At 35.2% G+C, this 72,089-nt stretch overlaps 2 protein-coding genes and 1 long non-coding RNA gene across 3 annotated transcripts; all 3 read left to right on the top strand.

The window, feature by feature from the left end:
- The first annotated feature begins 51,682 nt into the window (after window positions 1–51,682).
- Window positions 51,683–52,726, top strand: LOC149199744 (copper transport protein ATX1-like). The gene is made up of 4 exons (XM_089400682.1): window positions 51,683–51,742; window positions 52,092–52,199; window positions 52,394–52,469; window positions 52,592–52,726. Exons 1-4 carry the CDS (start codon window positions 51,683–51,685, stop codon window positions 52,723–52,725), a joined length of 378 nt encoding a protein of 125 aa, XP_089256808.1. The 3' UTR covers window position 52,726.
- Window positions 52,727–54,077: 1,351 nt separating this feature from the next.
- Window positions 54,078–54,609, top strand: LOC149199743 (uncharacterized). The gene is made up of 2 exons (XR_016253311.1): window positions 54,078–54,168; window positions 54,344–54,609. It is a non-coding gene; the product is annotated as an uncharacterized LOC149199743 (long non-coding RNA).
- A 116-nt stretch (window positions 54,610–54,725) lies between these two features.
- LOC149199742 (uncharacterized) lies at window positions 54,726–55,335 on the top strand. The gene is made up of 2 exons (XM_089399442.1): window positions 54,726–55,063; window positions 55,258–55,335. The coding sequence occupies exons 1-2, from the start codon at window positions 54,821–54,823 to the stop codon at window positions 55,333–55,335; spliced, it is 321 nt and encodes a 106-aa protein (XP_089255568.1). The 5' UTR covers window positions 54,726–54,820.
- The last annotated feature ends 16,754 nt before the right edge of the window (window positions 55,336–72,089 follow it).

Raw genomic sequence — 72,089 nt, 5'->3', positions numbered from 1 at the left:
TTAATTTCACTACATTTTTCCTTAATGAGTTGAATGTATCTTTCTTATTTTTTGGCAACTGCTTTGGTTAATTTCGCTGCAGGTCAGCCGAAATTTGTGCTGCAATTGAACATAGATGGCCTCGTGGTACAGTTTTTAGTCTTGAAATCAGCTATTATGAGTTTTTTAAATGGCATTAAACTTGAAATGACCCACTCGCTGCAAAATGATGAAAACGAAGGAAGGACGGATTCGCAAAGTCCATATGGATAATAGTATATCTGGGAGACAGGATAAAACTATCCTCCGGAGGAAATTCAATGTGTAATGTTTTGGAATGACATATATAGGAGGTCCAATTAACTCTCCTTGCCCGTTAAAAAGGATATTTAAAGTTGAAGTTCATCGCCAAACATTTACATATTACCAAAAACAAAATCGCTCAAAATAAACTGCAGATCCACAAGATCCCAAATGGAATAGGTCCGTAACTGTGACACTATCACATTCTTATATAAAACACACCTTAAAAATTTTAATTACATATGTCATTAATGTGTATGTTAAATTTATTGTTGTATTAAGTGCAAAAATGTAAATATGGATTTAAGGAGGGAAGGTAATTAATATTTAAAATATAAATTAGTTAATATTTAAAATTTTATAAGTTTATGCAGTGGGAAAGAAAAAAAATGTCAATATCTTAGGATGGTAAGATAAAGATTTAGATTAAAAAAAGATTTAATTTACCCACATTCAATACATAAGAGGTATATCTAAATAACTAGTGATTAGTGTTGTAGTTATGTTGGTTGAAATTGAATGGTATAATTATTGAAAATATTGTTATTTTTTATTTGCTAAATTTTGTTTTTAAAACAAGGAAAATAAAATAAATTTATTTTTAGAAAAATAAAATATACAAATTACATTCTTCAAATTTAAGTTTTTTATTTATTTGAAATAAGATTGCTCATCAAATATCTTGATGGGGTGTCATGTGGTGAATTTAATGGGGCTTGGACTCGAAATGCCTTCTCACTGTCATTCATTGTGGATGCCATCTGGTCAAGGTACGTTTATGAGACATTGCCTCCCGAGTTAGGAGGTTGGGTCCCCTTACAAAATGTGTTGTATACAGTTCCACGGAAACAATGAGCACTCCTGTATATTCTTTAGATGTGGTTGGTGGGCTGAGTTTTGTTTCCTCCTCCATTGTCTCCTCCTAGTCTTCTCCTCGCTCACCATGCTCCTGGACTCTTGCCTAGTTGCCTGGGTGGGTTTACTCCCATTCACATTGTTGAGTTTCTCCCCTCTATCGTCGTATTTTTTCATTGGATAGAGTTTGGTCACGAGTACGATGCTAGTGTATCTTGAATCACAAATTATTATCGCCTCTCTCTTTCCAGGTCAATTCATGCAACTCCCCTCCCATATCAGTCCCGATACACGTAACATCTTGCTACCTTTGACTACCATGATGAGTTAGAGAGCTCATTGAAAACATGGAAATAAGAGTCGTGGTTGCTTGTAGGGGATGTTGGGCACACTTACGAGGAGAGTATTCAGCTCATAGCTTCCATAGAAGCATGCCCTAGAGAATAAGGAGGAAATGTAGCTCATGGAAGAACAAATTTGTTCTGAAGGGTAGGTCACTCTCAATTCAAACATCACAACTACCATTGAATCTCAGGTTCCTGGAAGGCAATTCATGAGGTTGATAAAATCACTATTTGCATAATGTTGACTTATATTAGCATGTCAAGATACTACTAGGAAAAGCTATAGTTGATAGGAGACATTCCTAGGTCAATCTCCCACACATGTTACATCAGTTTTGAGATCTTATGCTTGACATGGAAGGTAGACTATCCATGTTTGAGATGGATTCTCCCATCCACATTTTTGAGTTTCCCCCCTCTGTCGTCCAATTTTTTTGTTGGAGAAAGGTTGTTGTTGACTACAATGGTAGTGTATCTTGGCTAGAAAATTATCATGACCTCTCCCTTTCATGGTGGTCTCATGTAGCTCCCCTCCCATCTCAGTCCCGGTCGATGTAATATGTTGTTAGCTCTTCCTGCCATGATGCATTAGAAATCTTGTTTTCAACATGGAAATAATAGTTGTGGTTTCTTTTAGGGGACCTTGGGCACGCTTACAAGGATATTTTTCATCTCACAAATTCCATGCATGCATGCCCCCAAAAGTTTAGCAGGAAACTTGTCTCATTGAAGAAGAAATTTGTTATGAAATGGATATCATTGGCTATGATATGTCATGGATGCCATTGCATATTGGGTTCCTGACTAACAATTCACAAGGCTTCCAAAATAACTATCCACATATTGTTGGCCTATTAGCATGTCAAGCATTTGCGAGGAAAAATTATGGTTGATAGGAGAAACTCCTAGGTCAATCTCCTACACGTGCTAGATTATCTTAGAGACCTTATTCTTAATATGGAAGGAAAGATAGCAAGGGTTGAGATGGATTCTCTTCCTAGCTCCCTAAATCCTCTGCCATGCGAGGTTGAGGAATAGCATATCATCCTGCGTACATATTTTGATCACGATGCTTAGGTTTCTTACATTCTCATTTTAGTCATCCCTATTCTATGTGGCCCTCAAGGCTATGAATATGTATCTCTTTGAGTCTAAGTTTATTTTAATTTTCTTTTTGTCATAAACATTGTGGTTTAATAAGGATTCTCATTTAGTCTCTTGTTGTTGGTTTCCCCCTTGGAAAGGTGGCAACTATTTTGGGTCTTTGCTAGTCTTGGACACTAAGTTAATTTTGTTAGTTTTTGGCTCTATGCTTTATTGTCTCTGGTTTTGTTTTCATGGTGGAAAGCCAAAGACAATCTTTTAGCCATTTTTTATGCAAACATTTGTTATTCGAAGGAAAATAAAACTTACTGAAAGAAAGAAAATTTGATCATAAAATATTCGTTAGTATTAGATGTGAAAGAAATTTGAAAACAAAGATTATTCTGTAGAGAGAGGCACATTCTATAGCCTAGTATGAGGGAAATGTGTGATTATGTCTATATTTAAAAAACAGTTGGCATGTGTCCTTACAAAAGAAAAATATGTGAAAACAACATCTAGAAGAAAAAAAAAGAGAATAAATGTATAAGTATACAAAATACATTTAATCTTAACAAAATCACTTGCGGAATTCATTCACTCTGCTAACACTGGGGTCATCACTTGGGTCATTGGATTCACTCAAGCATTTGTAAAGGAGAAGTTGGTTTGATTCACTCGATCATTCATGAAATGGAAGTTCATTTTAACAAAGTAAAATTGAATGCTATTTTCATTCTATGGATCAAAGCATCAACTTTAATCAAAATTAATTTAGTAGTATTTACCATGAATGGGTTTATAACCAACCTATTATACTTATTATAAAAAAAAATTCTAGATTTTGGATAGGGGTTACCAAAATATATTATTCAATTTATAACATGAAGTATAACAAAAATTGTAACATAATTAAGATTCCTTGATATATTTTTTTTATTATTATATATTTTGTTAGAATTATTGACATAAGATTGAAACTAGTTTGTAATATTAACCATATGTATGTATTAACTACTAAAAGGAATTCGAATTGGCATTATTTTTTTTCATAATTTTGGCTTTCTTCTTTATTTTTCCTTCATGTCATTAGCTACAACCTAGAAAGTAACCTTGTTGGGAAACTACAGAGTAGTTTTTCAAGTTATCATTAGTATACTATCGACAAAATACAATTCTTCTTTTAATTAGAAAAAAATATGTGTGAAGAGTTGTCCTCCACCTAAGAGATATTGTCATGTCCTTTGATATCTTGTTATGTTATGCAAATATTTTTACTTGGTCAAATTACTTAATTATTAAACAAAATAATAATAATAATATTTATAATTATAATTATTAATTAAAACATTTTGACTCAGTAAAATTACATAAAATTTGAAAATAAAAATAAAGAAAAAATTAATAATTATAATTAAACTAGCTTTCATCCATCTTAGCTCATCTATCACTCTAAATAATGTTTTCACCTCAAGCTATTTGGTTCCTTTTGAGACGTGGTACATCCAAAATTAAAATGTATCTAAGACGATTAACTAGAAAGTACAACTATTTGCAGCTATGGACTTTTGGATTTTGAAATCATATTAAATGTTTGAAGAACCTGTGTGAAGTGTCCAATATTGGAGGAATTTTCACCTTTTTAATGGGACAACGTTGAATAATAAGTAAAATTGTTTTTTCTATCAAATATTTAATATTTAGTGCTATTGTTAAATGAAAAAATCACATTTAACTTTAAATTTAATAATCTCCAAATCATACAGAAGAGGATTTACCAAGTTTAAATTTAAATGGATGATATTATTAGAACGAATTCCAACCATTCCTATTACCCCACTAATAAATATACTCAATACACTTTTTCATTTAAAATCTAGATTAAATATCTAAGATTTTAATTCAAATGGATGATATTATTAGAATGAATTCCAACTATTCGTATTACTTCCCCAATAAATATATTCAATATAACTTTCTCATTTAAAATCTAGATTAAATATCTAAGATTTTTAAAAATGAGTATTTTTTAGATTCATAAAGACTAATAATAATTTCAATATGAAATTAGCTCTCAAAAAAATGATATAATAAACTTTTGTTTCATCAACACACTTGATATGCTTATACAAGTATTTATATTTACTACCAAGCTCTAGAACAAAAAATTCAATTTTTTATTCTCATTATTTACACGATTTATCTGTGCCACAACTATTATCAACTGCAATAAGCAAATGCTAAATTTAACTAATTTGAAATCAAAACAAATAAATGATGTCACAATTGTAATTTAAGATCCACAATAAGGCCCATATTGCCATAATTTTTAATCAACACAAACAAATGATACCATTGTTATGACTGACCACCATAGTGTAGATGGAAAGCTAAGGGGCATTAAATCAAATACTAAGTCAAGGGCAATAATTTGATGACTAAGTTTTTTCAGATGGTAATTATATGAAAAAGGATGATTACACCTGAGGTTAAAAGGACAAGGCAATTTAATTAATAAAGAAATTATTTTTTTCAAAATACTTACCATTTCATCTAAATAGTCTATTGTAAATAGATCATTTCATCTATTAATTAGATTATGCTATTTATAAATAAAATTTTAAACAAATAAAAATGACGACATAACTATAACATATACAATTAGTACAATAAATATTGATCTTAACTATTTAAATGTATTGACCATAATATCTATAAGAATTCATAATTAAAATTGTCTATTTAAAAACAATAAAACATATTGTATGCTAAGAAATGTTTTTGTGATAATCACATAAGAGAAAATTGTATCCACAATCTAGAGTTGTACCACACTAGATAGCTCCAAACACATTGATAACAATTTTTCTTATGTGATTATCACCAAAAGATTTCTTAGCATACAAGTTATGGATCACATAAGCCTAAATTCAGAAATATAAAATATCGTTTATTAGGTTGAACATATCAGAGTGTGGATTATTATCTTTTTAATTGAAAATATCTATAATAAATAGTGTGAGTGATTTTCTCTTTTAAGGAATTAAATTTTAGTTCCTCATTAAATAATTTCGAAGTATTAGTATTTTAATTTTCATTATTTAAATTTGAAATATAAATTTCATCTTGAATGTCACATACCCCCTGAGCACAATACTACAAATTCTCTATATGCTCTACTGGATCCATGATGAGGACTTTTTTATTCAATTAATAGACATACATTCCAAATCAATCGTTAAGCATAAATTGCAACTTGGAGAACAAAATTAATCATGACATTCAACGAATAAGATTTGAGCATACAGACTTCATTTCTATGAGGACTCTCTTATGTTCCTATACCAATAGGTGTCATAATTTATGATTGACTTAGTTTATCTCTGTAATATGTACATACCTTTGCTTTCTGCAACTGTTTTCCATATTCAAAAATAAAAAAAAAAATAAAAAATGTAAAGACAGTATATCCTAAAAGAAAATCAAATGATAAAAAGAATAAAAAGAAAATGTCAAAAAGATGAAAAATGAACCCCAAGAAAAAGAAAAAGACCATGAAAGTGTGCAAGTCCAAATGCCACTACTATTTACTTTGGTGAAAAATAAAAGATTGTGTGCAACTTGTTATTCATGCCACAATCCATGGTAATCATACAGTTTAATCTTGGTTATTCCATGTTTTCAATTTTATGCTTAGAAATAGAGAATAAAATCTGACCAAACTATTTAACCTTGGCAGATAATTAGATTAGGTAGAGTGAATAAAATGAGCTCAACTGTTTAATATGAGCGCTTGGATGTAATAAGGTTAGACTTAGATAGATTTCCATTGTAAAAGAAAAGAAAAGTTTGATAAGGGTTTGCCAGTTTAAGTGCACCCTAATAAAAGAAGTAAAAATGGTAGGATATGTGGGTGGGTAAGTAGATGATTGGTTGTAGAATTATGTATGATGAATGTTTAAGTTAAAAGCTAAAAATCATTTGCTTTCATCATTACTTTGGCAAAGCATGGATGACAAAGACACATTTACAAGGTTACATGATTAACTTCCTCATTCATTTTACCCCTCATTGTAACTAATTTCCTGCTAACAAAAGTTCTGAAAACCTTAAATTAAAGGGGCTTAGAGAATTTCTCTGACTTCTGGAGGGACCGGACCCTCAGTCCAATAACTTATATGGTCAAAGGTGCTAAAAACACCTCATCAACATTCACCCCTTCATCATTTACTCACTTCCTCTAAAAACCCCTTTTCGCTAAATAAATTGACTATTTGCTCAGGGAAAGTAATTACTCCACAAAATCCATTTAACCTAAGTTATAATGTTTTAATATGAAAAGAAATTAATGTTAAATGCATTATACATAGCGCACTTTTATTTTTCATCTCATATTAACATTTGATTTTACTTATGTATTAAATCCCAAAAATCATCCCTTTCCCGCATATTTTATTAAAAACCCCATATGTTAATAATCTCGTCCCCGAGGTTTGAAACATAAAACTTAATAATGAAACAATTAAAATAAGGGATTAATTAATCGATTTGCGATTAATTAATAACCTAGAACTGCCACCAAATAATGGATATTAATTAACCAATCTGTGGTTAATTAATAATCTCTCCTCACCCAATCACATCACCCCCAATGTTATTAATTTCCCTAATCCGAAATTAGTTCCCATCGGGCCCCATTAACTCCCGATCAAATCCATGCCCTGATCACTGTACGATATAACCTTTTCAGATCTTGCGTGTTGGCATTATGATATAGGTGTTTTCCTTGATGGCAACTCACTCAGAGGTATGAACATGTTTTTTCCTTCGTGGAAACTCACTCAGATGATAGATCATAGTGCAACAGGTCAAGAGAGAGGTATATGTAGGTTAACCTTAATGAAAGTGCGTATACACATGAATGAGCAGAACAGAAGACGCGTATATGTACACACGCAGGTTCATAGAAGGAAAGGCGCGTACATGTTGGAAAACTAAGTTTTGGTCCATGGTATTTTGGTATTGGTCCATGGTATTTGGTTTGAAGTGTTGACCCCAGGTACTGGTTCCAAGGTATTGGTTCGACATGGTTTTGTACCATCGTATTCAGAGAAGTCTAAACCTATATAAGGAGAAGATCATTAGGCCAAGAGGGTGCAAGTGTGTAAGTGATGAATATCTCATCAAGGGTGAGATCTAGTATGCTGGTTATGAGTTTGTAATGCTTTGCTCGAGCTGAACCAAGGAGGCTCCTATGCGGTTGGTAAAGGTTGATGTACCGGGATCTTGAAGACTAAAATGTATTATCATTATATGGTATGATCATGAATAGATCTGAATACTGACGCATGTTTTATCCTTTATATCTTATGGTCTGGGTATATTTGAAGTTGGAAATTACAGCGAAGGTATAAGTAATATTTTCAGATCTGTACGCGGGTTCTCTCTGCTGAAAGGGCGTATACACGCTGGTTTGACACAGTCAAGTAGCGTATACATTATGAGATTTTATGTTTCATGTTTTTGTTGGTTCTAGTGGTTGTTGGAGAGTTCTGGGCTTTCGTCTGTGTTCTGATGACTATGTTTTGATGACAGGGTTTCAGTGATTCAGTTGTTGGGTGATTCAGAGTTAATGATTGTATTGTAGTAGTGATTGCTTTGTATCTATGGATCGAGTCTGAAAATTTATGAAACGTGGTCCCTAGAAGAAAAGAGAAGGTTATAGCCTTCTGTAGGTCAACACCTACATACTAGTACATCCACTAGTACAAAAGCTAGGGTGTTGTATCTCCCTTCGAGGAGAAGCTGGAGAACAAGAGAAGGTTGTAGCCTTCTAATACTTGTATAAGACTACACCAGTATAGAAATATTGTAAAAAAAAGTTTCTTATTAAAAGAAGATAGAGACGAATTGCAGCAGGTGGTTTTCACCCACATTGGGTTTCCACCTTATATCATGGTGTTCATGTGTGCTTCTTATGTGTGATGATCTATTCTATGGTTAATAATGTTCTGATGCACTCATTGAAGATAAACTAACTGAATCATAAGTTTACTGGATATACGCTAGTTTCATTAAACACAGTTGCGTATATACGCAGGTATCCTTAACTGAAGTAGCATTTATGAATCTGAGTATGAAAATGAAAAAGGGTTTGATTTGCTAATATTGATTCACCCCCCCCCCCCCCCACCCCCTCTCAGTATTATTTCCAACAATTGGTATCAGAGTAGGTCCTTCAGAAGAAGCTTGATCGCTTGAAGGAAGATCCATCGGGATGAGTAATCACGAAAGAGAGGGATCCATTAGACCACCAATCTTCGAGGGGAGCAATTTTTTCTACTGGAAGATAAGAACCACAACATATTTACAATCGCTTGGGTCAGATGTTTGGGGAATCGTGGAAGGAGGATATACATATCCATTAGCAACTCCTACAGATACAGGAAAAAGAAAGCAATATGAACTCAATGCTAAAGTTGTTACTATCTTATTAAGAGGTTTGTCACAATGAGAATTTGTCAAGGTCATGTAGTTCAAATCAATGAAAGAAATATGGGACAAAATCATTCTAAGCTATGAAGGAGATGATCAGGTAAAACGTGCTAAGCTTCAAACTCTCAGAATACGGTATGTGTTATAGACATTTTTGGGCACTGCAACCCAAATCATAAATGTCCATAAACCAAGGGCTCTTAAGTCCCTAAAAGTGTTGTTCCAACCCCTAAAAGAACAAGGTCAGCTGATTACATCATCTCCCAGAAGTTCTCCATGAAAAACTACTCAGAACTGGTCAAAATTGGACCATCTCACCTGCTCCATGGTCAAAGTGCGCTGAATCCCACCTAAATGCACACAGGAGGTGCGATGCATACCGAAAATCCCTTCTATGGGGTGCGATGGGCGAGAGTGGACAAATGGCAGGGTCAATCTGCAAGGTGGAGGATCATGGAATCTTTCGGAAACTTCCCCTGTGACACTTGCCTCTCTACATTTGCCTAGGGATGAGTAAGAGATCATCAATATCCAAGTGGAATCAAGAACTATCAGAGAGAGGACACTAATAAAATCTCAAAAGACGACTCACCCCCCTTGCAAACATCTATATATGGATCCCTCATCCCAGAGATCCAGGGGCTGGAATTTTGTATCTTGTAAGGAAGTGCTACTGGTTTCTTGGTGTAACATCATAGTGTTGGGTGATCTAAGCTTTTCATGAGGTGAAGAAGGGCTTTCTTGATGAGAGGATGACGCTGGGTCAGAACAATTGGTTGTAATCCTCTTTGCTATTCTTGATTATTAATAAAGCTATTCAAGGTTTCCTCCACATTCTTGTATGATTGATGATATATGCATTTGTGTGGTCAATATATATCTGGTCCTATATTGTTTATGATAGTAGATCTCTGTTCTTGGATAGTGTTATGCTGCTTTGATTTTACAAGTACTCTTTGAAGCTAGGTAAACGAGGAAGCAAGTGGCAAAGATCTATCAGAAGGGAGAGGAATCAAGCAAGGAACCAAGCGCAAGACAGAGGTTGGTCTCCTTCTTTCCCCTCTTATCCTCCTCTCATAAAGGAAAATGAAAGTGGTTTTAGTTTTTTGTTTCTAAGGTAGCTACCAGCCTTAGTGGGACTAGCAGCTCTACATAGACACTAGATTTCCCGATAACAAAATGGTGACTCCACTAGGAAGCGAATAGATTATTTGTTTTTCTATATTTGTTTGCTTTATAAACTTATAGATGGAGCCTGAAGTCAAGCCAGCTAGCCTTCGAACTACATTTTCTATGCAACTGCAAATTATATTAATGCTGATTCAGTCTATCTCTGGGTTTTGTTTATGAACTGAACAATAGATTTACAAGCTCTCTAATTCCCCTTGTGGTGGCTCTAGTAACCTCCTTAGATCTACCCCTGTGATTTATTTACTGATTACCACTTGCTCGGCCAAAATCCCTGAACTGTGCTGCAAACTGTGATCAAGAACTATATCAAAAGTCTCGCACTATACCATCACACCCTCTCTTCAAGGATATCAGTATGCATCTCACTTCCCATGTGCTGTAGATAGGATGCATACTGGAATCCCTGTGTAACAGGTGCACTGATCAGAAAGGGCTAATTTTGCCTTCAGAATTTGGTTTTTTCACTCTTTTCAGCTCTATTCAGGAGTTTTGTTGTCTATAGTCAGTATACCTCTGTTGGAAACCCCCTTCCTTGCCATTATTTTGCCTCTATTGTGCAAAGAACTGTAAAAGTTTTTATGTATTGTGATCCATTTTCAGTTCTCTTTTACAAAGAAGTAGCGTAATTGAACTATCGTTTCTTGATTTGGAAGTGTTGCAAGTGTCGTTTTCAGTCATAGAAGAGAATCCAATTGTTCTTGATAGTTGATTACACTGTTACTCTTGTATTTGATCTGAATTAGTAGTTTTTCAAGTGTCGAAAGCAAGTTTTCCATTCCAAATCGCAAAGTGTCGCCATTGTCTTCATTTTGTCTTGAAAAGAAGCTTGTTAGTAATGTCACTTTGAAAAATAATTCAGATTTGCGCTTAGCTTTCTTTTTATCATTCACACATCAAGAAGGCTGAAAACAAATACATGCATGTGCATTTGCATTTAGACTGTTTGTTGGTTTGATTTAGGACAGTGCATATAGTGTGTGCTCGCTGCTCTATGTTGAAAGAATATCATCTCTCTTTCCTTAGTAGCTAGGATTTTCATTGCAAAAAAGAAGATTAAACGATTGTTTATCATCTTAGATGGCATTTTAGGAATTGTATATCTATATCACGCGGTGAACCCGAAAGGCAAATTTCTTAAGCAAGATCAACTGTAAAATAAATTTAATGAATCTAAAAATTCTTTGGAACCTAACACACAACATTTAGAAGTCTAGGCTAGAGACGTATTCCGGCATCGTAAAGCCTGGTAACTGTTGTTTTCATTGCTGGTTGGGTGATTCCTCCACTCTGAGACGATAAGTGCCAGTACGGACTTGTGCTCCCACGTACCATCGAGTATATATTAGGGGACCACAATAGGCTTTATCCTTTATCCATAGGAAGCCGTGTCTGCCGCCCTATCAATCGCAATGCACTTAACACAGCATTCGGGAAGATTGACTGCCGTACCGTAAAAAGTATTCTACAATTTTGCTATTGGTTTGGTAATCCCTCTATCTAGATTTCCAGAGTAATCGCTTTCTTTCCTTTTCAGAGTCCTTAAAGGAAAAGGTCCATCTGAGCACTTGTCACTTCAAGCTCATTAAAAATCGAAGGCGACTAGAGTCATCTTTTGTTTTTTCTCGACTCTTAAAAATTGAAAAAACAAGTTGTTTCAAAGCGTCTAAAATTTATTTTAATGGGAATAAACATCACCTTTCCTACGTTGGTTTTAGGTTGAGAAAAATGGAGTCCACCAACCAAGGATTTCCCCTTGGAGGAAATCCTAGTCCTTTCTCCTCTTGGGGAGATGTTGGTGCACCCCATATGGCCACATTGTCACTTCCTAGATTGACAATCGGCTTGCCCATATGGCTCTTCTCGACCTCTGTTGTTCAGAACACCGTGATTCCTGAATAATCAAATCAGCAACTAAACGATACCAGAGTTACCCCCCAACCTTCTACTTCGTCCAATTCTCCCTCTCCTCCTTCCTCTTCACTTGATGAAGCTGGTAAAGCCAAAAATCAAGTAACCGAGAAGAAGAAGGAGAAGAAGAAGAAAGAGAAGAAGAAGAAGGAGCCAAAGGTGAAAAGGGGCAACCAGGCATCGTCTGGCAAAAATCCACACATTGCATTGTCCAGGCCTAAATCGCCATGTGTCATTTGCAAAGGAGACCACTATCATCAAGATTGTCCTTGCATCCCTCAGATCTTAAGGGACTGGTCTCCTCGTTTGCACAATCCAGTGTCATCAACTTCTGATGATCATGTTGAAAATACACCATCAACTAGTGAAAGTGAAGCCCCTAGACAAAAAGGAAAATGTAAATTTCCTTGTAAACTGTGTGAAGGCAATCACGTCGTCCACCGTTGTCCCTTCTTAGATGAGGCTAAAAGAGTTTTGGACGACCGTCCGGTTTCACCGTTACGGCTTCCTCCTGGATATAAGAAGCTCTTGCCGAGTCCGTCACTAGTTGAAAATCTGGCTGACACGCCATTGTGGTCGGCTGAAGCATCTATCATTGAAGATGAACCCTCTGAATCCACACCAGACGAAAGTCAAAAGGTCGAGGCGGCAGTTGACCCGGTCTTGCCTTCAGAAGGTCCATCTTCAGATGATATAGTCACCGAAGAGAACAAGAATAACACCGTCCAAATTCTCTTCGTAAGCACAAACTCCGATGAACATGGGGGCAGTCTACCCATTCCTTTACCGCAGGAAGGAAGTTCGTCAAAGTCGTATCTGGCCGTCTATTCGGTCCCACCTCCAAGCAACCTGGTTGTTTCCTTCGATTGGAATCTACTAGGTAGACCGTGCTTACCGGCTAGTGTACCATTTCGAATCATTGCTAAAATATATAGAATGGTCATGGTTGGTACCATCATACATGAAGGGGCTTCTGTGAGTATCCTTTCCTCAATTGCTTGGAAAGCGCTTAGTTCGCCATCGCTTTTGCCTGAAATGAGAAATCTAACATGCTTTGACAAAGGAACCAGTCGACCATTAGGGATCCTTCCCAATGTGCCGATAACATTGAGAAGGAAAATCGTTCGCATGAACGTAATGGTACTCCAAGGACCCCTGGATTATAAGCTAATCCTTGGACGCGACTATATTTATTGCATGGGAGCCATTGTCTCCTCACTTTTTAGAGTAATGTGTTTTCCGCATGAAGGAAGAGTGGTCAAGCTCGTAGACCAGCTTTCATTCCCTGGTTCACACATAGCAAATAGTCAAATACCATCCTTGAATGGTCTTTTCACACAAGGAATGTCTCATCAATCCCCAGTCCGTCCACCTGATGAGCGTGAGTGATTCGGAGGACATGACTGAAACCCAGGGGGCATGCACCCTAGCCTATTTTGACAGGAAAACCTTAGGTATAGGGTAGGTTTCCGCGAAGGATATATGACTGGTTTATGAGATTAGACTAGAATAAGATTCCTTCGTCAAAGTTATGTGAGTGGAGCCAGTTGCACCACTCACCTTTGTTTATTTCAGTAGACATCGCCGAGGAAGTGTTTTGTCTGAAGTATGGATAGAACAGTCTTTGGTAACCTGGAAATTTTTCGCTATACCCAGGGGCATGCAAACCTTTTGGCGTGCAAGCGAAGAGCGACCATTTATTTTTAAAATTTTTAGGTCCTCTAACCCTTTAAACTCGTAGGATTGGTCGTTTCCTAACTTGCATAAAGAAAGGATGTGGGACAAAGCTTTGAAAAAATGCCATTTTAGATGAGACATCCTTATTATACGACTGGATCGAGCAGTTTTAATGCAAAATTCAAGCTCGTTAAAAAATAAACATAAGCAATGAGCAAATGTTCCCCCAGAGTTTAAGCTCATTAAAAAATGAACCAATTTCTAGTAAATAACCATCGTGAATGTATTATCATCATCCTTTGAAGCCTTGGTCGTGTTCTCATCATCACCTCCACTCCATTTCGGTCGATCATTCACCTCCATTTGATTGTTTACCCTTCTTGAGGAACAGCTGCAAAGAGTGATCTTGTTAGCCATCCTTGTTACATTGCCATGATTGGAAAATTCCAAACCTTGCCTGGAATTAGCTGCTACCCAAATTTATCACTCGTTCCTTATTACATTGCCATGATTGGAAAATTCCAAACCTTGCCTGGAATTAGCTGCTACCCAAATTTATCACTCGTTCCTAAAAAAACGAGTCTCCTTTAAGCTCTTTTCAACTAACTTGTAAAATATGAAAAGATTGCCGAGTAATTGTCCTCTCCAGCTCGTTAAAGTGATTGGAAGTGCTATCCCTCCTTTAGATTTTAATCTTTTTGGACCTGAGGGATTATTACAAAAAAAGATCGAGCGCTTGTTTTGTTCGGCTCATTAAAATTACCGAAAATTCATCCCTTCTGTATTATTTTATACTTTTTCGGACTTAAGGGATTATATGCCGAAAAAGGATTGTCGGAGTTTTCTTTACGTCCCTTTTCAAACTCTCTAAAATTGAAAAGGACCAAGTTATCTTTGTCGTTAAACTCGTTAAAACCGAATAGCAACAAACTTGTCCATACAGACAAGAACGAGTTTCACTATCGCTAGGCTCGTTAAAACATAGCGATGGGTTTGCGCAAAGGGCAAATTATAGAACAATCATATGTTATCCTCCTTAAGCTTGACAAAAATAAAGAGGTACTGGTCAGCAGTGACTGGGGAAAAATTGGGAAGAAAACTTGAAGAAACTTTATTGGTAGCAAGTCGCTCTTGAACATGACACTTTCACTCCGCATCGGAGTCGGGTTGGGTTGTTCCGTTCACTGGTCATATCACCATTGGTCCATCACACCATCCATATTTGGCGTTAACGCTACCAATCCATCATGTCAGTGTCGCCGATATGTTCAAGAGAAGTCGCTCAGAGAATTCACCTGTGTCTCATCCACTGCAATACATTTACACTCCATTCTTTCATGATAGCCACCCTGAACCTTATATCATCAGATCGTTTTCACCTCCATTAAAATCATTTGCTTCGTTCCGTGTCGTAGATGTGGGATTCATTAAGGCGCTCCTATGACGGATCGCTTCTTGTCGACATCAGCTCATTATCCAGGAAGTCGATCTAGGAACAACCCTTTCAGTACTTTGAAGCTTGCATGCCTCAATGGCAAGTTTCTCACTTCCGGCAACAGGTTTACATTAATGGCCTTCGACCGAAAGATTTTGCGTGGTGTTTGACGCCAAGTCCCTTATTCACACCACGTGAATTGTACTATAGTACCTTGAGGGTCATCATCATTATCGGTGATTCCTCTCATGCCTGTTAACAACTTACATCATTAGCTGGTAATCAGGCAATGTCTTTCCATGTTCGACTCCAGAACATCTATCACATGGATCGACTTGTACATTGAGTGAAGATCGAACGAGATTGAAGACACCAGATCTAGTTTCATCCATCCAGGCTGTGATATATATTCAGGAAAAATAAAGACATCAAATGTACATCATTACTGCACAGATAATCATCCAACCTAAGGGATGATGGCTCTACCAGAATCATCAGTCTGCACGTAGACGATTGTCTGTCTTATGTACATGAAAATGAGTTTATAAAGCTGAGCATGGGAATGCCCGCCTCAGCTAGATCATGAAAATATTATGAAGATAATGTATTGTATTGTATCTTATTACAGGTCGTCATCCAGCTCGAAAAAACTTCAGATCCTCATGATAAAGTATTTCACCCGACATAAAAAAAAAAAGATTAACGACCTAATGCTTTAGGGGGCAACTGTTATAGACATTTTTGGGCACTACAACCCCAATCATAAATGTCCATAAACCAAGGGCTCTTAAGTCCCTAAAAGTGTTGTTCCAACCCCTAAAAGAACAAGGTCAGCTGATTACATCATCTCCCAGAAGTTCTCCATGAAAAACTACTCAGAGCTGGTCAAAATTGGACCATCTCACCTGCTCCATGGTCAAAGTGTGTTGCATCCCACCTAAATGCACATGAGAGGTGTGATGGATACTGAAAAGCCCTTCTATGGGGTGCGATGGGTGAGAGTGGACAAATGGCAGGGTCAATCTGCAAGGTGGAGGATCATGGAATCTTCCAGAAACTTCCCCTATGACAGTTGCCTCTCTGCATTCGCCCAGGGATGAGTAAGAGGTCATCAATCTCCAAGTGGAATCAAGAACTATCAGAGAGAGGACACTAATCAAATCTCAAAAGCTGACTCGCCCCCCTTGCAAACATCTATATATGGATCCCTCATCGCAGAGATCCAAGGGCTGTAATTTTGTATCTTGTAAGGAAGTACTGCTGGTTTCTTGGTGTAACATCATAGTGTTGGCTGATCTAAGCTTTTCATGAGGTGAAGAAGGGCTTTTTTGCTGAGAGGATGACATTGGGTCAGAACAATTGGTTGTAATCCTCTTTGCTATTCTTGATTATTAATAAAGCTATTCAAGTTTTCCTCCACATTCTTGTATGATTGATGATATATGCATTTGTGTGGTCAATATATATTTGGTCCTATATTGTTTATGATATTAGATCTCTGTTCTTGGATAGTGTTATGCTGCTTTGATTCTACAGGTACTCTTTGAAGCTGGGTAAACGAGGAAGCAAGTGGCAAAGATCTATCAGAAGGGAGAGGAATCAAGCAAGGAACCAAGCGCAAGACAGAGGTTGGTCTCCTTCTTTCCCCTCTTATCTACCTCTCATAAAGGAAAACAGAAGTGGTTTTAGTTTGTTTGTTTCTAAGGTAGCTACCAGCCTTAGTGGGACTAGCAGCTCTGCATAGACACTAGATTTCCCGATAACAGTATGAAACTCTTAAGATGCATAGTAATGAAAGCATATCTAATTACTTCCTACGTATAGATGAGATTGTTAATTTTATGAGGAATCTTGGTGAAGAAATTAAGGAAGTTGTCTTAGTTGAAAAAATTTTGAGATCCTTGTCTGCTAAATTTGAATCCAAAGTGTCTGCCATAGAAGAAAAGGAGGATCTATACAAAATCACTATGATGCAGCTGCACAAAATCTTCACTGCTTTTGAGATGAGAAAAGGAGGACCATCAGATATGAGAGAAGCCGCATTTGAAGTATCAGCAAATGGAAAAGAAAAACTCAATGAATCAAGATACATTTCAGAAGAAGAAGATGAGGTAAATTTTGTCAAGAATATTGAACGGGGATCTGGAATGTTCAAAGGTAAGCCACCTTTCAAATGCTTTTCATATGGTAGAGTTGGTCACTACGCTGCTAGATGCCCTCATAACAAAGGAAAGATTTCTGAAGAAGGAAATAGAAGTTATTATACTCATGATAAAAGTAATGACTCATCCAATAGTGATGAAGACATCAGAATTCTCATGGCATATGAAAATAAGGACGTAGAAATAGAATAAGTTACCAGATTAAAATAATAGCTGGAGATAGTAACCAGAGTAAGGGAGCAGCTATAGGATGTAGTAAAAGATCAGAGCATAACAATTTAGAAACTTGAATCTAAGATCCTCTCTCTAAAAGAATATCTTAAAGAATCAAAGAAGCAGAATAAAGAAGCTCTTGAAGAACAAGAACATGAGGTGCTCGAATTAAGGCAACAAGTGGAAGAAGGAAGAAAAGTTGAAGAAAACATAAGGAAGCAATATCTGAAAAAGGAAGAACAACATCAGGTTGAGGTAAATATCTTAAAAGGTAAATTAGAAGAAAAGGATAAACTGTTACGATTTCAAGACAGTACTAAGATTTTGGATGATATTCTTAGTAGTCAAAGATCCCCTACTATCAAAATTGGTCTTGGTTTTTATGAAACTGTCGAAGGTGAATCTAGCTCACAGGGTGAGGAAAGGAATTCTAATGCAAAATCTGAAATGATCAACGAAGAGATAAGTGGTCAACCCCAGCAACAACCAAGGAAAGAAATTATTCAAAGAAGATCTTTTCCTCCTAACTATGGAAGTGATAGTCGGTTATTTCCTCAAATGAATAATGTTGAATGTTATGTATGTCATAAATTTGGACATATTGCAGCTAGATGTAGAAGCAAAATGGGTCAAGACCATCACACAGAAAGATCATAACACTCTAGGTACTTCAAGGGATATTGTTTTGCTTGCAATATGTTTGGTCACAAATCCATTGATTGCTATAGGTGGAATATGAAACATATAATATGTTATGCATGTAGGAGCAAAATTTAGGAGCAAGGGAATGTAGGAGCAAAATTTGAACTCCAAAGCAAGAGGATCATACATCATTACAATTCCAAGTATTGAAGAAGACAAAATTAGAGACAGAAAGATGTGGCATAACTCAGTTCGCTAACATAACAGAGACGGGGGAAACTGAAAGTGTAGACCTTTAGTATTCCAATTTGCATACACAGATATTATGAAGATAAGTCGCGTATATACGCAAGTTGGAGGCTGTTGAGTCGCGTATATGGAGCTCCCAAGAAAAGCAGCAGAACAGACTGAAGAAATGGTTCGGCCATGGTATATGATGATTGACACAGGCTTAGGTGGAGCATATGCTTCGAATAATGCGTTTTTGGCATTATGGTTAGAAGTTCTTGGTGATGATGCTTATTGACACATCTGGCTATTGATTTTTTTTATTGGCCAAGAGAAAGGATTGCAGGTTACAAGTCTGGATGCTAGAGATAGATGCTTATAGTGCAGATCATATGGTGTATGATAGTTGTTGATAACTTTTATGGTATTGTTTAGGTCCTCGGTCTTTCTGAGTCATATGATGTATCTTGTTACCCCACTATGCATGGGATGGATGATGTAATGGTTCTTGTGCTTGAATCATTTGATATATCCCCACCTGGTTAGGTGGATGAGTCAAAATGGTGTATTCCCACTTGGTTGGGAGATTGATGTGTGTATAGAGTCATGTTATGCTTTTGAAGATCTTGCATATACTCAGGGGGAGCATGGAAGGATTGGTAAATCTTGGCATATACAAAGGGGGAGCTTAATTAGAGATTTCAGTAGCTACTCAGGGGGAGTATGGACAGCAGAATATATACCAAGGGAGAGAACATCTTGGTCTGCCCTTTGCCCTTGATGTCAAAGGGGGAGAGTGACTTGGAGTGGTGGTTGCCATCAACTCCAAAGGGGGAGATTGTTGGCATTATGATACATGTGTTTTCCTTGATGGAAACTCACTTAGAGGTATGATACAGTTGTTGTCCTTGGTGGCAACTCACTCAGATGATAGATCATAGTGCAACAGGTCAAGGGAGAGGTATACGCAAGTTAACCTTAAAGAAAGTGCGTATACACACGGATGAGTAGAATAGAATACGCGTATACGTACACACGCATGTTCACAAAAGGAAAGGCGCTTACATGTTGGAAAACTATGTTTTGGTCCATGGTATTTGGTTCGAAGTGTTGACCCCAGGTATTGGTTCCAAGGTATTGGTTCTACATGGTTTTGGACCATGGTATTGAGAGAATCCTAAACCTATATAAGGAGAAGATCATTAGGCCAAGAGGGTGCAAATGTGCAAGTGATGAATATCTGATCAAGGGTGAGATCTAGTATGCTGGTTATGAGTTTGTAATGCTTTGCTCGAACTGAACCAAGGAGGTTCCTATGCGGTTGATAAAGGTTGATGCACCGGGATCTTGAAGACTAAAATGTATTATCATTATATGGTATGATCATGAATAGATCTGAATACTGACGCATGTTTTATCCTTTATACCTTATGGTCAGGGTATATCTAAAGTTGGAAATTGCAGCGAAGGTATAAGTAATATTTTCAAATCTATACGCGGGTTATCTCTAGTGAAAGGGCATATACACGCTGGTTTGACACAGTCAAGTAGCGTATACATTATGAGATTTGATATTTCAGGTTGTTGTTGGTTCTAGTGGTTGTTGTAGAGTTCTGGGCTCTGGTCTATGTTCTGGTGACTGTGTTTTGATAACAGGGTTTCAATGATTGAGTTGTTGGGTGATTCAAAGTTAATGATTTTATTGTAGCAGTGATTGCATTGTATCTATGGATCCAGTCTGAAAATTTATGAAACATGGTCCCTGGAAGAAAATAGAAGGTTATAGCCTGTGATAGGTCAACACCTACATACTAGTACATCCGCTAGTACAAAAGTTAGGGGGTTGTAGCTCCCTTCCAGGAGAAGTTGGAGAACGAGAGAAGGTTGTAGCCTTCTGCAGGTAGAAGCCTGCATACTGGTATAAGACTGCACCAAAATAGAAATATTGTAAAAAGAAGTTTGTTATGAAAAGAAGATAGAGACGAATTGCAGCAAGTGGTTTTCACCCACATTGGGTTTCCACCTCATATCATGGTGTTCATGTGTGCTTCTTATGTGTGATGATCTATTCTGTTTTTACTGCACCTATTTACTGTTCATATGGTTAATAATGTTTTGATGCACTCATTGAAGAAACTAACTGAATCATAAGTTTACTGGATATACACTAGTTTCATTAAACACGGTTGCGTATATACGCAGGTATCCTTAACTGAAGTAGCGTTTATGAATTTGAGTATGAAAATGAAAAATAATTTGATTTGCTAATACTGATTCACCCCCCCTCTCAGTATTATTTCCAACATGACGTTCAACGCTCATATTGGGTGGCCTTCGATCTTGAACTTTACCCACCTGATGTGAGCGGTTTCACTATTTGCCCATCGCTATGCGTCGCCTGATGAATGGCATCAGGCGGACCTCTCCCAATACTGCCTAGCACTCAAAACTTGTGCAATGAAAACCATTACTTCTTCTGCTTACCACCATCGCTAAACAACAAAATGTCCCATCCATTGACTGGAGCCATATTTCCCTTCAACCATACCCACAAAACATTTTGAATTTGTGAATAAAACGAAAACACTCATTTTTTTTGTTTTATCAAAACAATAGAACCTCCTGTTCTCCATGCACATAGAATCACATTCATGCTGTCACCCTACATTCAAACCATCAACTCCAAAAGGCCGCCAAACTCCCAATCGCCACTTCAGACCATCATGCCCAATCTAGACTACACACCAGTGCCATTCTGTTTCCCGTACCACCATAACCAGGTATTTACCCACTTCTACCAAAAAACGCTATGTTTATATCAAACCAGGACTGAATTGCTTTAGAAATTAGGTGTTTTTATCAAAATTTAAATGGTCCAGTACGCTAAATACTCCCTAGAACAACCTGGTTCTCCATAAAGATCCCTGAATTTCCCTCCCAACATCCTTGGATGCACAAGAACAAAGGATGGAAACTCCTATCGCCCTAAATTTCATGCCACTTACTACTCCCCACAGGGATTTAGACCACCCTCCCTTAGCCGACAGAGATTTTCAAATAAAGGACCTTACTTTAGATGAAACCCCCTTGAAATTATACTGTAAGTACCAGGACAATTATCTGAACCATGCTGATAAAATAGGTCTTTGGGAATCAAACCTACCTAAGTATCAATTCCGCACTGTCCATATTTTCCCAAATATTACACGCCAATGCCATGCAAACTACGACCCTAATATGAGAGTTGTAATGACCCCAGACCAGAAAATCCTATTTACCATTACATCTGAATCCATAAGTGAGATGTTACAGTTGTAGCTAGGTCAGGACATCACTCCCCTTTCTAGTTCTGATTTACTTGAAAAATCTTCAAAGCTATCTTGTTCCAAAATTACCCAAATCTGTCAGACTTTCATTGAAGAAAAATACAGGCCAAAAGAACCCCTTCCTTACATGTCATGCTTCTTTAATAATTTGGGCAAGGATATCATCACCATGATTGCTTGCATTTTGGGTTTTACGACTAATGAGTATGTAGATGAGATGACCTTAGCCTACATGTCTATTTTTACCCCTGGTCAACCTCCTGCAGCCAAATTTGACTATGCTACATTCATTGCAGATAAAATGCATGACCAATTTAGGAGATTAGAGAATGAGAGAGTATTTAAATATTCTTCAGTCTTGTACCATCTTTTTCTCTACTACCAAACTGATGAATTCCATTTTTATGTCCAAAATCTTGATACTAAAGGGAATCCTAGGTCTATTATCTTTTGGACCTCAATTTTCCACTATTCTAGCTCTTCTCCTCATCCTTACATAGATTTTATTGACTTATTTGTACATCTGGTAACTACTATGTTAGTGGGAAATCCTCCTCCCAGGATTAGTGCAAACATTAAAAGAGTTCTTCAGTTATCCAAGCAGTACAAGGTTGGGGATTGGTACTTGTACCAGAACCATACCGAGATCAGAATTTATGGGTGTGAGTTGCCTCCCTATAAACTGCCCAAATATCTCCCCATGCAATTATTTGCTCTGGAGTACTACAGGAAAATGATCAATTCTGATGAAATCCACTTTGTAAAGACTAAGAAGAAAGCTCAGCTAAGGATAAAGGATCACCTAGGCCCCTTTATTTGCAACAACAGAAGAGCAGGACAAGAGGCAGAGCAAATCCTTGAGAGATTGAGATTAAAAAAGAGCTTCATCTGGCCGTATGACCCTCATAGCTTCATCTGTGACAGAAGGCAAAAGCATAAGCTATCCCCCTACATCCACCATAGGATCCCAGAGATTGAGCAATATGAAAATGAGTTTGAATGGGTGGAAGGAACTCTAATAGACTAGGATAGCACACAGGGTGAAGTTGATAATGTATGGGTAGATTTGGAAAGAAAGATTGATGAAAATTCCTTTGTATAGGTGCCAGGAGATACTTCATCACCAAAGCAGTCACAAGAACCGAGCACTCAACCATCGGAGCATCAAGATACATCAGACCAAGCAAGAACTTTAGGACAACAAGAAGAGTCAGAGCATCCCAAAATTTCAGAGGAGTTAGCTCAACCTCAGCAAATCATGGGCAATCCTCCTGTGTTGCAGACTCCTCTCAATGAGGAAAGGAATCCTAAAAGAGGCAAGGAAGAGGCCACTCCTTCCAGCAGGCCTACTGATCAAGCCTTGGCTAAAAGGCATAGGATGAATCCTCATTCTGAAGAAGGATTCATTGAGGAGACCACAGGAAACACAATAAGAGAAAGGACAGAGAGCCTACAAACTATCCCAACAGGTGGGACCCCATCTACTTCACATATGCAAGTATTGGAAAGACAACAGAGAACAGAGGTGTCATCCTCCAGGGATTCTTGAACAGAGCCTAGATATCAAGGGTAAGTATAAAGAAATAAAAGTGAGGAATGAGAAATTGAAAGCACAATCTTATGCCCATTACCTCAAAATGGCACCAACCAACTAGACTAGACTTATGTCAACCTTTGACATAAAGGAAGGGAAGAGGCAGATGAACTTCTTGAAGCCCACTATACAGCAGCCAAAATCCATGGTAGATTACTTTAAAATTGATTTTGAAGTATTGGAAAAGGATATTCATCCTATTGACCAAATAGAACTGCATAAGCAGACTAGTGAAATGGTTTATTCTACTTTAACTAGCAAAGCCATTGCAGCCCATCAACTACAAAATTCATTGCCTAACACCTCTGCATAGCTGCAATTAGAAAAAGCTTCCTCTCAGGCTAAGGACATTAGAATAAAATCTTTAGAAGGTCTGATAATAGAGTTGGGACATGATCCCAAAGATGTGAAGGCAGCTGAACTGTTAATTAATAAGAAGAATGATGACATTGTTGCCTTGAAAAATCAGCTTAAGATCCCTCGACTCCACCATCCTCAAACTGCAGAAGTTATAGAAAGGAAAAAGGAGGAAGAACTTATGTACTTGGTCCTAAGACTAAATGACTAGCTAAAGGAAACTGAGGACGAATTGGAAAAAGTGATACACTCTAAGCAAAGTGAGTCGACCACTTCTCAGACTGTTATACCCACAATTTCTACAGCTCTGCCTTCCACTATGGCAACTTCCTTGGCACCAATGCTTCCACCAATCACAGCACTGCTAGTAACAGGGACCACATCGACTACAGGTACACCAGCCAACACAGAGTCAGCATCAGAAAAGACAGATGAAATGATCAAATCCATGGAAAAAATGAGCATCTAGGCAACTAAGTTGAAGAGACTTAAAGAACAAATGTCGAGCTTAGAAATCAATTATGAGCTTGCACAGATTTAGAACAAAGAAGAAGAAAGGAAAAACAAAAGGATGGAAGAAATAATCAAAGTCCTGGAAAATGACTTAACATTAGAAAAACCTTTGAGAGATATTAAAGATATCTTATGGACCAATATCATTGATTCCATCAATGATATTTGGCCTTCTATCCAAATCATTTTTGAATAGATTGAGCTAGTTAAAATACCTGTGAAGGCCATACAGAAAACCAGAGAAGAATTGGGAGAGAAACCTGAAGAGGCAACCCAATTGATTAACTTTTTGAATAGGAGAAACAAGCACCAACTGGAGCAATTGGAAATTAAGGATAGAACTGCCACCATCGCAGAAATTAGGAAAGTTCTTACTAAAAAGAACTTGATTCTTAATTTGGAAAAAAGATGTCAAAGTATTAAGGAGGACATAGATGATTTTATGTTAAAATATGGCATTCTATGAGACAAAGGCCTTCCAAGTCCACTGGTCATAAATAACAAGTTAATGACTCATGACGATTACATTGAGAAACTACACAAACAAGCGAGAAGTCAAGCCAGCTCTTCTACAACAAAAGCACTACCTACAGGAAAGGTGCTTTATGATGGCTTAGAAAATATTTTTATATTGAACATGAAGTGAAACACTTGTTCACGGTCTAGCCCAATTTTTCAAAGTACACTAAAGCTAATGAATTGTACAAGAAATTAATCAGAATGAAAATACCAAATGATGAATGGTGGACTAATATGACAGATATACTATAAGTTACTATAGTAAATATGTAAAGTATAAAATATTTACTAAGGTAAGGTCTGGTAACACAGGTAAAGAGTATCAGAACACAGGTAAAGAGTATCAGCAGGTGAAAGTAAGAAGAAGATCCAACACACAATTACAAAAGAAACTGCAAGAGGAAAATCTGAGTTCCAACATCCAGCTCATTCATAAATAAAGGGACAACAACAATCTATTTTCCATCTGTCTCTATCTTTATGTAAAAGATATTTTGTATTTCCTATAATAAATCTCATATGGTTATGAGATATTTTTGTGTAATTTTTGTATAAATACTTCAGAAATTGAAGACATTAGGGGTGGATTCAAAGACATTTCTAGTATACATTTCATATCAAGCTAGTGAGCTGTTGTAATCAAGTCTGGATTGGCTGCTAGATCATGAAATAAAGTTAAAGACATTTCACAGGATTCTTGTGCACGATGGAAACCAAATAAGTATTATCTCTTCATGTTATTATTGTTTTCTCATCATGTTATAAATATTCACATGTTTTCTTTATAAAATCTGAATAGTAAACAAAGAAAAATATTTCAAAATTAGCTTTAAGCTCTCTGTTTTGACATGTTTACATTCTCACTGTTTTCTACTGAATTACCTTGGTTTGGGAAATCTTAGTTGCTCCCCTACTTCCGTAGTTTTTCCCTTAGGTCAAAAGTGAAGGATTCTTAATTGCCCTTTACCACTGACCTCCCTCTATTCCTCATCTTGATCCCGGTTTAAGGATTCTTCATTGCCCTTCTACCTTGACTAGGTTTACCTCATCCATTTCAACCCATAGATTTGCTTTCTGTTGTACTAGCTTGCCCTGTGAATTCTTCCTTTAGCAATTGATTTGATCCAGTTAAGCAACTCTTTGTTTGAATCCATAGCCCAATGGACTGAAGGCTTGCTCTACCCATCTGTTCCTAGAATTCCACCATCCAATCAAAATCAAAACACCCTTAAGATTTCATAACTAGCCTAATATCCCAGCAAACAAAGCTAAATCATAAAGTGAGAGCCCTCTCTGGACTTAGGTTGGCTAGAACTTGAGTCTAAAAGATTAGTTTGTAGTAACCTTGGATCCATTCCTTCTTTCCAATAACTTCTAAGGAAAATCTTAGTGATAACAGAGTCAACACAAACATTAATGGAATGTTATCATGAATATATCGTAATTAGAATTTCCCTAATCATGACCATAGTCCTACTGGCATAGTCAAAAGTATTACTGACATATATCTTATGCAATATGGTTAATTAACTAAACGAGGCTCAATGGATGCAATTGACCTCCTGAAGCGTAATGCATAGAATAAACAACGTGAACCATAGACTATACAATTTCATACCTTAAAAACATAATTACTCCTCATACATAGTTGTCTCATGCATAAATATTCACCATTATTCCATCATTTAAAAAAAAAACATTATTCATGTATCATACACTCACAAATTCGACATCATCAAGAGTCATGAATCATTAGATCACACCATGCAATTGGAATCCTAAGTTTAAAAATGTGACAACAAAAAGAGTAAGGGGTCACATAGAGTACATCCTAAGAAATTGAAGTAAACTATCTTAGTTAAATAAAGTCACATGGAAAACCGAGCACCGCCACCCAACCTAGAACTGACTTCCTCCAGTTTAGCCCCGAGCCAAGAGTTCTTGCTAGATATGATGATAAAGATAGCAGAACTTGTGCTAAGAAGAACTTTTTATTGGAATATGAGGAGCCAATTGAGGACGAAAATGGGATTGGAATGGAGAGCATTCCATATCCCTGGGATGAAGTAAGCTATCATATTCTTAAGTATATTTCTTGTGTGGGAAGGCTCAGTATAGTATATGGTTACCAGTTTGGACTCCTCCATGAGCTGAGATTTGGAGAAGAGTTACCTCCTAATAGAATACATGGTGTGCCCTACTTCTTGTTGCAATCAATGATAGACATCAACATCAAGATATAGGAAGGAAAGCATCATCAACTAGCACATCATGGACTAATCAAAGTCATAGTAGAACATGACCTAAGCCAATTAAGAGTCCCTATTTTGTGGTCCACATTTATAGAAATGGACAGGGAAGATGTAATTGAAGTAATTGAGTATGAAAGATACTGAACCTCTAGTGGTGAGGAAGAGGAAGAAGAACCAAAAGAGGAAGAGGAAGAAGAATATGAAGAAGAAGAGGAAGAAGAGTCTGAAGAAGAGAAAGAAGAACCTGAAGAAGAAGAAGAAGAAGAGGAAGAGCCAGAGGAAGAAGAGGAGGGAGAGACAAATAAAACAGGGGGAGAGAAGAATAATGGGGAAGAAGAACAAAAGGATGAGAAAAAACTTGAAACACATATCAAGGAAGGAGATGATTCACCAAGAGTGTCTCCTCAGCCCAGAGAGAATAAGGTAGTTGTTGTCTTGACTACCCTAAGCACACCCATAAAAAAAAAGGAAAAACAAAGAGGTAGACTCCCCTATATTTAAAAACAAGGAGGAGTACCAGGATAAAATATGGGAGGGCACAAACACCTACCAAGACTCTTATCATCATTGAAGAGTCACCAAAATGACAAGAAAAACTAGTCTTCTGAGAAATGAGAGGTGAAGAGGGCACATCAAAACAAGCTTCCAAAAAGTCACCAATCACTATGTTAGGAGGCCTGTCACTAGGTCAACCTCAGAAAAGAAAATCAAAGAACCTTTGACCCCCTTTCAAAAAGGAAAAATCCTCCTACGGGAAACATAGACAGTCCTACAGGAAACTCTCTCAGCACTACAGGAAACACAGAAAAAGTAGTAGGAAGGACAACAAGGACAAAGGAAAGGAAAGGAAGCAGAAACACAAGTATAGTGGGAGATAAATACTCCAAAGACAATAAAGGGAGAATCGTAAGAGCTATAGGAACCTAGCCCATATCCCAATATTAAATTCTATTCTAGATTCATTGAGGGAGGAAGACCAATACCATAGAAATTTCCCATCACTCTATTCTTTGAACTTGAAAAGGAGAGGGAAAGGACACATCGCTATATGAAAATTGCTAAATCAAAGAATGTAGAGGATGTGGTCCATATGGAAGAAAGGCTGCTTGAGATGGGCAGAGAGTTGAGTGAGAAAAGAGATGGGGAAAGAGTGATTAAATCTCAACTAGAGGATTAGAACACATGGTTGAGAAGGTAGGTATAGAGAAAAAGGGAGCCAATTCGACACGATGGCAAGTCTCTCTATGGAGGCAATCTAGTGTAAGAAGCCAACAAAATCATATGCCTTGTACCTAAAAGATCAATGGCTGCAATTTCAGATAAAGACCCTAGCACAATGAGGGACTATGCCTTTACAAGACTATAGGGAATTCATTGAGCTCTGTGACAAAATCAACCTGGAGGAAAGGGTGAAGATATCTAAATTCTACTTACATAACTTGGCCTTAATAGAATTGAATGTGTGGGACCCCAATCGAAAGTTGGGGGACTTACAACTAATGGCCTTGGCATCATGGATGAATCATGAGGAGGCCATGGCTAAGGAAGTAATACGAGTGTTGAAAAGTGAAGAAAAAGAGCCCCTTTACATCAGAGCAAAACAGATCAATTCCATGGCTTTCATTAGCACCCACAACCTCATCGCTAATGATCCCCACCTTGCACCAAGATACCTAGCTACAGAAGAGAAAGCAATCACTCATTTTGAGGACACTTTGAGGTTGCTAGGAAATGAAGGCCAGCAAGTATGCGAAAGGAGATGGGGCACCTTACCATAAAACCTAAAGCTCAGGGAGTATCATTCCCCTGAAAGAATGAGGGATGCACTAGAGAGGACCACACTATATAAGGAGTCACTACAGAGACTCAAAATTAACTAGATTGGCTTAAAACTCAGTTCACCATTTCTCTTGGCTATGTTAGAAGGAAGAAAGGAAGAAGAAGAAATAAAGGAGTGGGTGGAAATAGAGAAGAATATATGATTTTATCCACAAGAGGAGAATACATATGGTTTCCATTAGCGGTGTCCCACTTTTATGGATTTGTTTTCTATCCATTTGCCTAGGTTTTTCCCAGAAAACCTCATCTTTCACTCACTACAGGTCAACTCCTCTTCATGAATACCTTTGACATTATTTACATCTTCCCACCAAATGTCAGTTGTACCTTTAATACTAAACATAGTTATTCTAGACTTCATGTTCTCTAAGTAATCATGTAATATGAAGAACTTATTCATCCCAAGAAAACCACATTTCTGTATCCTATGATTTCTTCATTTATCCATCGAGTATAGGTGGCTTGGCTTTATTGAACGCATCTGGAAAATATCCCCTATCACTCCTCCTATAAAGATAATAGCGATGATGAATATGTCGCTTGTCTAAACCAGAACTAGAGTAAAACCCATGTCCGCTACCTCATCTATAAAGTGATTATAAGAACCTTCCATCTCTAACTGTCTCATCTCTATCTGACCTATTCCCACCATGATACCTGCAACCATATGTTCCATTAGTCTTGTTTTCCTAGCCATGACTGATCCTATGTGGTCCCTATTTCTGCAAGTTTGAAAAGCTTTGAAGGATGATTACATTAACATATGCTTGTTTGTCATGTTCCCTAGAAAGTCTCTCCTATGATTGAATTTTTCCATCATTATCTTCTTTGCAATTTCTTATTTCTTCCTTCAAACTTCTCGAAGTGTCTACTATGTCAGGAGAGTACCCATCACCATTCTTCTTATTTGATCTATTGGGAGAGTCTTGTGAAATCTAGTCTACCAATTTTCTAGTCATATTTGATCTTATCCTTCCAACAAGTATATCATGTCTGCTAAACAAAAACATAAACATAATCAACATACCTTAGTATAGTTTAGGGGAGGATATATCATCTACAAGATCAACTAGATTAGCAAAATACATGTATAAACATAATCATAGCAGTATATAAACATCATACCAATCATAATCCCAATTATCATGCATGATGTCGCAACTAAAACACTAACTAGAGACAATGCATGCACAACAACATATAGGCAGTGACATGCACAACCAATGCGTATAAAACCATCATGCATTCATGACAAGTACATCCCAACAATAACATCATAAAATCTTTCATGGAAACAAAATTGTAACAATGACTACCTCCATGCATACATAAAAAACACATTGACCAAAAGCATCATAAACATACATGCAACCGACATGTATGCATGACAAACACATTCCGCCCATCGAATTGAAGGTTTGAACCATGATTTGATAGCACTCTGTAACCACCCTCCTCTAACATTTACCCAATATAACCAGTCCACTGGGGTAAGCATGTGATGAGGAGTTACAATGATAAGATTCAACTACCAAAGTATAGTTAAGGAAGTGGAATCGACAAACCAAAACCAAATTGACCTTCCTCAAGAGATACATGAATCATAGAGGCTAACCAACCACCCCAATTCCCTAACCCATGAGTTAACTTTATTTTGACTGAACTAGACCCTAAATGACTACCATAGCAAGTCCTCCATGTGAATAAAACCCTCCATCCACTATCACAACAAGGCCTCCATGAGATTGCAATTGTTTTTAGGATGTTCTATGCCAACAACCCCCAATTTTGAGCTAGTTTTCCAGGGCTAGGACTCATTGCTCTACCTAGAAGCTTGATGAAATTATCAGAAATTATAAAGAACAAGAAGGCAATGACTCTAATGGAAAACTTGAACAAGGACCTAACCTGACTCATCCTAATCATGATACAAATTTTTTCAAACACATTATGAACATGTAATGTATAGGTCATATAAACACATCTGAACATGGGGAGATCATACTTATCTGAGAATCGTCAAGAAGGTATGATGCCCTCTTACGTTAGATGCATTATCATTATTGGGTCATTCATTCATTGAAATTTTATCCACTAACGAAAACATGATTAGAGTCGTAACTCAAGACTCTCATAAAACCATACTTATAACCAGCATATAACCAGATAGATAGAAATAATTGAACAACCATCAAAGCCATATAATAACAATACATTTACACACAAAAGGTAAGTGGAAAGGAGTTCTTATTAGCATATGAAAATCCAACCAAGTTAAGGGCTTCCACGTACCACCCAACCATAGATTGGGTTGAACCCAATCTCTCTTTCAGCTAATCACCCTTGCGCCATATTCCAAGAATGAATGTGCGATCTCCTGGAATAACTAGTCAAAACGAAAACCAAGCCTTTAATAGGCCAAATCACATCAACCCTCAACTAGTGATTCCACCTCATGGTCGAACATCACTAATATTACCAAATCGTTCTCTATCCAAGTTGTTGAGGGCTCTAAAGCGCTTGTTCCAACCGAGCTTCCAGGACTAGTAACTAAACCCATAGTGGCCATCAAGATTAAGAGTGTTTGTCCAACAAAGGCTGCTAGGACTAGTAACTCAATGCATCAAGGGCTCGAGAGAATTTCTCCATAGAAGGCTTGTATGACTTGTAACTCAACCTAAGTTGTTACATGGATTCCTTAGCGTTTTCCCAAACAGGGCTTCGGGAACTAATAAGTCAACCCACAACCCTAAGGAACATGGGCAGTAAATAGAAAACAATATCTAAAACCCATAACACCATGACTATCAAGGAAATAGAAAGGCTAGGAAAAATCACTGTCAATCCAGGAAATCCTCCATGCCAATAACAGATCATAACCGAGAAACCACATCCATGTATCATGGATGCCAAAACTACCAAGAAAATATTACATGCAACTTGGTACCTACAAGCAAAACACATTGTAGTTGCTGATCGAACTGTCCTCTTGTGCTTTCTTGCTTTTTGTTTGCCAACTTGCTCCAAATCCCAAGTACGCCACACTCCTCCAAGAGCGCTACAAGAAAAATCTAAGTTTCCAAGAATATGAGAGAGAGAATAGAATGAGAGTACCAAAGACTCAATTGACAAAAGTTGTTTACTGATCCTCAAGGGCCTCTTTATGAATGAGGCCTCTATTTTATTCATTTTCCTTTATTTTCCTTCAATTTCCTCCTCACATACAACATTGTTACCATTCACCTCCCTTTTCTCCTATTTTCCATTATTTTCATAAATAAATGCCAATAAATGCCTCATGTATTTCGAAAGACTTTTCCATTACCTTTTCCAATTTCCATAGCCATTAATTAATTACAAGTGATCCCCATCACTATGTTTTTTCTCAACATTCAACATGGAATATGTGTCTCGTGACCTTGGTTATTATTTTTCTTTTATTAAATTTATTATGTGGATTTTTAACCTCGATCTATTACACGTGTCCTCATCAATTGAATTCAAAGGGGTTTGAATTTTCTTGATTTTTTTTCGAAGTTACAATGTCCTAATGAATCTACGGATGGTATGATTAGATATTCCTTTTTGAAACATTTCCAATTGTATATCATATGCAAGAAAACTCCTCTCGTGTGATAACTTATGACCATTTCAAGATTAGTATTAGTAAAGGGGCTAAACTACGGGGAAAAACCTACAAACACCAAATTTTTTAAACAATATGCATCTTCTGGGAAAATTTATGATAAGTGCTCAAATCTATGATGGATAGTGGCACAACTTGCAGGAAATTTAACAACATTACATTTTGAGCATGTTTTTTCATATTGGATAGACCCAACGATCATATGAGGAAGTCAATGATAGATGACATATTAGCCTGCCCAAAGTTAACTAGGGTCAACCTTCCACTCAATGTGTAATACTTGGTCTAACAATTGAGTCATAGCTAGAATTGAAAGATTATGCTTGAGGCAAAGTCAAAGTTGTAACTAAAGTTACAACCATAAGTGATTATGTTTGTAGTACTCTTGAAACCACAATTTAGTAGAAGATATACAACTTCTACCAGACATCCCTTTGTAGACATCTTTAAATTTTTATTTGTGAGCACTTATCGTTAGCATAATACATCAACTTTTAACTAAATTATTAAATGCCACATGGAGAGTTAACCCTTAGAGCCATGTTCCAATAGTTTGTGATCATTTTCAAACCACTATTAGTTTGACATTATCTTCAAATCACCATTTGTGAGCACCTTCAGTAAACATAAAACATCAACTTCAAGCTAAATTTAGAAATGTTCTGGGATTCATTGAGCCTTAGAGCGCAGTTCCGGAGTTGGTGGTCACCCTTAAACTGCCATTTAATAAAATATTCCAGCTTCAACTACCCATTTTCTTTGTAGTTTTCTTAAAACCTCAAGATTTGGAAAGCATACTAAACTATTGGTAATTATCCTCATCTCTCTTCTCAAACTCCTAAAAAATTATGTTTCTTCATCACTCTCCTTGAACTCACAAAAACCCTTTTAAATTAAGTAGAATAATGTTAAACATAAAAACTCATAAAATAAATAAATTCAATAATGACATACATGAATAATATACCTTAATTAGAAAAATTGAAGCCACACTTATCATGTAATTCAGCTGCAGTCGCAGGGATTCTAAATAGCCAAATCAATTAACACTGACATATATTACAAAGTCGTTACTCGTGGTTTTGAAGCTTAATGATTGACAATATTTACTAGAGTTGAGTGTGAATAAAATAAAGATGATCATACTTATTATTAACAAATGGATCTTTCAGATTTGAGTAATTAATTTATTATTAAATTATGAATAAGACAAAAAGCATTTAATTTTAAAAAAATATCTATAAAATATAAATATGTTTTTATCTCAAAGTCGTAACAAAATCAATGCAAAGGTGGTTAAAGGACATTATCTCCGGTTATTTCCAAATTTCATTTATTACGGATTCATACATCTGGGATTTGAATCCCTTCTGGATGTGAAGAAGATAGGGTGTCTTATAACTTACTAAGACGTAGAACAAAACTGAATTAGCCTTCTCACAGATTTGCAAATGGCTTTAGCATTCTTCTCATCAAATAACGGATTCTTTTCCATTTTTTAATTTAATTTATATGACATCTGATCTTATGTGAATGTGAATTTAAATTTGAATAGAAGGTTGTGCATATAAGTTGTAAAATGTTTTGTGTTTTGGTTTGTAATTTTTAGAATTATTATCAAAATATAAAAGGTTTTTTTTCCTGGAAAAAATTCAAGGAAATATTTACACTCATCATTCTAGGTTTTTGATAGTGTTAGGTTTTCTATTACACTAAAATTTGCAGGCATTAGTAAATTTCCAAACCATTATTACTATCTTTCTAGGTGGTCCTAGGGTGGATCTCATCCTAGGGTGGACTAACTACCACATAATCTATTCCCAACTAGGTGAGTGTGAAAATCCAACACCCTCTCTCAAACACAAATCAGGGAATGGAACGTGGGCCAAGGCTCTCATACCATGTTAGATTTTCCATTACACGGAAACTTGCAGGCATTAGTAAACTTCCAAATCATTATCATTACCTTTTTAAGTGGTCCCAGAGTGGTCCACATTAGTCCGTGTGATCGATTCCCAACAAGGTGAGTGTGTGATCGATTCCCAACAAGGTGAGTGTGAAAATCCAACGGAGAGATACTAAGTTAAAATGAACCTACTTTGCTAGTTTCGAGCAACACACTAATACAATATTTTAACTATATATTTTTTTCATTTGTTTTATATAATACATAAATAATTGACAATGAGATATTTTATCTATGACTCACATTCTCCACATTAAAATGTTAATAAGTACTCTATGTTATGTGCTACAATGAATTATTTTTATTAGGAATATATTTTCAAATGCTATCTATATATATAAATATATTTTTTTGTTATTAATTATTAATATTATTAATATATTTTAAAATATTACATAAGAAATCCATACTGAACATTGAAAGAATTAGAAATATTTTTCATACCTTGAATTAGAAATCCCTACTACTAGAATAAAAGTTCTCAAATTCTTTTTTTAATTTTATATGTTTCATGTTAAAATATTTACTCAACCTGCACATTGAAATATTTGATTATATTTGATTCGTAACTATTGAAATATTTTACTTCGGGTTAACAATAAAATATTTTTTTAATACAATTTTTTTTCCTTCTAAATGTTATATGTAACTAAACATAGAATGAACTGCACCTCATGCAATATCAATAACATTACTTTGGGTTGATTCAATATTAAATAGTAAAGGAACATACTTCTTTCCTACTAAAAAATAAACTTATTTAAGATGAAAAATAAAATATTTTATTTATATTTTTTGTTATTACTATTTTTTAATTTATTATATTTTTATATTTTTAAATCTAATGTTATTTGAGAGAATCTCTCATACTAAACTATAAAACATGATGATGATGATGATGATGATGATGATGATGATGATGATGATGATGATGATGATGATGATGATGATGATGATGATGATGATGATGATGATGATGATGATGATGATGATGATGATGATGATGATGATGATGATGATGATGATGATGATGATGATGGTGGTGGTGGTGGTTAACGTCCACTGAGACCAAATTGGTCTATCGGACCTATAACTTTCTTAGTTTTTAATTATCTGGCTCCTCGTTTTTCTTGGCGAGATTGGTGTTGTAGCTTTCTTTTTTTTCTCTACAGTCTTCCAACTTCCTTTATCTTGCATCCCCTTCATCTCTTCTGGTTCTTGGGACATTGGTGTCTTAGCTTCGCGATCTATTGTGTTCGTCCTTTTGAAGATAGTCGGAGAAGAAGTTTGGTCTAGGAGATCTGCTTTGCTGTTAAATGAAGACTTATTTTGTGCGGTCGAATCCTCATAATTGTTGATTTGTTGGGCGGGGCTTTCTCCCTGCCTGTCTTGAGAGTTGTTTCTTTCCTGCCCGATTTCTTGTGATTCAGAGTTTTCTCCAGAGTATTCTTCTTTGATGACAGTGTAGTGTTTTTTTTGTGCTCCTTCCCACCATGTAGATCTGTGGTGGTTGTTTCTAGCAGAATTTTTCTGGGAGGCTTTTGGGCAATTTTTTACTAGATGCCCTGTCTCAAAGCAGGATCGACATCTGAAGAGGACACTTTCGTAATCGAGTTTCTGGTTCCACACATAGTCTTTACTTGTTAGGTTTATTTTAGCTGGGAATCTGACGCTGAAATCCATTCCCACACAGATGCGTGCATAGGTGGTTCTTGAATATTCCTTTGTTTCTGGGCACCTGCAGTAAAATTTCCCAATTGCATCTCCAATGGCTTTTAGCGATGAGAGATTCCAAAGATGCAAAGGTAGGCTTGGAAATATCACCCAAACTGGTGCTGAAGTTATGAATGTTGTAGAGGGATCGAATGATGGGTTCCGTGGCTTCATGAATAGGCCTGATTTTTCCCAAAACCAAGGGCCGGAATCTAGAATACATTGTCTGCTTTCAGGATTTTCAAAATCTACTATAAAGAAACGCCTAGCACAGGGGTAGATATTAATTTCATCAGAAATGACAGGCTTCCATACCTCGGAGATCCAGTTGTGGAGAGCTGTGGCCAAAAACCATTGAACCAGCAGATTAGGGCACTTTCGGAAAACTTCAAAACCTCATCGAGTGAGGCCTAGACCACCTGACAGTGGGAGCTGGGGCTTCACTGATGATATGGGCAGGAGCTTACCCTCTAGAAGCAGATGAGCCAGCAACTATTTTCGCAAAGCTGGGAGCCATATTTTACTTGCCCGTAGAACCCAGCCGCAAAGAAATAAAGCAGAAGATAAGATTAGATTTAGATATCGCTGCAGAAGATTAGATCTAGAACCTAGCCGCCTAGATCTAGATCTAGCCACAAAAGATTAGATCTAGAATCCAAAATGTGCAAACAAACTTATTCACTCTCGAATATGGTAGATCGCCTCATAGAGGAACCCAGAACGATAGATCGCAGCAGATCGAAAATCGTAGATTATATATGATTATTAATAAATTTGAGAAAATATGGCAAAAAATTTCCTGCATGAGCGCTCAATTTCTGCGGCTAAAATGCACACTTCAGATCCGCAGCGCAGAAACAATATAATAAGATATTATATTACCTGTCCCGCAGCGCAGAAACACTTCAGATCCGCAGCGCAGAAAACCGAAGATAGGAAACACTTCAGATCCGCAGCGCAGAAATACTATACACTAGATCCGCAGAGCAGAAGATAAGAAATACTTCAGATCCGCAGCGCAGAAATACTATACACTAGATCCGCAACGCAGAATAAAAATACAACATAATCATTTATTTATTTATATTCTTATAATTTCCCAACACTTTTATTAAGTAGAAAACATAACTTTTAAACGTAATCATTTATTTATTTATATTATTATAATTTGCCAACACTTTTATTAAATAGAAAACATCACTTTTATCTAAATTTAGAAATGTTGTGACAATGAATAAACCATAAAACCTAGTTCTAAAGTAAGTGATCAACCTTAAACCACCATTTAATACAATACTTCAACTTCTTCTACCAATTAAGATTATAGTAATGGTCGTCATCTCTTTCTTAAACTACCAAGGGATCATGTGTCTTCATCTCTAAATATATTAAGCACCTAATTCTTTAGGTTTAAAAATCGAATAATTATACATATGAATAATTAATATAATTAAAAGAACAAACGCCACACTTATCATGTAATTCATTTTTATGAGGCAAATCAATTATCACTCGCGTATCTTAAAATGTCGTTGCTCGTGGTTTTCATGCTTAGCGATCGACACCATTTATTAAATTTAAAAGTGAATAACATAAAGCTGCTCATAGTTACCTTCAAATTTAAGTAATTAATTTATTTTTAAATTATGAATTAAATAAAAATAATAATTTTCAAAAAGTATGTATAAAATATAAATATGCCTTTGTCTCAAAGTCTTAAAAAATAATACAAAGTCAATGAGAGGTTAATGGGCATTATCTCTAGTTATTTCCAATTTTCATTCACTACGAAATTCATACACGTGGTATTTGAATTCCTCAAGTTCTATACCTGAAGAAGATAGAAAGTCGTATAACTTACTAAGACAGAAGAATCTAATTAGCCATCATATTTTTTTTCGAAAAACTGAATTAGTCATCTCACTATGTGCACATGGTTGACTATAAATACATGATTGAAGTATTTAAGATGCTATTGGGTACTTTGGTAAACCAGATAAGGGAAAGATTTTAGTAATATTAATTTAACAAATGAGACCAGCATATTAAATATATGACTTAAAGTGTTTAAGATGTTATTTAGTATTTTGAACATATTCTTTTATGGAGATGATTTTGACAATTTAAATCTATATAGGTAAGTAGGAATTTATTTTTGCTATGAATTTATTTTAAAATTTTTAGATTCCTTTTGATGATGATGATGAGGATGAGGATGGTTACCGTCCATTGAGACCAAATTGGTCTATCGGACCTATAATTTTCTTTCTTAGTTTCTAATTGTCTGGCTCCTTGTCTTTTTTGGTGAGATTGGTGCTTTAGCTTTCCTTTTCTTCTCTATCGTCTTCCAACTTTCTTTATCTTGCATCTCCTTCATCTCTTCTGATTCTTGGGACATTGGTGTCTTAGATTTGCGATCTATTGTGTTTGTCCTTTTGAAGATAATCGGAGAAGAAGTTTGGTCTACGAGATCTGCTTTGTTGTTAAATGGAGATTTATTTTGTGCAGTATTCGTACCAGCATAACTTGAGAGATTGTCGAGTTCACTCTTTTGTTGTTGGGCAGGGCTTTCCCCCTGCGTGTCTTGAGAGTTGTTTCTTTCTTCACCTATTTCTTGTGATTTAGAGTTTTCTTGAGAGTATTCTTCTTTGATGATATGGATTTATTGGGTATTTAGAAGATTAAAAGTTTCAATATATAATTTTTTAGTGGAAAATTTGAGAAAAAGTTTATAATCAAAAGATTTGGTTCGTAGCTTTTGAACTGAAATGAATTTATGTTGGTTTTGGGCAACGTACTAATAAAATGTTTTAAATATGTTTTTTCTTCTCATTATTTTTATATAATATATAAATAGTTGACATTAAAAAATTAATTTAATACTCACATTCTTCACATTAAAATGTTGATACATGCCTTTTCATACAACACATACATTGAATTATTTTTATTACTAAAATATTTGAAATGTTCACTATATATAGAAATATATAGAATTACTTTTGTTATTAATATTTTTCCTGTATATATAATTATTTTTATTATTAATATATTTTCAAATGTTACATATCAAATCCATATTAGACATTGAAATAATTCAAAATCTCCCCATGTATGAATTAGAAAGAATTTATTAATGGAATACAATTTATTTTATTCTTTTTCTCTCTATATATGTTTGGTGTTAAATTATTTTACTCAGCATATATATTGAAATAGTTAATTTATAAACTCATATTTGATTTATGATTTATGGATTTAAGATGAATACTGAAATATTTTCTAAGAGATGATAGTAAAATATTATTTTTATTAATATATTTTTCTCTATACTTGTAATTTGAACATAAAATAAATTACACATAATGTAATATCAACAATGTTATTTTTGACACTCTCATAGTAGCATATATCTTTCTTACTAAAAAGTGATTTTTTTTTTTTAAATTTCAGTTACTTTACCTTTTTATATAAAGTTGATGTAAAATTAATGTGCAAATGAAATATTTTATTTATGATGGACATTGACTTTTGTTGTTACTATTATTTTTTAATTCATTAATTTTTTATTGATTCATATAAATATTGTTTTATTATTTTTAAATGTATTGTTATGTGACATCTCCCATTGGTAAACTGTAAAATACTTCTAAACACAATAATTTATTTATTTAATTTTAACATTTTAATTAAGAAATTAAATATTTATTGTAATCAACTTGGTCTAATTTTTCTTTTTATTATTTATATATTAAAAATATGTATTTTTATATTTAATCATTTTTAAATAACATAAATATTAATATTGATTATAATATTTCGTAGAAGATAATATTTTATATATGAATTCTTCGTAAAAGATAATATTTTATATATGAAATATTCATACGGATTATCCTTTGTTTGGATGTACTGTTGTTGGGATGGCTTCATTTCATTCTTGCACAAAATCAAAGAAATTTTATCCTTATTTATCAATGCTTGTCCCTTACAAGTTGAGAGTATAGAGAGTTCGGTATCAAGCTAGTTTCACTCGGGCAAATTTCTCTCGCAAATCCGAGTAACCTACCATGGCAGAAGAAAATCAAGATGGCAGAGTAGGAGATCTTATCAATTTGTTACTTGATAAAGTAATTGTGCAAAAAAGGAATGAGATGATGGAAAATTTTCCCATATCCTTTGGTCACTGCCAACAGTAACCAAGACACCTTCAACAAGCTGCGATTTTGGAGGTGTGACACCCTTCAAGGTACAACTTAAGCTTGATACCCCCTTACTTGAAGTCCAAATAGTTGTAGTGCTATAATCCTTCAGGATTTCTGTATAGTTAGGGATTTAGTTATAAATTATGTATTACTAGTTATAACTGTTTTCAGTTATTATTTTCAAGTATAAATGTAACCTTCCTTGAACGAATTAAGAAACAGATCACAAAATTTGAATCAATGGAATTCTCCAGACTTCTTATCAGTGGTATCAGAGCCTGGATCAAACTCTGTTGAACCAGAACACCTAGATCCTCCATTGTTGTAAACCAACGAAGAAGACATGCTTGCTGACTTGAATACTTAACTATCAGCAGCGTTGGTAGAGGCGTGACCTGGTAGTGTGCGCAACAACATTGGTGGAGTCAACAACGTTGGTAGAGATGTGCTTGGTGGAGACTTTGCTCTAGGTTTTTTTAATATACAAGCAATGGGTTGTTATTAGTTTTTTTTTGTAAGTTAATACATATTGGTTTTTTTTTAAAAGGAAATTTATTCTCTAATGATTGAAATAGAATTTTTTTAAAATAATTTTGTTCCTGTAATCATAATAGTTTTTTTAAGAACTCGATCATTATCTGAAAAAGAAAAAAAAAAAGATGAACTCCTTCGTATATTTAATTGGGATTGTTCTGTCTCGAAAGGAAAATTACCAGGAATATTTCATGAAGGTTAAAAATACACTTATTTTTAATGATTTGTGGGATGGAATCTATGAAGTAAAAGAAGGGAATTCACCAGATCATGCTGAAGAGGAGAAACAGTTAGCAGTCTGGCAAAGTAAGGATAAAAAGGCTTGTGCCTTAATTTCCACTTCAGTCTCAGAAGAGGTAAGCAGATACATTGCTCAGAATAAAACATCATATGATGCCATAACAAAACTAAAAGAGCTTTATGATTCACATTCTGAATTGGAGATAATTCAGTTATTGTTGAAGTTATTTAATTTGGAAATGAAAGATAATGATCCTCTAAAACTTGCTTCTGAAATTAAAGCCATCAATCATGAAATTGAATCTATTGGAGTTAAAGTTGATCTGCAACTCACTGCCTTTATAAAATTTCTTTACCCTAGTTATTCACACTACTTGGAATCTCTCCAAGCTAGTGGGCAGTTAAAAGATTTAGATTTTGATAAATTAGTAGGGAAAATTGTAGAAAGAGAGAAGGATTTTGGCAAGAAAGAAACATCACATAATTCTAATACTGAAACCCTATGTCTTGCTCAAAAAGACCAAAAACCTCAAGAAGAATCTGAAAGAAATACTAAGGGTAATAGAAGTCGAGGTAGGAAGAATTATAGAGGTAGGGGGGCGAGGGGGAATATTCAAGCAGGTAGACAACAGAATGATAAACAAAGAATTTTTCCTGATAAAACAGCTGTAAAATGCTTTAGATGTGGTAAAATTGGACATACAACTGCAAATTGTAGAATTCCCTAGGAGAAAATTAATGAAAGAAGAGAAAAAATTCTTGATAGGAAAGATCATCTAATTCCAGAAAAAGGACAATCTTCTGAGAATGCACATTATGTTTTTTCTCATTGTAATTTTCATATGGAAGATACATTTAGTACCTCTTTTTCTTCATGGCATGATAGTTGGATTTTAGACATAAGTGCCACTTGTCATATGACCTTTAGAAGAGATTTGTTTGAACAATTTAGTGATAATGTTGATCTAGTGTATTTTGTTGATGAATCTCAAATCAATCCATCGAAGATTGGTTCTATTCAGTTAAAAATTCTTGTACTTTTCGATTATACTTTGCATGATATTCTTTACATTCCTCAGTTCCAAAGAAATTTATTAGCTCTTGTACAAATAAGACAACAGGGACATTCCATCCACATATTTGATGGTAAAGTGGAATTTTGGAGAGCAGACAACAAATAAACAGTAATGACTGGTGTAGAAGAAGATAGATTGTTGAAATTGAAAGGTGTGTCCTCTGTTACATTGAACACAAATTATTTGGTTCAGCAAAATGATACTTTGTCATCTTGTTTATTGTGGCATGCACGCTTTGGTCATATTAATTATGAAAGTATTAGAATTATGAGACGGCAAGGGATTAAAGGACTTCCAACAATTCCCAGAAGATTGACCCCATGTAATGCTTGTATATTGGGCAAGCATCACAAACAATCGTTTCAGAATTCTACTTGTCCAGCTACAAGAAAATTAAGTCTCATACACTTTGATTTATGTGGACCTATGCTTGTGCCAACTGTGAATGGCAATAAATACACACTAAATTTTATTGATGATTATTCGAGCATGTGTTGGGTTTATCTACTTAAAGAAAAATCACAAGTTTTTTATGTGTTTAGAAAATTTCATATCTTGATTACAAATGAAGCTCAACTAAATATTCATATTATAAGAACTGATAATGGAGGAGAATATACTTCACATGTCTTTAAAAAATATTTGCAAGAGAATGGCATCAAACACCAGAACACAATACCATATAATCCACAACAAAATGGTGTTGCAGAACGAATGAATAGAACATTTCTTAATATGGTAAGGTCAATGATGTTTTTTAAGAATGTAAAATTGATGTTTTGGGGAGAAGCAGCACTCTGCGCAGCATATATTATAAATCGGTGCCCATCCTCTGTCATTAATAACAAAAATCCATATGAAATGTGGTATAATCATCTTCGTGTTGTTAAACATTTCAGAGTTTTTGGTTCTCCATGTTATGCTTTGGTTCCTATACAACAGAGGACTAAGTTGAGTGAACAGAGCAGAAAATGTATTTTTTTAGGGTATCATATGACTTCTAAGGCATACCGATTATATCATGAAGAGAACAAGAAATTTATTTGTCAAGAGATGTAATTTTTCTTGAATCTAACAAATATTCCCTCACTGTTGATAGACAACTTCATCAGATAGAAAATTTTGTGCCTCAAGAGTTTTATTATGAATCAGATAATACACTTCCACATCCTGAAGGGGGATACCTATCTTAGATCAGTTTGTGGAGTTTCCTTCTCTAAATGATGATAATTCTACTATTGATGAGAAATTGGTTGATGCGAGTGTTTCTACAGACATGACATGGACAGAAACGACAATAGAGTTGACAGGGACAGAAATGGAAAGAACTAAGATAAATGAAGAAGATGAGCAACTTCCTACACAACCTTTGTGAAGATTATCTCGTATTCGAACATTTTCGAAGAAATATGATGAGTTTAAGACTGGAATTTCCTCAGGTAACTATTCTCATTGTGATGAGTTTAAGACTAGAAGTTCCTCAGGTAACTATTCTCATTGTGAATTTAACTTTTCTGTGGATTGTGAACCTACTTGTTTTGAAGAAGCTCCTAGTTATGATTAGTGGAAAGATGCAATGCAAAAGGAATATGATGCACTCATAAAAAATGGCACATGGAGGCTTGTGGATCCTCTTGTTGGCATCCAACCTATTGGTTGCAAATGGATTTATAAAACTAAGTATAAAGTTGATGGTTCACTAGAAAAACACAAGGAAAGACTTGTAGTGAAGGGATATGCACAGAAAGAGGGTATTGACTATATTGAAACATTTGCTCCTACAACTAAATGGGGCACTATTAGATCTTTGTTTGCTATTGTAGCTCAAAAAGAACGGAAAATTCATCATATGGATGTCAAAACTTCTTTTTTAAATAGAGATTTGAAAAAGGATGTTTACATGTTTCAGCCATAAGGTTTTTCCGTTAAAGGGAAAGAACAAAAGGTTTGCAAACTAATGAAGTCTTTGTATGGCTTGAAACAAGCGCCACGAGCATGGTATGAGAAACTAACTCAACATCTTCTAAATTTAAATTCTAAACATTTTGACCTAGATGATGCAACTCTTTTCGTTAAGAAAGTTGGAATATCAGTTGTATATCTAGCTATATATGTTGATGATTTAATGATCACAGGAAACAATGATGAATATATATCATCTATTAAGAAGGAATTGAAAAAGGTTTTTGATATGACAGATTTAGGTTTACTTCATTATTATCTTGGAATTGAAGTTGATCAAAAACTAAAACATATTTTCATCTCTCAGAAGAAGTATGTTGGTAAGTTATTGAACATATATAGTATGATGGATTGCAATTTTGTTGCTACACCAATGGAGTAGAATTTGAAACTTACTTCAGAAGAAGGAAAATCATTTGAAGATCCAACAAAGTATAGACAACTTGTAAGTTTGATTTATTTATATATTACTCGTATTGATATAACATTTTTTGTAGGAATGCTTTCCAAATTTATGCATCATCCTTGTGAGGGGCATTGGGTAGAAACGAAAAGGGCACTGAAATATTTAAATGGAACCCAAACTTACAGCATCAAATATACCAAAGTTTTAGACTTCTATCTTGTTGGTTATTCAAATTCTAATTTTGATGGAGATAAAGAGAATGGAGTCTCTACTTCTGGCTATTTGATGACTCTTGGATCAACAACCATCAGTTGGAGATCACACAAGCAATGTGTTCCTATTGATTCTACCACTGAAGCTGAATATGTTGTAGTAGCTCAAGCCACTAAGGAAATCATTTGGCTTCGGAAAATACTTGAAGATTTGCAGGAGAAACAAAAAATTTCAACTCCTTTATTTGTTGACAACTCTTTTTCAATTCAATTAGCCAAGAATCCAAATTTTCATGATCAAACCAAACATATCAACACCAAGTATCATTTGATTCAACATCATGTAGAGGCCAAAACAATTCATCTGACACATTGTCCAACATCAAAACACATTGCAAATATCTTTACTAAAGCATTGGGACGTGAAAAGTTCGAAAAATTTAGATCTTTAGTTTGTATGTCAGATGTCCCTTCAGCTTAAGGAGGGAAATGTTGTAATCCTTTAGTATTTCTATATAGTTAGGGATTTAGTTATAAATTAGGTATTTCTAGTTATATATGTTTTTAGTTATTGTTTTCAAGTATAAATGTGACCTTCCTTGAATGAATTAAGAAACAGATCACAACATTTGAATCAATGGAATTGTCCAGACTTCTTATCATGTAGATGATTTGGGAAAATGGTTAGATTTATTATAGGGCTATTACTATATCCAAATATCTTTCGATAATGAGAAGATAAACCTCACATTCCTAAAAGCCCTTCCTCATGCTGAATATTGGTAGGAAGGTTATTGGGAGATACATAATGAAAATGAGTATGCAATATTCAATGTCAAATGAACTTGCGCCAATTTCGTTCATGCAAGTCTCACTGATATAGGTGTATATTAGTGGCCACCAACTTCAACCATTCACTCAATAGTTTTCTATATTCTTAGCCATTTTTTTTATATGTTTTTTTCGGTCCTAAACTTTCAAAGCTCTTTTGAGACCACACCTAATGGTTTTTAGCAATTCAAGGGGCTAAGGCTTTTCATGGAATTTACTATACTAGAAAAAATTTGCAATCTTTAGATAGTTCTTTCCAAAATTCTATTGTGTGTCCCAAATAGACATTGTATGAAAATATTGTGCCCACGGGAAGTTGATGTACCAACTAACCACCTCGAGGACCAAAAACAATTTAGCACTTCATATTCTAAGGTTATGGTTTTTTACCTATAGGTTATTTTTAGTTATGCTAAAAGGTTCTTCTTTTTGCATTTTTTAACACATTTTTTAAATGTGTATAGTTTCCATCTCTCTCCTTTCATAGATATTTACCACGATTTTAGCTAGTTTGTGTTCTACAATATTCTGCCATTTTATTTATCAATAGAAGTTGGGTTTTCCTTATATTATTATGCTCTTTCTATATTTATCAATATTTTTTTCATTTTTTCCCCACCTTTCGTTTCATTCCTAGTATAACCTATATCAATGGTATCAATGTAATATGCTCCTTATTGTTTCTCGAAAAAGTAATCATCAAATATTTGGATGAGATGATGGACAATATTACCTTGATCCTTCAACAATTACCAATAATAATTGTGGCACCTTCAACAAGAGATAATTCTCAAGATATGACACCATTCAGCTTACAAGGTAAATTTTATATTCCTTTATTCAAAGGCCAAATAGAAGCAGGTGCTTTGGAGAAATTGATAAATTTATTAAAATGTTTTTCTTCTCTCTATTTTTTTTTACAATCAGAATATTTCCTTCACAATATTAATATCCCATTCCTATGTCAAACATTCATGACAAGGTTATTAAGAGAGACACATCAAAGTAAAGTATTTGATATTCATTACAGGACCCACTTGGGTGAGTTTTCTTGATATCCTGAAGGAGGAATTCTACCCTGTAGGGAGTTGTGATGACCAGTACATAAGAGGAAGAACTCTATTACATGAGAGAAGCCATATGATGTCAAAGTGCATTGACAATTTCAATACCTTGTTCTCAAGTATAGATATTAAAGAACTCTAATAACACCTAGTTTTGAAGTTTCATAGTGACCTACATAAGTACATCCAAATGAAGATAGATTTTCTAGACATCTCCTTATTAAGGGCCCATTACCAATCTGATATCAAAATTGACCAGAAATGAAGTAAGCAAATATCATGTAATTCATTTTTATGAGGCAAATCAATTAACACTCGCATATCTTAAAATGTCGTTGCTCGTTGTTTTGATGCTTACTGATCGACACCATTTATTAAATTTAAAAGTGAATAACATAAAGATGATCATAGTTACCTTCAAATTTAAGTAATTAATTTATTTTTAAATTATGAATTAAAAAAAATTAATATTTTTCAAAAAATATCTATAAAATATAAATATGCCTTTATTTCAAAGTCGTAAAATATAATACAAAGTCAATGAGAGGTTAATGGGCATTATCTCTAGTTATTTCCAATTTTCATTCATTACGTGGGATTTGATTTCCTCAAGTTCTATATAGGAAGAAGATAGAAAGTCGTATAATTTGCTAAGACAGAGGAATGTAATTAGACATCATATTTTTTTTTCGAAAAACTGAATTAGTCATCTCACTATGTGCACATGGTTGACTATAAATATATGATTGCAGTATTTAAGATGCTATTGGGTATTTTAGTAAAACATATAAGGCAAATATTTTAGTAATATTAATTTAACAAATGAGAACAACATATTAAATATATGAACTAAAGTGTTTAAGATGATATTTAATATTTTGAAAATATACTTTATGGAGATCATTTTTCCAATTTAAATCTAAATCTGTATATGTAAGTAGAAGTTATTTTGTTATGAATTTTATTTTAAAATTTTAGATTCATTTTAATATAGATTTTAGAAGATTAAAATTTTCAATATGTAATTTTTTTTGAGTGGAAAATTTGAGGAAAAGTTTATAATCAAAAGATTTGGTTCGTAGTTCTTGAGCTAAAATGAATTTATGTTGGTTTTGGGCAACACACTAATAAAATGTTTTAACTATAGTTCTTTTTTCTCATTTTTTTTATATAATATATACATAGTTGACATTAAAAAATTAATTTGACTCACATTCTTCATATTAACATGTTAATGCATGCCCTTTCATACCATAAGAACACATACATTGAATTATTTTTATTACTAATATATTTGAAATGTTCACTATATATAGAAATATATAGAATTATTTTTGTTATTAATATTTTTTCCTGTATATATAATTATTTTTTTTATTAATATATTTTTAAATGTTACATACCAAATGCATATTAGACATTGAAATAATTCTAAATCTCTCTCTCAAGTGTGAATTAGAAAGAATTTATTAATGGAATACAAATTATTTTACTCCTTTTCTCTCTATTGGTGTTAAATTATTTTACACAATATATATTGAAATAGTTAATTTATTAACTTATATTTGATTTAAAGATGATAGTAAAATATTAGTTTTATCAATATATTTTGCTCTAAACCATACCTGTAATTTGAACATAGAATAAGTTAGACACAATGTGATATCAGTAAAATTATTTTCTAACACTCCCATAGTAACAGATATCGTTGTTACTAAAAAGTAATTTATTTTATCTTTTTAAATTTCAGTTACATTACCTTTTTTATATAAATTTTATATAAAATTAACATAAAAATAAAATATTTTATTTATGATGGACTTTAACTTTTTTTGTTACTACTAATTTTTAATTTATTCATGTAAGCATTATTTTATTTTTTAAATGTAATATTATCTAACATCTCTCATCATAAAGTGTAAAACGCTTCTAAACACAGTAACTTATTTATTTACATTTTTATATTTTTGATTAATAAATTAAATATTTATTATACTCAACTTGGTATAATTTTTCATTTTATTATTTATATATTAAAATTATGTATTTTTTATATTTAATCATTTTTAAATAACAAAAATATTAATATTTATTATAATATGTTGTAAGAGATAATATTTTATATATGCATCTATACAAAGAATAGGTTGAATATGAGAGGTTGGTAATAGTTTTTTTTGGTAAAAAAAATAAAAGGAAGCGTTTTTCATACGTCTTATTAAGGTAGTTTTAAGAATTATATGAAGTTATGAAACTTTTGATAAGTGGGTAAATAAAGTTTTGATAAAGGGTTTTTAATCTTGAGCAAATCCTTGATGGAGGTGTAAGATCGCCTTAAGTAAGTCCTCAAGAGTAATCGACTCTGAGTTAAGGATAATGTAAATCCTTAAGCTATATACTTAATTCAAATCCCTTTCTATTTAGCTATGAAGAACTTTAGCGCTTTGAGTCTATTTTTATTAGTCCTTGCCATCTGGAAATGGGCAGAGTTTATTTTTATTAGTCCTTGTCATCTGGCAATGGCCAGGTGGCAAGGACTATAGTAATCGATTATGCCCATCTTAGCATTAATTCACTTGTTTGTTAATCCCACTCATCACGATATAACCAAAGTTTCTCGACAAAGACCGATTCGCCATCCAAAGTTTTTCGATACAGATTTATTTTCCTTCTTATTTGGCCTCTCCCTGAGGCTGAAGAGCAAAACCATATGTTATAATTAGTAATTCGTTTCGTATTTTCAAACTAGTAAATACTAGCTAAATTAAATTAATGCTAGCATTAGTGGAGCACATTAAATGCCAGTTCTGTTTCACTGGCATACATGGCAAGTTTAATATGTTTCCTTTCCTAGCTTTCCTTTTTTACATCTGGATCTTTCCGACACTACCATTTGGGCCTTGGCCCTTTGTAACACTTATGTGGCGCTGGGATCTCTAGAGCTGGGTTTAATACCTTATCGCTGAGGATGCCTGATCTCTGATCTCTGCTGAACTGACATTGTGGGTGATCTGCTGAAGTTCTAGCCTAAGTTTTGTTGCGCTGTGGGTGATCTGTTGAAGTTCTGGCCTGAGTTTTGTTGAAGTCCTCCCTCTGCTGGGCCTGAGTTCAAAGCGGATGTCTCTTAAGGTATTTTCCATTCGCTCTGCAATTCTCCATAACTCCATAATCAATTTGCATTATAATCAATAATCAATTTGTATCCCTGTAGCATCCACAATAATTTTAGCTTAATAAAGCCTAGGAATATGATGCTACAACAATTTTAGGTCAATTGTTTTGAGTAAAGCCCAGGAATATTGTCACCATTCAGACTTCAAAGCTGGTTTCCGACTGAATTAGTATGAAAATGAATTTTAAAAGTGCAACCACAACTAACCATATCATCTATTGAGTTCTATGTTTGGCTAATGGTTATCACGTTGTTTGCATTATATGGGGAAGGAAAGAAAGTGATTCTAACTGTGTTCTAATTCCATACACTTGGTTGGAACTTAAGATGTGGGTCTGCCCCGGTAATTTCCCTCGCCTTTAGTTCGCTTACGGACTAGAATTTAGGCCATAAAAATTGGGCACTAAATCAATTGAAAGGAAGCAGGAAGATTTCCTATTTGTTACTACGGCTACTTCATCGACTGAATAAACAAACTCTATTGAATAAGCTACCAATAGAAACTACTTACAAGTGTGCTTCGAAGTAATCTTCGGAGTTGTCAGAGCTCCAAGAAAAAGGTGCTCGGAGATGGTATCAGGGCATAAATTCATATATAATGTAATGGACAGTCTTGACCTTCCTGAGAGAGGGGAGAACCACCTTACTGGATTCCTTCTGTCAACACCCCACCGCAAGATCAATTCCCTTCGAATCGAGATGGTTTCTGCACACAATAAAATAAAATTATTTCTCATTGTTTCCTCAAAGAAGTAACAGAGATACCCTTCAAATTGTCTTCTTTGCTCGCCATATATCACTCATTCCTTAAGAAACGCGCCCGCCTAAAAATATCCAGCCAAGTATGAATCTGAGTTCTCGGAAATCGAATTAGTTAGTTGTGGTTCCCGTTGTCTATCCCCCATTATCAGTCGCCCTTCACTCATTTTAGTGGTGCATTGCTTTGCCTAGAACACTAATCAGAGGCATGCCAATCAAACACAACTTTGATCCAGGACCAAGTATGCACAGTGCTAACGGACGGAACGACCTCTAGAGAATCAGTTAGCCTATTCTACTAAAAAAAACGACTCTGTTAACTTGGTATTTATTATCTTTGCACGAAATGAGATATGTGAACCTGAAGCAACACCGAGCTTGGAAGTTTTAGTTGAACAGGAGCGGAGCCTCGTATTGCTCCTTAGCCTCTGCACCTTCTCAACAAGTATTTCTTTCAGAACCTCTTGTACGTACTCTGGTTACATTCCTGAGATCATGCCTTGAGATGAAAACCCAACCCCGAATTGTGCTTCGAGCCTGGTGATCTAGAATTCATGAAAAACCCCCAGTTAGAACTCTATAGCCATCGCGTCGTCATTCCAAACGAGGTCATGAACCCAAGGATAATGCCCTATTACTGGAAATTAGAACTGTGAAACCGAGAGGATCTCCTGCTATCTGGGCTCTTTCATCTGGCTATAAATGGTTTTAAGCCCCATCCAGTCCTCTACTTATTGTGGTCATTTTGGCACTTGAAAAACCTTACAAAACTCACAGTGTCATTTTTCCTGGTCTTACATGTTCCTTCCAGGCCATTGCTTTACCTCAGACGAGATTGGATATTGAACGAGGAAGGGTTTTAAAGGTTACAGAGAAGATTATCACAACATATCAGGTTGGTTCATCCCAGGTTGGTTCGTTAAAGGATAGGATAATAGGTTGTAAAGAGACATGTGTCATACATGCAGGTGGGTCACACATATGGCACTGTGGATGGTGATCACGGCGACAAGTAAAATGGGGCCCGTGACAAGTGGAATGGTAAACTAATGATCATGTCAACAAGTAAAATCGGGCCCGCGACAAGTGGAATGGTAAAATAAATATGCCATGACAATATATATATATATATATATATATATATATATATATATATATATGATTACTACTTTTGGTGCTTTACTCGAGCGATAGTTCTATCCTTTGGAATTTTGGTGATTACTTCTATCCTTGGGGACTTTTTTGATTTGTAAATATGAAGCTGATGGGCACATTGAACATCTTCTGTATTTCCCCATCTTTGACTGCAGTCTATTTTTTTGTGGGAAGATGATACCTTCAAAGACCAGACTCTCAGATCTCGGAGCGCACACAGCTTCTACAGGGGTAGTCTACAAGTGCAGTTGTAGAGGTTCGAATTTCTAACCTGCTGAGAGCTAGGAATGTCCAACCCACTAAAACTGAAGAACAGGTCATAACATTAAGGCAAAACCCAGAGGTGAGAATCATGTGGTTTCAATGCTCATTTATGTCCACTTTGGTATTAATCATATGTTTTCATAGGTCTGCTTATCAATTCTGTGAAATCATACAATATATCATACACACACTTTTGTTAAGTCAGAGTATGAAATCATTGTATATATGCTCTTAAAGATTTTTGCATATATTATCTTCTTTTATGTTGTGCAGGTGGTGGTGTTGAGAGTCTCATTGCACTGCGCTGGCTGTGCCAGAAAAGTCAGTAAACACATATCAAAAATGGAAGGTGACACTTTTTCAGCCTGCTTGCTTAATATTGTATGTTATCTGTCAATAGATACCCCAACATCATATATGTAAGCAATTTTTGTGATGGAATACACAAACTCTGGTGTCCAACTGTGTCAGGTGTGACAGCATTTGCTATAGATCTAGAGAAAAAGGAGGTCACAGTGATGGGTAACATATCACCCATTGGAGTTTTGGAAAGTGTTTGCAAAGTAAAAAATGATGAGTTCTGGCCTCAGGAGAAGTTAAGCTAAAAGGCTGCAACAACATTTCTGTAATCTAACAGTCTGTATAACTAAGATTTAGTCCTTTAGCCTTCCAGCTTTTTAGAAGTTGCAGATATAACTTCACTATTTGTGTTGTTGCAGGCTTTTGCAAATAGCCTACTCTTGCATTTTTGAAAAATTGCAGTTCACAGCGTTCTCATGTGGATGTCCTACATCATGTCAAAGGTGACAAGAATAGGAATATGAGCATGTACGAGTCGTTTGTGGATATGCTTGACCATCTGACAAAAAGTAGAAGTGCAAGTCTGGAAGAGTCTAGTTTTCTTCTGAAGGGTGATTTTCTTGAGAACGAAGGTCAATTATCAAAACTTGGTTACTTTCACGAAAAAGGATTGATATAATATGTGGTTGTGCATTTATATTTTATAGGAATACCCATGATTTCTCTGCACTGTATGACTGCAAAGAGGCTGCCACTAAGAGCTGATCATTTCTGAACAGAGCTTCAAATGTTCTAGGTTGCATTTCTATTGTCTGTGTTATAAATCTATCATTTTATAATTGTAGAAGTTAGAGAGAAAATATATATATGTTGGGCATTATTTCTGAGTTGTACATAGTACTAGAATATATCTTAAATGGGTTGCATTAATAAATTTAAGTGGTTTTCTGTTATACATAATAGATAGTGTCATTTCAGCTGCAGGGCAGCCTCTCTATCTCTCTAGGAAAGCCAGTCTCTAGGATTGCTTTTGATCCTTTGTCATCTAATCTTTTGTCTTTGCACAGCAATGCAAGGAAAGGCAGAAGAAAGATGAGGGAGGAGACGGTGTAGGGGCTTTGGCCTTGTGACCCTTCAAGCTTCAATCAAGCAAAATCAATCTTTTGCTTCCCGATTACAGGAACTTAAACATTGCTTAGTATTCCTTTGAACATCTCGTTCTCATGTTGATGTCCTACATCATTTCAAAGGTGACAAGAACAGGAATATGAGCATGGACGAGTCCTTTGTGGATGAGCTTGACCATCTGACAGAAAGTAGAAGTGCAAGTCTGGAAGAGTCTAGTTTTCTTCTGAAGGGCGATTTTCTTGAGAAAGAAGGTCAGTTATCAAAACTTAGTTCTTTACGAACTACTAATAGCAGTTCCTTACCCAGCAGTAGTTACAATCCTGTGTCTGAAGAACTTGTTATTCTAGTGACTCAGGTCTGTTGAACGGGCCAACCTCTCTATCTCTCTAGGAAAGCCAGTCTCTAGGGTTTCTTTTGATCCTTTCTCATCTAATCTTATGTCTTTGCACAACAATGTGAGGAAATGCAGAAGAAACATCAGGGAGCAGATGGTCCAGAGGCTTTGGCTGTGTCTAAGAAGTGTGGGGACGATGTGTTATCTGGGCAAAAACACGCTCCGGAGAGCACTGATGTTGAGCTTGCAATTCCTGACTTTTGATAATGCAAATGAATTAGAACAGGTAAATTTAAATTTTTCTTAAGGCTCTCAAGAGAGCTAAAAAGCTCATTTGGAGGACAAAGTTGCTGCAGGGGATGAAATAAATTCGTTTTCTATTTTGATTTTCTTGTATATTTGGTATTGAGGATGTCTTTAATAATTCATAAGCTCACCTTATTTTGGTTAGGGTTTTGCAGGAAGTCGCGTCTCCAGTTCTGGACTTGAAAAATGATGAACATGGAGGTAGTCCACATGGTGGGCAAATTCTATAGACCACAGATTTTTTTTAGCGTGCAGTCTCTGCTTAGGCAGCTGGCTGTACTTGGATTGTTGAGTCCCTATGAACCATACCTACATGTACAGAGCTTCAACTATATGGCATAAAAAAAGGAAGCTAGTCTGATGTGGAAAAACCTCACCGTATAGCCTTTGTTGCTTCATTGTACATTTTGACTGTACCTTGTTTCACCAAATTTATACCACTACACACGCAAGTTTAAGTCCACAAATACTCCAAAAGCTATATATATATATATAAGTAACTTTAGGGTCATCCATATGCCATGACAATATATATATGATTACTGCTTTTGGTGCTTTACTCGAGCGATAGTTTTATCCTTGGGAATTTTGGTGATTACTTCTGTCTCTGGGGACTTTTGTGATTTGTAAATATGAAGCTGATGGGCATATTGAACATCTTCTGTATTTCCCCATCTTCGACTACACTCTGTTTTTCTGTGGGAAGACGATACCTTCAAAGACCAGACTCTCAGATCTCGGAGCACACACAGCTTCTACAGGGGCAGTCTACAAGTGCAGTTGTAGAGGTTCGAACTTCTGACCTGCTGAGAGCTAGGAATGTCCAACCCACTAAAACTGAAGAACAGGTCATAACATTAAGGCAAAACCCAGAGGTGAGAATCATGTGGTTTCAATGTTCATTTATGTCCACTTTGGTATTAATCATATGTTTTCATAGGTCTACTTATTAATTCTGTGGAATCATAGAATATATCATACACACACTTTTGTTAAGTCAGAGTATGCAATCATTGTATATATGCTCTTTATGATTTTTGCATATATTATCTTCTTTTATGTTGTGCAGGTGGTGGTGTTAAGAGTCTCATTGCACTGTGCTGGCTGTGCCAGAAAAGTCAGTAAACACATCAAAAATGGAAGGTGACACTTTTTCATCCTGCTTGCTTAATATTGTATGTTATCTGTCAATAGATACCACAACATCGTATATGTAAGCAATTTTTGTGACAGAATACACAAACTCTGGTGTCTAATTGTATCAGGTGTGACAGCATTTGCTATAGATCTGGAGAAAAAGAAGGTCACAATGATGGGTAACATATGACCCATTGGAGTTTTGGAAAGTGTTTGCAAAGTAAAAAATTCTGAGTTCTGGCCTCAGGAGAAGCTAAGCTAAAAGGTTGCAACAACATTTCTGTAATCTAATAGTCTGTATAACTAAGATCTAGTCCTTTAGCCTTCCAACATTTTAGAAGTTGCAGATATAACTTCACTATTTGTGTTGCTGCAGGCTTTTGCAAATAGCCTGATCTTGCATTTTTTAAAAATTGCAGTTCACAGCGTTCTCATGTTGATGTCCTACATCATTTCAAAGGTGACAAGAACAGGAATATGAGCATGGACGAGTCCTTTGTGGATGTGCTTGACCATCTGATAGAAAGTAGAAGTGCAAGTTTGGAAGAGTCTAGTTTTCTTCTGAAGGGCGATTTTCTTGAGAAGGAAGGTCAGTGATCAAAGCTTAGTTCCTTCCACGAAAAAGGATTAATGTAATATGTGGTTGTGCATTTATATTTTCCAGGAATACCCATGATTTCGCTGCACTGTATGACTACAAAGAGGCTGTCACTAAGAGCTAATAATTTCTGAACAGAGCTTGAAATGTTCCAAGTTGCATTTCTATTGTCTGTGTTATAAATCGATCATTTTATAATTGCAAAAGTTAGAGAGAAAATATATATATGTTGGGCAATATTTCTGAGTTGTACATAGTACTGGATTATATCTTAAATGGGATGCATTAATAAATTTTAGTGGTTTTATGTTATACATAATAGATAGTGTCATTTTAGCGGCGGGCCAGCCTCTCTATCTCTCTAGGAAGGCCAGTCTCTAGGACTTGCTTTTGATCCTTTGTCATCTAACCTTATGTCTTTGCGCAGAATGCGAGAAAAGGTATAAGAAACATCAGGGAGGAGACGGTGTAGAGGCTTTGGCCTTGTGACCCATCAAGCTTCAATCAGGCAAAGTCAATCTTTTGCTTCCTGATTACAGGAACTTAAACATTGCTTAGTATTCCTTTGAACATCTGAAAAAAGTTACTATATCTTCCTTTGCATACATATTTCATTTAATTCTGTGGAGCTGGGACTTGATCTAATTTGTTAGATCATGCCTCGCCTATGGGCCAAGTAGCATGTCAGCCTAAGAATAGATTTGCAGTACTCGTTTCTCATTTTTGAGAAGCAGAAAACCAATTATAGAGTTACTTCCTAAAGCAACATCAATCAAACTCGCTCCAAGCAATTCCAAGAGCATTTACATTATCAGTCGATCACAGGATTCAAATCATTATTGAACCGGATCATTTCTAAGAGAAATCATTCCTAGGAGTTGAAAGGGTTCCCAAGCATCATCATTCATTCTAATTGGATCATTCCTAGCATTTGAAACGATTATTTAGATAGAGTCATTTTTCCATCAGCAATTGAACTGACATCATAATTCCCGAGAGCATTTCCCTTTGGTAATTCTGAAATGACACAAGCGATATATTGAATTACACCAAAAAATTCTAGTTTCCAAAAATCTTAATGAAAGTAAAAAAAAAAACTTCGCTAAAAATAAATATCACTACAACTCGTTGTGCCCTTTCTTCAGCAAGGCAACCGCAACAACCCGGAATAGCCCCAACGCCATTTCCTTCCTTTCGTGCTCACGGTCAGGCTCTAAAGCCATCAATTGCAATTTTTGCTTCTAGCTTAGATGCTGTTGGTGCTACTAATTACTGGTACTAATTACTCGCATTACTGCTGACAAAAAAACTCCTCTTCACCATTATTTTTCTTTCTAAAGCAGGGACTAGCTATTCTGCTTAATTTCTAATTATGTATCACCTGTGCACAGAATCCAACATAAGATCCATTAACAATAGAATCCAACATAAGCTCCATTAACAACGAGCTCCAGCCCCGCTTCCCACTCAAAGCACTCAAAAATATGAACCATTTCAGCAAGGAAGTCTAAGCAGTTTCCAAGGCAAAGCAGCCAGCCCTTACATGATTTTTTACATATTAAAAGCTAGCGGGTTAGGAGCAATGGTTTCCAGGCCTCCTACTGCACTCGGACTATGACCCCTCTCACATAAAGGGATATTTTGACCTAGCCTCTAAGAGTAATCCAGGGTGCAGAAGTGCAAGTGGCTGGCCCTTTCTTCCTAAATCAAGATAAATAAAGTTCTGTTAAGCTTGATGGCATAGTATTTGCTAGATTGTAAGCCTTATAGCTACTATTTTAGCAGTGTTTTGTTGTTAACGTTTTGTTTTAACTGCCGACAGGGACTTGCTGCTTCGCAGCAGTTCTTGTTTAAACTACTTAGCTGTATTTGGAAAATCCTGGTTAAACTAAACATTATAAAAACCGTGGATGAAACTAAATTTCTTTATCATGGGTACAAAATCCAAAAATATGGCTCCTTCCTCAAGATTTTCTTTAGTTACATTTCCCACTCCCTTATCTCTTTCATCTTATGTAGCCGAGTTCATGCTAGTTGATTCCTTAGTGCATCATTTGTCAAAAAACTATATATCATTTTCCTCGTTTCATTTTTATGAATATAACTTTTTTTATTCTTTAGTGCATCATTTGTCCAAAAAATATATCATTTTCTTCGTTTCAAATTTATGAATATAAGTTTTTTGATCTTATTTTAAAAATTATGTTCAATTTTGTTCCATAATTCCTAATATGAAGAGAAAAATTAATATTATACAAAGTAGATAATCAATAGATTATATAAAACATGTATTTTATTGAAAAACCAAAAGAGTGGACATTTTAGTATGCATGTAAAAATGATTTGAGATGCATATGTAAATACAACAACATTTTTCTTAAGGGATACACTGTATCTTGATCATGTAATCATTAAATTGATAAAATATCTCAATCTCACACAAATCTATGAAGCATCAAATTAGAGAATATCTTTCAAATTCAATTAGATCTAGCGAACTTCTGCAACCTAAGAACCAAATTCTACATAGAGGCCAACTTTACCTAATTATGACCAATGATAATAACCACACTTGCTATCACAACTAAGATAAGTAGGAGTTATATACTTCAACAAGCCCCCATTAATGGCTACTTTCTTAATATTCATCCACTAAGGTATTCATTGGCATCTTCTCATTTGTAGCACATGCTTTAGTATGAATTGAAGCACCCCATCGTTATGAAGTCGATGTTTGGTCCAACTTGCCACATTCACATTGTTTTTGTTGAATTCAATATAAAAAATTTACCATCCACTCGAATGCATGGATCATTAGTCATTGTATCCATTGCTTTTCTAGGAAAGTTTTTCTCATGCATGATTCAACAACATATCTTTATTCACAAACAATTTCACCCCCCCTACATCATCATCTTGGGATTTCTTTCTATTACCATAACCACATACTGGGTTTCTTTAGCTAACCCATAACCACTCTCTAATTTTCATTGGATTATCTTATACCATCATATTCTCAAGTGGTTTTTGTTTACCACAAGTAATACATCACGTTAAGTGGTTTTTACTTCACCATGAATCTTCCTTTGGCATGATAAGTGGTTTTGGATGAACATGAACCCTCAAGTGGTTTTTTCTAATCAAAAGCCATCCCTTACACCAAATTACAAGTTTACTCCTTATCAAATCTTACATCAACATTTACTTAGGCACATATAATTCTCATACTCCATCCTATGGAGATACTAGGTAATTGAACTTTTTCTTAAATGAATGTGCATAAAATTGTTACAAATAAGAAGTATGATTCACATTACAATATGGTCAAGTCATGCCTCACAGTTTTTTTTCTCTTATTTGTTGACAATTATTCAATCTTCTTTTACTTGTTTATTCTTTTTGTCTTGGTATTATTTGAGTCACAATACTCATATTTATCTTTTATATTCATATGGATTACCCATTGTCTGGATGTATTGTTGTTGGGATAGTTTCATTTCATTCTTGCACTGTATCAAAGAAAGTTTATCCTTATTTCTTAATGCTTGTCCCTCACAAGTTTAGGGTATAGAGTGTTGGGTATCAAGCTAGTTTCATTTGTAAAAATTTCTCTCGCAAATCCAAGTAACCTACCATGGAAGAAGAAAAGAAAGATGAAAGAGAAAGAGATCTTATCAACTTATTACTCGAGAAACTACTTGTCCAACAAAGGAATGGGATGATGAAAAATTTTCCCATACCCTTTGGTCACTACCAATTGTAACCAAGACACCTTCAACAATCTGCAATTTTGGAGGTGTGACACACTTCAAGGTACAAGTTAAGCTTGATACCCTCTTATTTGAAGTCCAAATAGTTGTATATGCGTTTGAAAAATGGTTAGATCTATTATACGACTATTACTATATCAAAATATCTTTTGATAATGAGAAGACAAACCTTACATTCATAAAAGCCCTTCCTCATGGAAAATATTGCTGGGAAGCTTATTGGGAGATACATAATGAAAATGAGTATGAAATATTCCATGTCAAACCAACTTGGCTCAATTTTGTTCATGCAAGGTCCAATGATATAGGTGTATATTGGTGGCCACCAAATTCAACCATTCACTCAATAGTTTTCTATCTTCTCAGTCATTTTTTTTTATTCTTTTTTGGGTCCCAAACTTTTAAAGCTCTTTTGATACCACAAAAAATGGTTTTTAGCAATTCAAGGGGCTAAGGCTTTCCATGGAATGTATTAGTTTAGCAAAAAATTACAATCCTTAGATAGTTCTTTCCAAATTACTATTGTGTGCCCCAAATAGACATTGTATGCAAATATTGTGCCCTCGGGAAGTTTATGTACCAGCTAACCACCTCGAGGCCCAAAAAAATTTAACACTTCATATTCTAAGGTTATGGTTTTTGACCTATAGGGTTTTTTTAGTTATCCTAAAAGGTTATTATTTTCGCATTTTCTAACATAATTTTCAAATGTGTGTAGTTTCCATCTCTCTCCTTTCATAGATATTTACCACCAGTTTGGCCAGTTTGTGTTCTACAATATTCTATCATTTTATTTATCAATATAAGTTCAGTTTTCCTTATATTATTATGCTCTTTCTATATTTCTCAATCTTTTTTCCATTTTTTCCCCACCTTTTGTTTCATTCCTGGTATAACCTATATCAATGGTATCAAAGTAATCTGCTCCTTATTGTTTCTCAGTGCATGTCCCCGATGTTGTAAGGGTACACAAAGTTAGGTCTCAAGGTAGTTTCATTGGGAAATGATTACTCTTACAAAGCTCATGAAAAATCTAGTGGTGGAAGAAAAATGATATGACAAAGTATGATATCCTATCAAGTTGTTTTTCGAGGAAGTAATCATCTAATATTGGGATTAGATGATGGTCAATTTTAACTATATTCTTCGACAACTACCAATAATAATTGTGGCACCTTCAACAAGCGATAATTCTCAAGATATGACACCATTCAACTTACAAGGTAAATTTTATATTCCCTTATTCAAAGGAAAAATAGAAGCAGGTTCTTTGTAGAAATTGTTAAATTTATTAAAAGTTTTTTCCTCTCTCTATTTGTTTTTTAAATGACAATATTTCCTTCACAATATTAATATCCCTTCCCCATGTCAAATACCGATGAGAAGGTTATTGGTGGTGGTGGTGGTTAACGTCCACTGAGACCAAATTGGTCTATCAGACCTATAATTTTCTTAGTTTTTAATTATCTGTCTCCTCATATTTCTTGGCGAGATTGGTGTTGTAGCTTTTTTTTTCTCTATGGTCTTCCAACTTCCTTTATCTTGCATCTCCTTCATCTCTTCTAGTTCTTGGGACATTGGTGTCTTAGCTTGGCTGTCTATTGTGTTCGTCCTTTTGAAGATAGTTGGAGAAGAAGTTTGGTCTAGGAGATTTGCTTTGCTGTTAAATGAAGATTTATTTTATCCAGTATTCAAATCCTCATAACTGTTGATTTGTTGGTTGGGGCTTTCCCCTTGCTTGTCTTGAGAGTTGTTTCTTTTTTGCCCGATTTCTTGTGATTCAGAGTTTTCTCTAGAGTATTCTTCTTTGATGACAGTGTAGTGTTCTTTTTGTGCTCCTTCCCACCATGTAGATCTATGGTGGTTTTTTCTAGCAAAATTTTTCTGGGAGGCTTTTGGGCAATTTTTGGCTAGATGGCCTGTCTCAAAGCAGGATCGACATCTGAAGAGGACACTTTCATAATCGAGTTTTTGGTTCTACACATAGTCTTTACTTGTTAGGTTTATTTCAGCTGGGAATCCGGCACTGAAGTCCATTTCCACACACATGCGTGCATAGGTGGTCCTGGCATATTCCTCTTCTTCTGGGCACTTGCAATAAAATTTCCCAATTGCATTTCCAATGGATTTTAGCGAGGAGAGATTCTAGATGCAAGGGTAGGATTGGAAATCTCACCAAAACTGGTGCTGAGGTTATGACTACTATAGAGGGATCGAATGATGGGTTCCATGGCTTCATGAATAGGCCTAATTTTTCCCAAAACCAAGGGCCGGAATCTAGAATACATTGTCTGCTTTTAGGATTTTCAAAATCTACTATAAGGAAACCCCTAGCATAGGGGTAGATATTAATTTCATCAGAAATGACAGGCTTCCATACCTCCGACATCCAATTCTGGAGAGGTGTCAGCCGTGGCCAAAAACCAATGAACTGGAAAATTAGGGCACTTTCAAAAGACTTCAAAGCCTCATCGATTCAGGCCTTGACCACCTAGACAGTGGGAGCTGGGGCTTCACTAATGATACGGACAGGAGTTTGCCCTCTAGAAGCAGATGAGCCAACAACTATTTTCGCGAAGCTGGGAGCCATATTTTACTTGCCTGTAGAACCAAGCCATAGAGAAATAAGGCAGAAGATAAGATTAGATCTAGATCTAGCTGCAAAAGATTAGATCTAGAACCTAGCCATTTACATCTAGATCTAGCCGCAGAAGATTAGATCTAGAACCCAAAACGTGCAAGCAGACTTATTCATCCAAAATTTTTAGATTCCGGTGACTAACCAGATCTCACCTAAATAGTGAGTGCGGATAAGAATTATTAAACCTACGAAACAGACAGATCTGTTCGGGAGCCCGGATATTCATAGATAGACAGACGTTTTTTCTAGATTAGGCAAATTTACCTACATAACCAGTAGGTAGGGCGAAGCTGAGATCCAGCGCTCATGGGTGTAGTTCTAGATCCAGTCAGAGATTCATAGACAGACATATCCAGCAGAGTTACCTGCAGAACCAGTAGGTAGGGCCGTAGATTGGAACGACCGAAGGCCATAGATCTAAGACCGTAGATAGAGTCTTGTTCAGCAGGAAGGTGAGAAACGAGTGCCGTAGATTGGAAGAATTCGAACATCAGAAGAATGCAGGAATATGTGAATATCGGTTGTTCACCGCAAAGGGCCGCAGATCTAAGTCCCGTTCAATGAACATAAACATCAAAGTAAAGTATGTGATATCCATTACAGGACCCACTTGGGTCAGTTTTGTTGATGTCCTGAAGGAGGAATTCTACCCTGTAGTGAGTTGTGATGACCAGTACACAAGGGGAAGAACTCTATTACATGAGAGAAACCATATGACATCAAATTGCATTGACAATTTCGATACATTGTGATCAAATATGGGTATTAAAGACCTCTAGAGACACCTAGTTTTGAAATTTCATAATGGTTGGCATATGTATATCAAAATGAAGATAGATTTCTTGGACATCTCCTTATTGAGAGTCGATTATCGATCTGATATAAAAATTAAGCAGAAATTGAAGCAAGCAAATAAGTGAGAGTTTGGGTTTCATGTATAACATGATATAAGATTAGAAATTGTGGTCATAGCTTGTAGAGAAAGGGACAAAGAAGGGATATCCAAGCTCCATGGAAAATTTTAGGGGCTAATATTCATAGTTGGGCTAATTTTCCATGATTTTTCCAAAAAAAAAAAGGATTCGTCAATTTCCATTTTTTATAAAAATGATTTGCCCAAATTTTACAATATAAAATTATTTTACCTTGAAAATCACCAACATTATATATATAGTATATATAACATTATTATAAATTTGAATAATTTCACAAATACATCAACAAACATTTTATAGTTTGCATATTAGGGACTAGTGATATTGGCCAATCTTTCTAAACTTCAAGATAATTTTACATACTTAAAATTTTCCTTGGATCCAACCTTGATATTGCCAACCCAAGTGACAAGCAAGGATTAGTAATGGGAAATTGAATTACATTAGAAAGTGGTGTGACCTACACAAAATCCATTATCACAACAATGATGAATGTCTCTCACAACACCCATTTGCTACTTAGGCTAAAACGAAAAGTAGAATATGGCTTAGATTTCAATTCAGAACAAAATAAAGTAAAACAAATCATTGATGCGAAAACTAGTCCTCCCATCGCTACCACAAATGCCCAACCAAAAGAGTTATAGGATATAGAGGAGGGGAGAACCTCTTCCATTAATATATGTGGGTAAAGGGAACCCCACTACATTTCAATGTTGATAGTGGGATCAAAAAGAGCTTGATGTTAGCTGAGGTCATGAAGAGATTAAAGATATTGATAGTGCCGCATCCAAAACTGTACACCATCGGTTAATTGAGCCATGGAGGAGTCATCCATGTCAGCTAGTAATTTCACCCATCCTATGGCATCAAGCTTCAAAGTAAGGGGAAGAGAAATAGAGTGAGAGGGAGAGAGTGGAGAAGGAAGAGAGAGAGGAAGAGTGAGAGATAGAGATATGACATGGGGGGGAAGCAATCAGAGGAGGGAAGGGAGTGAGGAAGAGAGATATATATAAGGATAAAGGGAGGGAGATAGAGATAGAGATGGATAATAAAGAGAGAGAGAGAGATAGCTAAAGTGGGGTTGTTATGAAGAATGAATTGAGTGAGGGAGAGAGGGATATAAAAGTAGATGAAGGGGGAGGAGGAGGGATAAAGAGAGTGAGAGGTAAGGAGAGATAGAGAGAGAGAGAGAGAGAGGGAGAGAGAGAGAGAGAGAAAGACAGAGAGAGAGAGAGAGAGAAGAAGGAATAAGGAATGAGAGAGAGAGAGAGAGAGAAAGATAGGGGTGAGATAGAAATAGTGCTAGAGGGGAGGGAGTGAAAGAGAGGGAGGGAAGGATGGAGAGATAGGGACAAATTTAAGGGTAGAGAGAGAGAGAGATATAGGGGAGGAGGGTGGGGAGCTGTCGTTGTGAATAAAACATTGAGTGAGGGATGGAGGCGTGATAGAGAGGGAGGGAGAGAGGAGTGAGAGAGGGGGAGAGTGATGCAGGAGCATCCAGATTTATCCAACAATGTGATTGTGTGTTCACATGTTGTGGCTAACAAGTCGTGAAAAAAAAAATGATTATTAATATTTTATTAACCTTTAATTGTGAGAAGTTAGTTTGTTTTGATTTCTAAACTAGATATGAATAAATGGCGAGTTGATCCTCCCTACAAGGAGATCAAGCCAAGTAGATTAGATTATTAAGCTAGGATAGGATTTGGTTTTTAAAAATAGTAAACTCCTTCATTTGTGGAAGGGGGTTGTTAGTTAGTGATATGGTTTTCTGATTATAATCTCAAGTGAGGAGAGATAGAGAGAGATAGAATAGGGAGAAAAAAAATCAAGCCATCAAGGGCCAGATGGGATAAGACACACTTTCATCAATAAAACTCTATTTTTTTGGGGTATCAGAGGCTTTCTGTTGAGTTTGATCATAGAGTAGTTGTTGGGCTATTGATAATAGTCAGACATTGTGTCACCATGAATCTTCGATTGTATATCCCTTACCTTCCCTAACTCATACACACAGGATCAAAATCTGGCTCAATCACAAGACGTAGCAGCTAATCATCTACACAACCACGAAATTAATGAGACATGATCTACAGGATTGGCAATCAAATCATGAAGGTTACCATCGGATCAACAATTCGACAACGAAGGAAACCCAGTAAAAGAAAATGCAGAAGAAATTTGGTTAAATAGTATTTCTAAGCTCGATCCTGCATTTTTTTCCTTTCTAGCACTACATTTTGTCAGTTAACATTGTGATTCCCCTTTTGGCACTTCCTTTTGCCAAAATTGTTTCGTTTTTGTGTTAAAAACTATGTGTTTGTCAGGCACCTGCGAATCGAATTTCCTCAGGCCAGAGAGTCCTCAAAATTGACTTCTTTCATGCGGATCGTCCTCCCCATGAACTACCTATAGCTTAAATCTAGTTATGGTTTGTATGTGCCTCATTTTAGGTGTTAGTGAATAGACTTTTGTAGGCTGTAGTGGTCTTCCAAACTGGTTCTACATCATTTGGAATCAGAGCCCAGAAAGTGAGTAATGTTCTCAGGAATTGTAGCAAATATGCCACCTAGGAGAGGAGCTTCTATAAGTCGGGGAAGGCCTGTAGCCAATGCAGTTTTGCTAGATGAGACTCGACATCTTCATACAAGAATGGAGACAATGGAAACTGCTCAAAGGAGAACACCTGATGAAGGGGATGTCAGCACTGTCGTGGAATCTTCTGAGGAAGAAGAAGAAGAAGAAAGCGAAGTAGCTAAAGTTTTCAGCATAATGCCAAAACTATCTGGGAGACTGAAGGTAGAAGTACCTTTGTATGAAGGAAATATTAATGTGGAAGAGCTGATGGATTGGATCAGTTCATTAGATAAATACTTCGACTATGAGGAGGTCGAAGATAAGAAGAAAGTGAAATTTGCAGCTACCAGATTGAAGGGACATGTAACCATTTGGTGGGATGAGTTACAAACATCCAGAGAAAGGAAAGGAAAGCCCAAGATTAAGCAGTGGGATAGAATGGGGGGAAAATTGAGAAAGAAAATTTATGTCGAAGGATTACCAGTTGAATATTTTCAGACAGTTACAAAACTTGAGGTAGAAAGGAATGGTTGTTAAGGAGTACATAGAGGAGTTTTATAGATTGAGCATAAGAGCCAGAAAAGCTGAAGATAATATGGAAAAGGTAGCCAGATACATCAATGGCTTGAGATATTACATACAGGATGAAATCATTTTGTCGAGTCTGAAGACAATCGAAGATGCCTATCAAGAAGCTTTGAAGGGAGAGGAGAAGATGTTGAGGAAGGAAAATCATAGGAATAGAGGTAAAATTCTAGCAAGAGGTAGAGGAACTACCAAACCAAGGTTTCAACATTCACAAAATGAAGCAAGAAGCTCAAGTACCAGAGCACCACAGAGAGGAGACTTCAGTAGAGGATGATTTGTGCCTAGAGGTAGAGGACGAGGAAGAGAAATTTGCTATTATGTATGTGGAGAACTAGGACATGGATAATGGAATTTTCCTCACAACAAAACAACAACCCATAGGAATGTGAATATAGTAGAGACAAAGGAAGAAAACCCAAAGGTCACAGGGAAAGAAGAGCCACTCGAGACAGGAGAATATTTATTATTGAAGAGAGTGTTGCTTAAGGTAGAGAAAGAAGCAAATGAACCAACACAGAGGAAGAGTTTATTTAGGACTACGTGCAAGTGTAAAGGGAAATGCTACAAGGTTGTGATTGATAGTAGAAGCACTGACAATCTTGTTTCCACAGAGATGGCTAAGAAATGGGATTAAACAAGATAGCACATCCTACTCCTTACAAAGTTTCGTGGCTTTAAAAAGGACATCAACTCTTAGTAACAGAGCAGTGCAGAGTGGAGATACAGATTGGGACATATAAATATTTTATATTGTGTGATGTGATGCCCATGGACATGTGCCATATATTGTTGGGAAGACCGTGGCAATTTGATAGAAAGGCCATACATGATGGCAAGAGGAATACAAATATGTTAGAGAAGGACAGGAATAAGCACACATTGTTTCCTTTGAAGAACGAAGGAGACAAAGGAATAGCTAGAGATAGTGTTTTGTTGATCAGTGGAAAGGAGTTGGTACAAGAAGTTAAGAAGGAGAAATAAATTTGTTTTTCTATTGTGGGAAAACCCAAAGTAATTCTAAATTCTACGAATCTAGACAATTTACTTAAATTTCTCTTAGACGATTATGTTGATATTAGTGTTGGTGACATGCCAAGTGCATTGAAGCCAAATAGAAGTATCAGTCACCATATCGATTCGATACCTAGTGCGAGTTTGTGGAACAAAGAAGAATACAGAATTACTCCAAAAGAAAATGAGTCAAGAGATAGGTATAGGAATTGTTTGATAAAGGGCCAATCAAAGAAATCTTAAGTCCATGCGTGCTACCAGTAGTACTCAATTCGAAGAAAACTGGTGAATGGCACATGTGTACAAACTCTAGAGCAATAAACATGATCACTCTCAGGTATATATTTCCCTTACCACCTATGGATGATTTGATGGATTGTTCGAGTTAGTGAAAGTATTTTTCCAAAATAGATCTGAAGAGTGGATATCATCAAATAAGGATTAGAGAGGGAGATGAAAGGAAGACTACATTTAAGACCAACAATGCGTTGAATGAGTTGTTAGTGATGCCTTTTGGGCTCAATAATGCATCAAGTACATTTATGAGACTGATGAACGAGGTGTTAAAGGAGTATGCTGGAAAATTCATGATAGTTTATCTTGATGACATTCTAATTTTCAGTCAGAGTAAGGAAGAGAATTTGGAGCATCTTAAACTGGTTTTAAATACTTTGTAGAAGGAGAAATTGTTGATAAATTTGAAGAAGTGCAGTTTTCTGCAGAAGGAGCTTGTTTACCTGGGATTTGTAGTCTCAGAGGTTGGTTTCAAGATGGATCCAAAAAGATCCAAGCAATTGCGGATTGGCCAACTCCAAGAAGCATATTTGAGGTAAGGACTTTTCATGGCCTTGCAAGTTTTTACTGGAAGTTTATAAAATGTTTCAGTCAGATTTGTGCATCAATAGTTAAAATAATAAAGGAAAATAACCATTCATTTAAGTGGACAAAGGCAACAAATCAAAACTTCAAGATGTTGAAAAAGAAGATTGTGGACAAACCTATTCTAGCCTTTGCCAAACTTTGATAAATCTTTCCAAGTTGAGATTGATGCTAGTGGAGCAGCAATTGGAGCTATTATGAGTAAAGAGCAGAGACCTATAAGTCTTCCTTGTCAAACATATTATCAAACTGGGACAAGATGTTTGAGAGGAGAAGGTGAATGGAAGAATTATAAATAAAAAGTAGGAAAAGAGAAAAAAGGTCGACAAAGAACAAACAAATGCTAACAAGACTAAAACTAAGAAGGCAACAATTTGATTTTCATGTTGATGTTTCAAGTCCATACCAGGACCCATCATCAAGACAACATCTTTTAGAGAAGAAGGAAAATGGAAGAAGTATGAATAAAAAGAAGGAAAAGAGGAAAATAAAAACTAACAAAGAAAAAAGAAACCCTAACAAGCTTAAAACTAAGAAGCCAACTGTTTGATTTTGAAGTCGATGTTTCAAGTCCATACCAAGAACCACCATTAGGACAATATGTTTGAGAAAATAAGGTGATGGGAAGAAGTATAAATGAAAAGAAAGAAAAAAGTGGAAAAAACTGACAAAAAAAACAAAACCTAAAAGACTTAAAACTAAGAAGCCAACAATTTGATTTTTGAGGTCGATGTTTCAAGTCCATACCAAGACCCATCATTAGGATAATATGTTTGAGAAAGGTGGTGAAGGTAAGATATAAAAATAAAAATAAGGAAAAGATGAAAAAAATAAAATCAAACAAAGAAAAAACAAACCCTAGCAAGCTTAAAACTAAGAAGCCAAAAGTATGATTTTAAAGTTGATGTTCCAAATATATACTAGTACCCATCATTAGGAAAATATGTTTGACAAAATAGGACAAAGGTAAGAAGTATAAATATAAATAAGGAAAAGAGGAAAAAATTAAAATCGAACAAAGAAAAAAAACCTAACAAGCTTAAAACTAAAAATCCAATGATTTTATGTTGATGTTGACGTTTCAAGTCCATTTGAGGACCCATCATCAGCAAAATAAGTTTGAGAGAAAAAGGCAAAGGGAAGAAGTATGAATAAAAATAAGGAAAAGAGGAAAAGAATAAAAGTCGAAAAAAAAAAAAAAACCCTAACAATCTTAAAACTAAGAAGCCACCAATTTTATTTTGAAGTTGGATTTAATTCCGTACTAGGACCCATCATTAGGACAAGATGTTTGAGAGAAGAAGGCGAAGGGTAGAAGTATAAATAAAAAGAAGGAAAAGAGGAAAAAACTAAAATCCTACAAAGAAAAAAACAACCCTAACAAGCTTAAAAATACAAAGCCAACAATTTTCTTTTGAAGTCAACATTTCAAGTCCATACCAGGGCTCATCATCAGGATAAGATGTTTTAAGCTTGTTAGGGTTTGTTTTTTCTTTGTCAACTTTTATTTTTTTCCTCTTTTCCTTCTTTTAATTTATACTTATTCCCTTCTCCTTATTCTCTCAAACATATTATCCTGATGATGGGTCCTAGTATGGAATTGAAATGTCGAATTCAAAACCAAACTGTGGAGCATATTCCAATTTTCTCTTCTTCAAGCAACACTCTTAATATTTTTTCCACAATAAATTACACAGTTAAAATATAATACTTTACAATTCAATCCTAGAAATCTCATTCTGGATGACATAATTAGACACGCGTATGTCATCCTTCCCCACACCCCAAACATATTTATTATGCCACCCTACTATAGTAACAAGATTCAGAGCATATAATTAAAAAAAATGCCTAGAATAAATTCAATTCATCATTAAAAAAAATCATCAATGAATTATCCCATCATGAATGTCACACCCACTAGTATGGTGGTGATGATACAAGTTCTAATCCAAATTTGGGTGATTTTAAATTTCATTTTTCTTCTTGCGTTGTATTCATGATTAGGTAATTTCTAAGATTTATCACTCATGTTGATTTGATATAACAAGGGTTTGAATTTATAAAGTGATTTAATATATACTTAAAGATAAAAAAACATATTTATATTACATAAATTCTTTCAATAAAGTGATTTTAGTATTTGGTATACACTTGGAGAAGTGTGCCATAAGGAATGAACCTTTTTGCAATTTGTTTGGGACCATCAACTACATGTATCACTAGGAATCTTCCTAAATTACATGTCTTTAAAAATGAAATTAAAACACCTTAAAAATACAACATGTCAAAGTGCTCATTTCAAAGTTTCAAATTCAACTTAGCAATGTAAAACATTGAATAAACACAAATTTCAATTTTATATACATATATATATATATATATATATATATATATTATATATATATATATATATATATATATATATATATATATAGAGAGAGAGAGAGAGAGAGAGAGAGAGAGAGAGAGAGAGAGAGAGAATTGTCTCAAATGTAAATTTTTAATAAAATGGCTTATGGTGACCTACATAGAAAATGAATTCACACTTTCTCCTTGGCCTCTCATGACCCTTGCTTCTTCTTTGTGAGCCCAAAAAAATTTGAAGCGATGCTCTCTATGGAGACTTATGCAACCTGGTGCTCTGATACCATGCAAATTTTTGAACATTGTGGAGTAGAGAGTTGTTGTTTTCAATATTACAAATCAATTAAATAGGATTGCATTAAAAACATCAGTGACAGATGACTAGAGAGAAACTAGACTAACTGAAACTGAACTACGAAACTTGGATGGACAATTTTGACACCTAACAAGTGATTGGAATTAGATTCTCCAATAGATTTCTAGCTCAATTCTCCATACAATCACACATATCTCTTTCCCAACCAAAATATTACTTTATGGATCACTCTACAAATAAAGAATTTCTCAATCCAACTCAATGTATAATAAACACACCAATACCAAACACCACTTCCAAACATCATCTAGATGAACCAACTTAAAATATTACACAACACTCAATTCACATTATCACTCTCCTCACAATGGTTGTCATGTTGTCTTTCTTCTTCTTCTGCCTTTCTCACCTCCAGCTCTAATATCAAATCAAAGAAAACATAGCTAGAAACCAATCAATCTAAAAAACAATCCTTTGATGATATATTACTCGACAATGCATTACAATTGATAGGAAAATTTAGACAACAATTAACTCCCTAAAAAAATATGATAACGTACTCTTCGAAACCTACAAAATTTCTAATTAGATTATTTCTCCTATCAATTATATTATTTCTTAATTATTTCTAACACAACATATATGTATATTAAATTTATTGATGCATAATGCATCCAAAATTCAAATGGATCTCCGCTGATATTTGTAAATAATTTTTTTAATAATATTTTTTTAGTGTAAATTAATATTTTTAGGAATGATCTTTATTTCAATTGTAAATTTTAAAATATTTTGGAAATAGAACATGTATTAGTGTCAATCATTTGAATTTTTTTTATGAATTTCCATGTTTAAAATATCTAATATAAACTCAAGCCTATTCCATTTGTGAATTATTTAGTAAGTAGAGGTAGCTCACAACCCATTTTGGAGGGAAACTTTTGTCTATTAAACTAAATAAATGTACATGATCAAATAGAAATAACCAACCACACTCATCATTTCATAGAAATCTTCACATATGAATGTAGCCAAATAACTATGTCATTTCTAATAAATAAAATAATAGTGATATGTTT

Source organism: Pinus tabuliformis, chromosome 2_1, assembly GCF_031772625.1.
Source record: "Pinus tabuliformis cultivar Carrire ecotype Pingquan chromosome 2_1, CPIR1, whole genome shotgun sequence".
Classification (NCBI taxonomy): Eukaryota; Viridiplantae; Streptophyta; class Pinopsida; order Pinales; family Pinaceae; genus Pinus; species Pinus tabuliformis.
This window is presented reverse-complemented; position numbering and strand designations above follow the sequence as displayed.

Bases quoted from the DNA above. Each gene is read 5' to 3' on its own strand.
- LOC149199744 (XM_089400682.1), top strand. From the start codon at position 51,683: ATGGCACTGTGGATGGTGATCACGGCGACAAGTAAAATGGGGCCCGTG. The intron at 51,743-52,091 runs GTAAACTAATGA...CTACAGGGGTAG, and splicing joins GGCCCGTGACAAGTGGAATG to TCTACAAGTGCAGTTGTAGA. The intron at 52,200-52,393 runs GTGAGAATCATG...TATGTTGTGCAG, and splicing joins CATTAAGGCAAAACCCAGAG to GTGGTGGTGTTGAGAGTCTC.
- LOC149199742 (XM_089399442.1), top strand. From the start codon at position 54,821: ATGAAGCTGATGGGCATATTGAACATCTTCTGTATTTCCCCATCTTCG. The intron at 55,064-55,257 runs GTGAGAATCATG...TATGTTGTGCAG, and splicing joins CATTAAGGCAAAACCCAGAG to GTGGTGGTGTTAAGAGTCTC.